Raw genomic sequence first — 72,089 nt, forward strand, 5'->3', positions numbered from 1 at the left:
TGTGAATTTAAATGGCAAGTTAGGTGGAATGTGATGAACCATCTTGGTCTAAATGATGCTTGCTCTATTAATTCAGTTTTAAAATTGAAACGTAACACTGTTTCTAATTGCTCTTAATTGAAGTGTTATTTGTATTGGTTGCTTTTCTACATGTGATTTATTTTAAAGGTATTTTTTGTGATTATTACTGGAATGTTTTAGTTCTGATGAAGTTCCACATACTTTACGAATGAAAGCGCTCAACGTTTCAATAAAGTATTTGGATTTTATTGTTGGCTAGTGTGCCAATACCTTACCACCACAGGTGTGTTATTTTTTAGTTTGTTGTTTCACCATTTGGTTCCCAGTTTCAGTGGGGAATTGTGTCAAATTTTTTGGCTGGTCCAGGTGTAATGTGTATATCATTTTGCCTTCATCCATTGCTTTGGTGACTTTTTCAAAAATGTCCACCAAGTTCAGTAAGCATGACTGCCTATGATGAATCCAAACTGAGATGAGTCCAGAGTTTGAAGGTTCCCTATGTCCTGATTGATTAGTTCCATGCTTTGCATATGAGGCTGGTCAGACTCATGGGTCTGTAATTACTTGGTTAAATGAAAGATCTTTGATTATACAAGGGAATAACCGCAGCTGCTCTCCATTCTCTTGGAACAAAACCTGTATGAAGGCTGAGGTTGAACAGTGTTGTTGAGGGTGGAGGGTGGCTTAATCATGCTTCATGTTATTTACAATGCATCCTGGGATATTGCTAGGACCCATCAATTAAGTATTTTTAGCTTTTGATAGCACTTTTAGGACTTGGTCTTGTGTGATACCTGGAGGCAAGCCAGTTTCAGGCATATCTTGAGGGATAGATGGAGGTGAGAGAGGGGTAAAGTTAGTAGGTATTTTATATATTCAGTGTCACTGTGGGTAAAAGCATTCACAATGAGCTCAGGGCATTGCTGTGTGTTATGCTTCTGAGATTATGAACAAAACTAAAAAAGCTCTTGTGATTGTCTTTGGCTTGGATAACTATTTAGCCTCAAACTTGGCTTTGGTGGATTTTATGAAGCTCCTGAATTGTTTGTTTCTTTCAGTAACAAGGTCTCTAACTTTCTAGGAATTACTCTTCTTACTTTTGGACAAAATTATTTTCCTTTTATTGTAAAGCTTGTTGATATTATGGTTCCAAGATGTGGGTTTGTTTCTGAAGTTTTCCCTGCACTTGTTCCTATGGGGTACAGCTGCATCTGTTTACATGCTGGTATGGTGTGGTGTCATCACATCCTTGTTCAAATATATCAAATCAACCTCTACTAAACATAATGCTTTATCCCAATAAGCACAGAGCAGAGGATAAATCACATCATATTTAACTCCATAAATGCTGGCGATAGAAAAGCCACTAATGCCATCTCCCTTTACTACTTGGAAACATGGGTCTACTATTAGACATAGAAGTAACTGAACACTTCCTTTCTATCTTCTTGATGTCAATCCTTAGGGGTCATTGACCATATCTCATTATAAGCAAGCCAGTCATCATGAATCCACTTGTAGCCAGAATGCAATTTCTGAAAAATCAATCACTTTCAAATCAGGTAAAACTCTCTTTCTCTCTCTCTCTCTCTCCCTGTAGTCAATTCCACCTGGACCAATCGAGCTAATCCTGCTGACCCTGCTAATCTTGCCTCGGTCTATAGACCACAGACCAGAAACAGGTGAGAATACTGTAAGCTTATCCCTATATAGTGGGGTGGGTCTTATTCACTTGAGCTAAATTTCATTTGACCTAAAACTCATTTAACTAACACCCATTTCACCGACAGCTTACAATACTGAATTGCAACATACTAAATCTTAAACTATAAACAAGCACATTTAGAACACCAATAACTAACCCTTTCCAAAACTTAAAAACTACTTACTAATCCTCTTAACAGAAAGGGGACAATGTACAACCAAACTAGGTGGGGGGCTACGTCCCCCACACCCTCCAATTATATATACTAACTCCAGAATTACACTACAATGGTGAAAAGGGCATATACCTTTAACTTGCCTTACAGTACTCTACACACTGCCACTACTTTCGCCAAATTACTTTAGATACTTCCCATAAAAAATGTAAATAGAAAAACTCACATTTAGAGACACTACAACATTACTTTCTACATGACTATCAGAATTCTAACAGTCAGCACTATAAATTACAGTAATTCTTTTTATAACAAACAAGTCACACGGGAAGGAAAACCCACAACAAGTCTATGTTTTACATGGTGAAATGGGTGTCAGTCAAATGAGTTTTAGGTCAAATGAAATTTAGGTCAATTGAGTGTCTGTAAAAATGGGTGTCAGTCAAATGAAATTTAGGTCAAGTGAAGTAGACCCAGTGGGGCACCCTTAAGAAACATTTATTCCATAGAAATCACCCTAATTTGTCCCAGGACAGGTGCTACTAACTCTGATTTTTTTACTGTGTTTTAAATAGGTTCATAGCTACTAGGCATCTCAGTAAAAGGAAAACACACTTGGGACTGCAGTAATTCCACTCTCTCTGAAAGTACAACACAGTATCAACAATCTGTCTACATGTTGTTGGAGTAGAACTCACAGACGTATGCATCAAAGGCTATTATACAATGACTGGCAATTAATATTAAAAAATGAGCATGCTGATTGGCCAGCCCAACCAGCGTGCCCATTGTAAATCGGAGACTATACCAACGGGAAAAGGTCCGGTCACCCGGACTTTTTCCTGTTAGTATTGCTCGTAATTTTATTTTTACTGTTCTTTTTTTTTTTTAATAAAAAAAGAAACCGGGAGACTTAAAGCAAACTCAAGGACATGGCACAGACAAAAATAAAACGATAATCAAGCAAGTTCTGCAAAATTAAAGAAACGTACCCGATTATCCTTTTATTTTGTCTGTCCTGGCTCTCCCAAAAGTAAAACCTCGACTGGCACTAGACCAAAAGAAGGAGCAATTCATGCTCCTTTTTTCTATCAGGTTCCTATAACTGTGAAAGAGAATATACAAAGGAACAACAGAACCTCCAGCCAGGAAAGGAAAAGGAAAACACCCAACTATTAAAATTAAAAAGGAACAAAATCTGGTGGTGAACTTATCACAGAAAGTGTTGGATAAAAGCAGCATTCAAATTTTAGAAAAAGGGCTTACTTTTATACCGTCCTTACGCTTGGACCTAAATGAATTTATTACAGACATTAAATTGTTTGGAAGGAACGTAACTTTAAAAACTATATTCGGGAATGAAGTGATTCAGCAGCCTAATAAATACAAAAAAACAAGTGTTTTTGTGCCTGTGAACCACCCAGATGTTGAGAGGTTTGTTCGTATATGTGAAAATGAAGAGGAAAAATAAGAGAAAAAAGTGGTACCAATGGAAGTCAGTTTTACAATATGACACAACAGGAAAAGGAAGGATTAATGCAACTCAAAGGAAGAGAAGATATTGTAATAAAGCCAGCCGACAAGGGAGGCGCCATCGTAGTAATGTATGCTGAGTGGCATAGACATAAAATGTTGTTGATGTTGCAGGATGTATGTACTTACAAAGTTATAAGTAAAAGTGTGCAGGAAAGGATGACCATACAAGTTCAGGACACTTTATATGAATTGTTGATGGAGAGAAGAATAACAAAAGAACTTTTTGACTTTTTTGAGGTAGCCAACTCAATGAGTCCAGCTATAAGTGGGCTACCTAAAATTCATAAGGACCCTGTGAATCCCCCACTTCGACCTATTGTGGCGGGAAGAGGATGGGTGACCGAACCCTTGTCCATATTTGTCGAAAGTGAGTTAAAACAGCTACTAGCAAGAGTGGACATGGTAATTAAAGATACAGGTAGTTTCTTGAAGAAATTGTTTGAGAAGACACAATGAATGGGATCCACTGCAGAGTTGCTACTGGTGACTATGGATGTCAACAATTTATTCACAGTTATGCCACATGAATATGGAATTGAAGCCATTAGAGGTCTTTCTTCCAGCATGGGATACAAAGCAGACTTGGTTTGTTGCTTGCTTGATTTAATATTGGGTAACAACATATTTATATATGGTGATACATGACATATTACCTACAAACATGGGAAGTGGCCATGGGCACCCCGTGAGCAAACAGTTATTCTAACTTGGTACTTGCACACTGGGAAACAAGGAAGGTGTTAATGAAACCAACTCCTGGGTCTACAATGTATTTTATTATGGATATTTCATGGATGATATTTTTATGCTGTATAAAGGCAGCGAAGAGGAGTTATTGTTGTTCACAGAATATCTTAATACACTGACTGAATTTTTAAAGTTCACTGTAAACCACTCAAAGAAAAAATAGAATTCCTACATGCTAGCCTCTGCTATGATCCTGACCAAGGTTTAACCACTGGTATTCATAGAAAGACTACCTGGAAAAATCACTCCTTACATAGAAGTAGTATGCATCCAGGGTTTGCTTTCAAAAATGAAATGGAAAATCAGATGGTGTGACTGTCAAGATTGTGTACGGAAGGTAATGCCTCTGATAAGGAATGAATGCTGCTACGTGAACATCTGCAAGACAGAGGCTACAGAGATAAGGAACTTAGTCTGAGAACTGAAACAGGTTTACTGAGATCCACCAAAGGACATCCATATTTTCATAGCTCAGATACATTGATGGGAGCAAATGTAAATAATGACAGCAAACAAAAAGGAACAAACCAGATGAATTGTATACTTACGTATAGTACAGATAATAAACAGATCTGTGACATCATCAAGAAATTTTGGCCGATCCTAGTGAAGGATGAGAAAATCAGAAACATTGTGGGGGAACATCCCAAGTTTGTGTTCAGAAATAAGACAAACATTAAAAGTTACTTTGTAACAAGGATGGTTTTCCTAATAAGAATAACAATCTGAGACAAGGTACATGTAAATGCATAAAATGTAAAGCATGTCAATATATTGACACTAATAATTCCTTTATGCATCCTATCACTCGAACAGTTTATCATTTTCGAGTTTCAGCTACCTGCAATAGTGAATATTTAGTTTACATGGTGACCTGTCAACAGTGCCAAGCGTTTTATGTGGGGAAAATGGACCAGGGTTTTAAGACATGCAAGGGATATTTCGCATTTAGACAACAAAAACAGTCTTGCTGGACATATCATAGCCTTCCTCACACATACATTTCGCTTCCAAGCTATAGAACTTTTAGCTGTGAATGCAAGAATAGGCAATGCACAGAATCGCACAGAAACTTGTGAAATTAAGTGGATTATGAATCTAAAGGTACATAGATATCCAGGTTTAAACGCGATGGTTTCTTTAAAACCAATACTGAAAAATAGGCTCTTAACTATTGGCTAAATCCTAGAGGCTTGTTCACTTTTCATTCAGACTATTGGATACAATTTGATTGGATAACAAGAAGGTGTGTCTTGCAAAAAAAAATTGATTGGTTAATACCAATATATCTAGTTCACCAAACTCAAATTAATTCACGATCTGATGAAGGCAACCCTGCCGAAAGCGCTTATCATACTTTGAACTAACAGCCTATAAGTTTTGATTTTATCTACTTAACTGGTTTTAATACTTCAATTAAAGGAAGGATTTTAAATTTCATAGACATGGTGGTGAACTCAGGTTTTTGTTTAGCTTTTTAGCAAGTTTACTATGTCTAGGAAGAGAGTAAGGCAAAGAGAATTATCAAATTTACCATGGAATGACAACAGGAAACAGGAGAACTACTGATACCATCAAGTGGTCTTTTAAAAAAAGAAGCTGACTGAAAACAAGAACACATAGAATTTGACTTCATAATGATGAGGCAAGATAAAAACCTATTTCCAAAATGGTTTACCTCAGATGTGGAGAAAATAATGAAATATTTTCTGATGGTACGTGCAACCACAATGAATGTTTTCATGGTCTCTACTTTAAGAAACTGGTGGCATTTTGAAGAAACACTCCCAAAAGGCTTGCATACCTTTATTGTTATGTGACTACAATGTCAAGAAAATGTTTAGCTCTTGATATTATTATCAAATTGCACTGCCTCTTCAGCAGCCTGGTTCCTTGGAGCTCAGTCTCCCAGTAGTGTCACAAACATACATAACTAAATAAATAAAACACTTTCTGCAGGTTCATCCATGTGGTTAGCTACTCCTAATAGAGATCAACAACCCCCTCATATTAACAATGAATGACCTTCCATGGGACTATGGGTGTTGGCTTGGCTTGATTGATTATAGCGCTAATCCCTTTACATGCTAGTGTCACATATAGATCACTATGTCCATGAGGCATGGTCTTGGTGCATCTCTGTTCTGGGCTACAGGACAGTATCCCCTTACAATCCTTCCTGCATACCTCACCCAGCTACCATTCTTAGCTCCAGTCTTCACCAGTGCTACAACAACTAGCCTGCTTCTACCTTCACATCATGCAAACAGAAGCTGAGCAGACTTGGGTCATCTAATAGATGCAACAACTTTCCCTGCAAAATAAATTAATTTAAACTGTTAATTTTAGTAGTATAAATTTTGCAACCAGATGGAATATAAATAAAGTAGTGGATGCATAATTTATCTTGTGGGAAAATAGAAAACTGACTTTAAATAGACAGATGCAGAAAACTTTAAATTCATTAGCGAATGTCTTTTTTTGTTTTTGTTGCTTGTACTCTTAAACAGAATTAGGAAGGTGTAGAAAGGGAGACAAACAATTAAAAGCTAATTACTATACCGAATATGAATAAATGCGTCTGCTATTGTTATTGTATGATTGGTGAATTGGTGAACTACTCCACACTGTTGGTTTTCTTGCTGTCGAATGTGGTGGCCAGTTATAATAGAGGAAATTTCTGGTAGCCACCTGGGGCCCACAGGTCCAATAGTGCTCATTGCTATCCAGGAAAATAATTTTATTTAAAAAGAAAAGTGTTGCTGAACACAACAGTAACCATAGCTAAGACCTGATTTCAGTTTTAATTAAAAAAAAATCGTAAATGACAGACTCTCAGATTATTTAATTGTGTATATTCACAGTGCATACCATTTACACATGCAGAGCTCAGTGTATTTAACTCAGAGAATTTTATTTATTTAATTAAGTAAAAATGTATCTTTACTTAAATAAATGTCTCATGATTTTTTTTTTTTAGTTGTGTGACCTCGGTAGACTGGACTTGCAAGGATCTATTTGTTCTCGCTTAGCCTGGTCCTTAAGAAGAGCACTTCTGGTTGGCTCTTATAATTAACACCTGGTTCCCATACATTTTTTAACAAAAGCTGCAAACAGCTTTAAATGTATATGGAAAATGACAACTTTGTCTTCTGTGGCAGTGCAGCCATTTATCTTCACACATACTGTGGGAGAACCGTTCAGAAAAAAGAGAGCAGGAAGATATCGGCTAAGCTACATTATGCTTCAATCCACAGACTGCCTTTAGCACTGCAAAATTACTTATTTCTGTTTTGTTTAATGGGCTTTGTATTCTTAAAGAAAAGAAAAATGTATGCATAAAATATTAATGCAGTTTTATTCATTTAACAGAGCAGGGAGTGAAATGCGTATTCTAAACCATCATGTGCAGGATGGTACTGTTAAACCATATGCAAAGTGCTGCTACTGAGTTCTGTCTTTAATTTAGCCTTTAATTTAATTTTTTCCACAAAATTGTTTTTTTGCTCTTTATAAACTTTGTGATTTTGTAACAGAACATTGATAATTATGAAAGCATGATATGTATTCAGTGTTACAAGCTACTCATTATTTATTTTTCATTTGCATGTTCTGCAGCTGACAATCAGCTGCCTGGCTGCACCATTTTACCCTAAGCACCCCCTTATTATCCCTGGGGCTGGAACTGCACCAGTCATTGGTTGGGCAGGGAAAGCAGAGCAGAGCGGCATGATTTGCCATATACCCCTGTCTTTAATGCCAGGGAATTTTTTTGTATGCTGTAAGTGGGTGGAGCTAGTGATATCACAGACATCACTGACACAACATCATTTAACTCAGTCCCCCTTCAAGTACCACAGTTTAACTGCAGTCTGACCATAATTATGGCACATCCCCATCACCAGGGATGTGCCTTTACCACAGGCAGAGACGCCACCCTCCCTCCCTCCATCCCTCAAAGAAAGGGTGAGCTGGCAAAGCCACTCCTTCCCACTCCTCCCATCCATACTCCTCCAGAGCCTGAGCTGCTTGTCAATCTTGGGTCATCTGGGTGATGGTCAGGGATCCATCCCTGTACACCATAGAGCCAGGTGGCTATAGGGCGCTCATTCTTTCAAAAGCAAAATTGTATGCAATGCCCTAGGAGAAAATCCAAGCATTCCATGAGCAAATAATTACAGTTATTACAAAAATGTGCAGGTTAACAGAAAGTTCAGTGAAAGTGTGACCTTAGTACTATCACAGCTCTGAAATCAGGAGAAAGGCATAGAAGATTATGACTGGGTCTCTAATCATATCCAGTTTAATATATATGTTAAAGACGTAGATGCCAGGAAATTAACCTTGAGAGCCAAGCTTGAGAAGTGAATCTTGGCATCTGTGTCAAGAACAAATAATAAGAGGTTATGATTAATTATGCAATCATAATTCTTTTTAGTGCATGGAGCTTTAGCTACTCTATATACTACTAGTTACAGAAAACAAATTGTAGGAGCATATGATGTTTACCAGTTTTCAAAGCCGCTGACTTTCAGTAAAGCACATAACACAGACAACGGACAGAAACAAAATGCTCCTGTACAGAACTAACCACTTTAAAAGCTGTTAGACATTTTATCCTGCCATGCTTTTCTGTTTATAAGTGTGGCACAGTGAAATTCTAAAGCTTTTAAAAGCTATTTCACCTTCTGCCACTGTTCTTTGCCGACCTGCATGCTTTGCTGTGAGTCCCTAGACCAGATCTCAACAATGCTGTAGGTTTGCTCAGCAAACTGTTATTAAGCACCCCTCAGCACTGTTAAAATTGGATCTCAAGCTGTGCACATGCTCAAAAGGTTTATCTTTTTCCTGAGTTCGGAGCATAATTATGTTACTCCATGCACTACACCTTTGTAAAGCAGCATTTTAACAAGAATGCTGCTTAAAAAGTTTTGTTAAGTACTTCTACCACTGTTCTCCTCTGTTTACATTCTAGAGTATAAACAACAGCCACCACAAAACAGCATGGGTAAAGAAAAGTAACTTTACACCTAATATACTTCATACATCCATACTTTCTTTTTTGTGTGTGGCTACATGAACTGTATTACAGTTTTTAAAATGTTTGCAAGATCATTGATACAGTTTGCTTCTGGCTGATGTCTCTGAGGCAGAGCTAAGTGCGCTACAGTTTAAATATCTGTAATAAACTTAGCACTGTACTTTTTGCTTTCTCTCTCTGTAGCTAGTAGGACATGGAGCAGAAAAAGTTCCACATACTTCAAAGAATTATAATTAGATCTCTCCAGATGTATCAGGCAGTTATATGCCCCCAAAATGGATGCCATGATTCACCTCTTAAGCTTCATCTTGCTCCAGTCTTGAGTTGAATTACTTGTCATCAGTTTCTCAAAAATAAGCACAGGTGCTGGAGAGGTAAACTGATACTTGGAATTTGTCAGAGGCAGCTTGCATTTTCTAGCTAAGGGTAATCTCATCTGTTTTGCAGGAGAACAGTAGTCTCTGTATGTGTGTGTGTGCATGTGTGCGTGTGCGTGTATGTGTGTGTGTGTGTGTGTGTGTGTGCATGTGTGCGTGTGCGTGTATGTGTGTGTGTGTATGAACAACTGATTTGAAATAAGAAAGTTCAATGTAATTGTGTGGTGACTCCACAGCTTCATTATATGTGCTCTTTTGTTGCTATATTTCTGTACCATTTACTTTTTGGGTTGCTTTCAGATCTTAGTAAGTACAGACAAAGGAGGCTATATTTTTTATTTACTTATTTTTTTAACGTGACATACAACTTGTGTTGTTTTGGGTTTGTACTGCATCCTCTTTTCTTAGTGGTGGTTATGATTTGTACTATGGAGAGGAATTTGCTGACTAAAGCCATCTAATTATTTGAAAATTTCACTATATAATTAGAGCCTTGATGTACTTCTTACTGGATCTGCTTTGCTGGTTTAGGATTATGTTTTGTTACAGAATGTTGCATTGTTTTTCACACATTCCTGAGCTTTTAAGGTGATTTCAAAGGTGATACTGTGCTCAGGTAAGCATGTTACTCAAAAAGCTCATTGCTAGAGAAAATAATTTGGGATATGCCTTACTATTTTAGTGGTACAGGTGCAGTTTCTTATAAACACCAGCATTGTTGTCAACAAACTTTATTCTGAGAACACAGAACGAAAGATAAGTCTCTCTGCTCTTCTCATATTGTAGGCATGAGTCTCCTGAGATGTCTGCTTTTCTGCTCTTGGAGGTAAAATTACTTTGACCAACAGTTCATCTGTCAATCACCATATTTTCTCAATCCCATTCATAATACTGATGAAGAAATGAGTACAACACAAATGGCAAAAACAATAATAGCAAACTGTGGGAGTGACTGCTTTCTATTATAGCTGATTGTATGATAATGAGCAATGGCCAAAGCAACAGATGCCCAAATGCATCCCATAACCTGATATGCAGTGACCCAACATTAGTAATAATAAGCAATGAGATGAGGCTCCCCGGATGAGGTTTATCTGGGTAAATCATTCACAGGACCACATCACTGACTCTCCTACAGGCACTTAGGCTTTTGTCACACATGCACTCGGACGTCAAACCACAAGTAGTGGTATGACTCTGTCATAGTCCATGTGGATGTTAATAAACGGAGATGATATATGAACAGAGACATGATAGAGCTTACAGATTATGTGTCCCAGGTAGGTATGAACCTAGCACTGAGCAGCATTCGAACTTCTACAAGAATGATACCAGAATATAAACCAATGATGACTGACTTTAACAACTGGCTTAGTTACTGGTGTCATTATAAGGGAGTCTAATATTTGTCATCTTGGGAGGACCTGATCAACAGACCAGATAGCTTTGACAAAGATGGTCTGCACCTGTCCCTACTTAGCTTTCAGATATTGGCCAAAACATTATCCACTCCTATAGTGCCTTTTTAGGCAATGCCAAACTGATAAACCTTCTGACATAGTAAATTCTCCTCAAGATAAACTAAGGGTGTTACTGCTGAATGCTAGGAGTCTCACCAACAAGCTACACTTTCTAGAATCACTCCTTACCCTTACAAGTGTTGACATTTATGCAGTTACTGAGGCATGGCAGTGCAAAGCTATAATGCCTTTCACACATTTAGATCAGAAACCACAAAAGAAGAGACAAGAGATGGAGGTGTATCAATCTGCATCAAAAGTCAGCACACCTCAGGACTGGTCAAATAATATGACACACTTAAACTACTCCATGTTCCATACCATATCCTTGCTAGGTATAGTTCCCTGTCTATGAGCAAGGATAACCATACCATGTACTTAAATGTACTGCAGTCACTCACCATTCATCCCAACACCATATTGATGGGTGATTTAAACTATCCCACTATAAACTGGGATACATATACAACCATTAACATGCAGACTCAAAGATTCATGGATTTTGCCAATGCAAGCATCCTAGAACACCAAGTCTCCACACCTACTAGGGATGTAAATATCCTGCATGTGGAACTCACAAATGCACCCCTGTGTACATTTCTGTAAGCAAGTGGTCAACTTTGAAATAAATATAAAGCCTGAACTCCCAACAAAGCCAGAACCTTTAAGAATTTTTCCATGGCTAACTACCTCCTATTAAGCAATGGCATGGCTAAACTCCAAGGTCCCTAGACTCAGAGAACACAGTGGCCTATGCAGAAGTGTTTACAGAAACCCTGTACAAGCATATAAATACCTACATAGAAACAGCAGTATCAAACTGAAATAAACTTGGGACAGACTCCAAAAGCAAGCCCACTTGTTGGACCCCCAGTATAAACAGATTGTGAAAAAAAACCCTTTCTAAAAATAGGATGGGCTATTTCCACCAAGCAAAAACTCCCTCATCTGTCTCAACAAGCAACAGAGGTGTCTAATCATAGGTTCATAGGTAGGTACTAGACTATCAGCCCTAGGGCCTATACAAGCCTAGCCAAAAATGTACCATGGCTTTCGCCACCCAAGAAAATTATTCTCTTGTGCCCCTGTCGAGCAGAGCCACAGAGGTGATCCCTGGGGTGAATTTCCTATTTCCCATCCAATCATCAAGATTTTTCTTGAAGAGTGCTAATGAGGAGCTTTGTTTGATATAGATAGGTAGTTTGTTCCAGAGTATGGGAGGTTTCTAGGACAGGAATCTATCTCTCCAGCATGTTCTGTTTATTGTGATGACAAGGTTTAGGTCCCTAGAGTGTGTAGCTCCGAGGGATTGGAATTTCTTTAAGTGGAGCATGTCCAACAGCTCTGGGTTTGAAATAGCTTTGTATGTTAGGCAGAGATCACCTCTGAGTAGGCGATATGCGACAGAGTAAAGCTGGAGTTTTTTGAGACTGTCTGCACAGGGCATCTGTTTCAGGCCAGTAATCCTCTTTGTGAGGTATTTCTGTGACCTTTCCAGTTGTTGTAAGATGTCTTGTGAGGTACATACCAAAATGGGCGTTGTACTCTATTATGGGTCTAATGAGTGATGAGTAGAGAGGAACAATAACCTCTTTTTTCCTGGATGAGAAACCTTTTGTGATGAGGTGTGCCACATAGAAGGATTTCCTGACTACTGTGGTGATGTCTCTTATCACACTTTCGGTGTTAAGTAGACTACCACCTATGTGGTAGCACAAGGGTACAGAGTTTTTACCAAAGGGGATGACAATGCACTTTTGGCATTGAGCTTGAGGCCAAGGCTTTGACAGCAGGCATCTGTCTCAGTGAGGCCCTTTTGTAGGTTGACCACATCATTAGGAGTTTTAATTATGGCTCCTAGTTTGCAGTTATCTGTGAACTTCATTAGTCAAAGACCTTCTGTGTTAGTCTGTACTTCAGAAAAGTTGATACCAAACAGGAGAGGACCCAGGACTGAACCCTGTGGTACTCCACTTGTCACTGGTCTGAATTCGGATTTAGAGTCTGCTACTTTCACAGTGTGGGTTCTGTCAGTGAGCCAGTTGGCAACCCATCTTGTGACATAGAGATTTATACCTAGTTTAATGAGTTTATCTATAATTCCAGAGTGGGGGTTTGTGTCAAAAGCCTTGGTGAGATCTAGATAGGCTGTGTGAATCACCTTACCCTCATCTACGGCTTAGGTGACTGCTTCAAAGAAGTCAATCAGGTTTAGGAGACATAATCTGCCTTTTACAAACCCGAATTGGGTGGGGTCCAGAGTTTGGAGATTACCAATATCTTTGTTTATACGTTCCATGATGATAAGTTCCATGGCCTTGCAGACTAGGCTCATTAGGCTAATGGGGCGGTAGTTCCAGGGATCTGTGGCAGCTCCCCCTATGTGGAGTGGGATAACCGTTGCTGTGCACCATTTAGTGGGCACAAAGCCTGAGGTGAGGCTATGACTGAACATGGTGCTTAGGTGGGGTGCCAGTTCATTCTGTAGTTCCTGTAGAACACAGCCTGGGATGTTGTCAGGTCCCAAGGATGCTGTGTTCTTGGCTTTGGAGAGTGTGGTTTTTACCTGTGCAGCCATGATTACAGAAACTTTGCATTCTTCCAGTATACAGATGGGCCCTTTAGGGGGTGGGGTGGGGGGTGGAGGGGGGTAAAGTTAGCACTGAACCTATCTGCCAGGATGTTGGCAATATCAGTGGGTTCCATATATTTAGTGCCATTGTGCTGTAAGTCACAGCAGATCTGAGTGTTGCCATTGAGATTCTTGGCATAGCTATAGAATGCTTTGTGATTGTCTTTAGAATCAGTGGGGATGTTGTTTTCATAACTAACTTTGGAGGCTTTTGTGAGGGATCTCAGCTTCTTACTGAGGCTGAACAGGGAGTTCTGCCAGTAATGGGATTTTACTCTTTTTTGCAACAGTTTCTTTCTTCTGTTGTAGAGTTTGTTTATGGCAGGGGACCACCAGATTGGCTTCCTTTTTTTGGAGGATAGCATCTTGGTTCTGTTAGGGATAGCACGATCCATGCATTTGTGTAAGTGCTTATAAAGTACATTTGTGTAGGATTCAGCAGTCGTACCTCTGTTGTCCGTCTGCATGGGTGTTGTGAAGTTTGCCACTTCTGTCCTAAGAAGCGTGAAGTTGGCTTTGGAGAAATTTTTTACGGTGGTTTCCCTATTGGGGGGTGGTATGTGGATGTCTAGGCTGATTAGCTTTTGGTCGGATCTGACCAATGAGGAATTGGCCTCTGGTGTGGAACACCGGGTCGCCCATGTTGGTAATGACCAGGTTTAGGATATTGCTGCCTCTGGTGGGGATCTGGATAAGTTGATCCAAGGCGTTGGAATTTATGAATTCCAGAAAACTTTGAGCAAAAGAGTTGGTACATGAGTAGTTTTCCCAGTTAATGGTGGGGTAGCTGAAATCACCCATTATTAGGGTGTTGGGTTGTACCCTAATATTTTACAGTGTATCAAGAAATGAGGAGTGGGAATCCTGGGGCATGGTGGGGGACCTGTATCAAGTTACAATTTGGATTGCGGTCTTGCCCAGAGTTAGTTGCACTTGGATAATCTCAGATGCATTATGCTGAGCAACTAGCCTGCAGGTGTGGATATCCTTAATGAATATGGACACGCCTCTACCTTTAGTGTTTTGGTCCAGGTTAGGTGGCCGAAAGGTGTGGTACGAATTATAGCCTGGGAATGCAGGGGTGCTCTCTGGAGCTTTGAACCAGGTCTCTGTCACTGCACAGATGTCAGTGTTCTCCATTTTAAGGAGTGCCTTGAGTGAATGCATTTTGAGATTTAGACTTCTAGCATTGAGTAGCATTACCCTCAGATTTTGTTTGCTTGTACCTGTTACGGTGAAGAATTTGTCATTTGAACCTTGCCTAAAAAAAGGCACTATAGGGTTGGCAAGAGCCTTAGCCAGTATCCAGAATCCCAAGGGTGACAGGTTTAGACCATCTCTGGCAAAGCATCATGGTGTCTCGATCATGTCTTCTCAGGCAGACAGATACTGGATCCCCTTAGAATGACACCAGAAGCTTAGCCAATTGTTGAAGTCAATCATTTTGTCCTTGTACTGTGGTATCATTCTGGGTGATGGCAGGATGCTACTCAGGGCTAGGGTCATACCTGCCTGGGCTACAAGATCAGAGAGCTCCTCCATGTCTCTTTTCATGAAGTTCAGGGAGATATGTCTCAGGTCATTCACACCAACATGGACAATGACAGAGTCATATTTATACTTGTTGTGAAGTGAGATGAGTGCATGCGTTATGTGGCAGATCCTGGCACCCGACAGGCAGCTGACAGTAACTTTCTCCTTGTTTAGCCTGGTGAGTGGAACATCAGTGTGCCTGACTATACAGTCACCTATGACTAGAGTGTTGGGTATGTTGTTATGCCTTATGGGCTGTGGTTGAGTGGCACAATGAGTTTGTGGGCTATGTGTCATTTGGGTTCTGTTGGGGGTGGAGGTTGCATGCATTACTGCTTTGGAGGTCTCTGTTGCTTGAGCAGATTTTTATTGAGATCCTCCGCAAATGTAGGTGTGTGTTTTGTGTTGCTATGTGTGTGTTGTAAGTGTTTACCTTCTCCTCTTGAATGTCTAGTCCAGTCTTGGGTGAAGAGAGCTTTGCTTCCAGTTTGGCTATATAAGTGCATCTCTCACAGGTTGTAGTGTTGGGTGGTAGGAGGAGAGGGTTGTCTGTGTACATGAAGAAATTACTGTATTGCCCCAAGATGCCCATATTCATCAGGTAGACAGGAGAAAACACCAGGAACTAACCCTTAGACATGCCTAGATAGGTGCTTATTTATTAAGTACTAAAAACTGTTTTCCTCTAGATAAGTGAAGAAAGTTGAGTGCTGTAGTAATTTGTAGCTTATTTAGTGCTTACAATGAGTTCTGAGCAAGTGCTGAGCTCAAAGAAACAGATTTGAGTGCTAAAACAAAAAGACTGGCTAGTTCTAAGGGAAAATTTGAAGAGCAGACTTTATGGCGCCAGGAAGAGTTTAACCCTAGCTAAGAAGCATAAAGTGTATTTTTTTATATAGCAGTAGCAAATGAGCATACTGATTTAAACAAATTAACCAATAAAAAGCTAAAAACTGAGCCCCATTCCAGCAGTCTTCGATCAGACAAGTTCTAACTGCACACACCTGCCACTAGGGTGCAGGGGAACCTTCTCCAAAAAAGGATGGTCTGGATTAGTGCTCAAGTTATACAAACAAAGCTAGATTCAGCCGGTCTGAATTTAGACTATGCTATAGCAAACAAGGCGTACCAATTTCAGAAAGAAACAGATCAAATAAGCAGGTACAATAAACTTTTAACCAGAAACCCCCAGCTCGGAAGGGCAGAATCTACCCTCCCACAAGAGTGGAGACCACACCTTCTTAATGTAAAATAACTGTCCCAAAGCCCAAGTGATTAAACCAGAACTAATATTCTCTTAAAATAACAGACACTAAGCCTTCAATCAGCAACTCCCAACTTAGAAGGATGTAAGCTACCTGTCCTGCCACAACAGTGCAAACCACAAACCTTCTTAATGTAAAACAACTGGTCTGAAGCCCAAGTGCTTCAACCAAAGGCTTAGAATAACCGTTAACATTTAATCAGGCTACTAACAAGTAGTAATAAATGCAGCTGAATAAATGCAGCAAAGTAGGAAGAAACACAAATACAGTAAAAACAGACGAATAAAGTGCAATTTTTTTATATAACAATAGAAAACAATGAGAAAATTGATTTAAACAAATTACCAAATTAACCAGTAAAAAAGCTCAAACCTGAGCCCTGTTCCAGCAGTCTTCAATCAGACATGTTCTAACTGCACACTCCTGCCACTAGGGTGGAGGGGAACCTTTTCTAAAAATGATGTCTCGGATTAGTGCTCAAGTTATACAAACAAAGCTAGATTCAGCTTGCCTGAATCTAGTCTATGCTGCAGCAAACAAGGTGCACCAGTTTCAGAAAGAAACAGTTCAAATAAGCAGGCACAATAATCCTTTAACCAGAAATTCCCAGCTCAGAAGGGCATAATCTAATCTCTCCTCCCACAACAGTGCAGACCACAAACCTACTTAATGTAAAATAACTTCCTGAAGCCCAAGTGCTTAAACCAAAACTAATACATTTTTAGAATAACAGATACTGAGCCTTCAATCAGCAATTCCCAATTTAGAAGGATGTAAGCTAGCTGCTCTGCCACAACAGTGCAGACCATAAACCTTATCAATGTAAAACAACTGATCTGAAGCCAAAGTGCTTAAACCAAAAGGCTTAAAATAACAGTTGCAATTTAATCAGGCTACTACCAAGCAGTAAGAAATGCAGCAGAATAAATACAACTGAGTACTTTTAAGAAGAGGCAAAAGCAAAAAATAAAGTGCAATTTTTTTTAGTAACGTGCAAGGAGAGAGGAAGGAGGAGCAGAGGTTAAGAACCTAAGTGGTCTGGCCTTCTCAGATGTTCTCTCTGTATTAAGTAAAGTGAACACCAGACTGGGAGGGGTGTCCCAGATCAAATTTACAGTAGGGGCAGGCAACTGCAAAGCCACCAACTATAACAACACCACAAAAATAGAGTGGGGGGATAGGAACCAGTTTCAGGACAGATAAGGAACAGAAAACAATGCCAGAAAATATATAAAACAATTCAGTCAGGCAAAATTAATACAATGCAGAACTCTGAAAGGTTAAAATGCCAAGAAATATACTTATCAATCAGCGATAAACTCCACCTCAGAAATAGGGGGTAAGCAGTTTCAAGGCAGATGAGAAACAGAAAACAATGCCAGAAAATATATAAAACAATTCAGTCAGGCAAACTTAAGACAATGCAGAACTCTGAAAGGTTAAAATGCCAACAAAATATACTTATCAGTCAGTGATATATTTCCAGATTGTTTGAAAATCACACCAGCCAGAACCCATGAGTTTCCAACAGTGTATGCAAGAATTTACAAACAGAAACTATCTTTAAATCAGCAAGCCTTGAAGCAATAAGATAACACAAAACCTGTTAGACCAGTTTTATAAACTCCACCTCAGAAACAGGGGGTAAGCAGTTTCAGGACAGAGAAACAGAAAACAATGCCAGAAAATATATAAAACAATTCAGTCAGGCAAAATTAAGACAATGCAGAACTCTGAAATGTTAACATGCCAAGAAATATCCTTATCAATCAGCTATGTATTTCCAGATTGTTTGAGAATCACACCAGCCAGAACTCAGGAGTTTCCAACAGTGTGTGCAAGAATTTACAAACAGAAACTATTTTTAAATCAGCAAGCTTTGAAGCAATCAGATAACACAAAAGCTGTTAGACCAGTTTTATAAATTCCACCTCAGAAATAGGGGGTAAGCAGTTTCAGGACAGATGAGAAACAGAAAACAATGCCAGAAAATATATAAAAAAATTCAGTCAGGCAAAATTAAGACAATGCAGAACTTTGAAAGGTTAAAATGCCAAGAAATATACTTATCAATCAGCTATATATTTCCAGATTGTTTGAGAATCACACCAGCCAGAACTCAGGAGTTTCCAACAGTGTATGCAAGAATTTACAAACAGAAACTTTTTTAAATCAGCAAGCTTTGAAGCAATCATATAACACAAACGCTGTTAGACCAGTTTTAGAAACTTCACCTCAGAAATAGGGGGTAAGCAGTTTCAGGACAGATGAGAAACAGAAAACAATGCCAGAAAATATATAAAACAATTCAGTCAGGCAAATTTAAGACAATGCAGAACTCTGAAAGTTTAAAATGCCAAGAAATATACTTATCAATCAGTGATATATTCCAGATTGTTTGAGAACCACACCAGCCAGAACCAAGGAGTTTCCAACAGTATATGCAATAATTTACAAACAGAATATATTTTAAATCAGCAAGCCTTGAAGCAATCAGATAACACAAAAGCTGTTAGACCAGTTTTATAAACTCCACCTCAGAAATAGGGGGTAAGCAGTTTCAGGACAGATGAGAAACAGAAAATATTGCCAGAAAATATATAAAACAATTCAGTCTGGCAAAATTAAGACAATGCAGATCTCTGAAAGGTTAAAATGCCAAGAAATATACTTCAATCAGCTATATATTTCCAGATTGTTTGAGAATCACACCAGCCAGAACTCAGGAGTTTCCAACACTGTATGCAAGAATTTACAGACAGACACTATTTTTAAATCAGCAAGCTTTGAAGCAATCAGATAACACAAAAGCTGTTAGACCAGTTTCATAAACTCCACCTCCGAAGTAGGGGGTAAGCAGTTTCAGGACAGATGAGAAACAGAAAACAACACCAGAAAGTATATAAAACAATTAATTCAGGAAAAAATAAGACAATGCAGAACTCTGAAAGGTTAAAATGCCAAGAAATATACTTATCAATCAGTGATATATTTCCAGATTGTTTGAGAGTCACACCAGCCAGAACCCAGGAGTTTCCAACAGTGTCAAGTCCATCAAAGCCAATTTCAAGGCAAAAAATAGCCTCCCAGGCTAACGATAACCATAATACATTTTCCAGTAATGTACACAACCTTAAGTGGAACATCCAACACTGTGATGAACTAATAGCAAATGGAATTCCCTATATTGAACCAGAAGATATAGCAAGTTAGCTGGCCAATAAATTTAGCTCTAGTTTCACCACCCATCACCACCAGTTATCCCCCTCAGGAAATACCATCTACCATTTCTCCCCCAACTATCACTTAAGAATAGGTCTTCACTGCACTCTCCAGTACTAAAAGCATTGCATGGATAGTTACTGATACTATCCCAGGATACCTCCTAAATAGCTTTAAACATAACCTGTCAGGCTCACTAGAATCTCTGTTCAGCCACAGCCTCCAGACAGGCTTTGTCTCTAGAATGGAGGGCTGCAGTGGTCATTACTTTACATTAAAGGGGACCATCAACAGACCCAGGAATCTACAGACTCATAAGTTTTACATGTTTTAAATACAAGACCATGGAAAGAAATATTTGGACCTAATAAACAAAGACAAATGAAATCTCCAGACACTGGACCCCTCTGTTCAGTTTCATCAAATTCAGGTCATGCCTACTAAATCTTGTAGATTTCTTCAAGAATGTCAGCAATGCCATAGACATGAGCAAAATGGTGCATACTGTGTACCTAAACCTGGCAAAGGCATTTGGCACAATACTTTACTTGGGTATTATAGACAAACTCACACATTTAGAAAGAAATCCATATGTCACCCAATGGATAGTCAAATGGCTCACAGATAGGACACATAAAGTTAGGATGGGAGAATCTACCTCATCCTAGAGGCCTGTTAATAGTCATGTCCCACAGGGCTTGGTACTGGTACTTCTCCTGTTTGGAACATACTTCTCTGAAGTCAAGGCACATGTAGAGGGCCTTTGGCTGATCAAATCTGCTGTCAGCTGGAAAGCTGGGTGAAATCACTGAATCAGCCAAAGATGTAGATATCCTTCAGGAGGGTCTGACACAGATATATAACTGGTGCCAGAGACATGGCCTAAAGCTCAATGCAAAAAAAATACATAATTATACCTTTGGGAAAATGACCACCCCTACAAATTACAACACTGCTAACACTCCCCTAAAAGTATACCCAACAGTAAGGGACTTGCGAACTCAGGTTGACAGTAACCTGGTCTTTGATTGCCATGTGTCCATGGTTGTAAAAAAAATCTTTCTACATGGCACAAATTTTAAATAAGGGCATGGCATTCAGATCTAAGTAGATCATAGTCCCACTATACTCAGTCCTAATTAGACCAATAATCAATTATAATGCAGCCTTTGGCATGTACCTGACCAGGCATTTGCAACAGTTGGAGCACTTAGAAAGATTCCTCACTAAAAGAATAAAGGGTATTAGTAATATGCCCTATGCAGACTGCCTCAAAGCCCTGTTTCTCTATTCAGTCTCCTACAGAATACTGAGGGGTGATCTATGCCTAACCTGCAAGGCATTCACTAATCCATCCCTGACGGACCAGTTACACATTCTCAAAACAAGTAGCACTAGAATTACCTGATCTAAGGATTTGAACCTCATTTGTGACATAAACACAGTATGTTGGAGGGACAGGTGTGTGTCTCAGAGATTATCCCTTCTCTAGAACAGACTCACCATTCATGTGAAGCAAAGCTCTTCCCGAAGCTTATTTGAATGCAACTTGGAGCAATGAAAGGGAAACTGCAAATTCATCCCGTCTTGCAGCCTGTATCCCTTAACAACAGGGGCAGCTTGTAGATGTCACAGAGCACAGGCATATACCAAAGCTACTCTAGTCCTTGGGCATTGATAACTGGGAAAATTGGGGCATGAATGACTAGGCTTAAAAAGGCTCTAGGGTCATTAGCCTAGTAACAAGTATCAGTGGTGCATCAGGTAGCACACTCAGCTTTGGTGCAGAAGGTTGTGGTTTCTATTCCCACATCAGATAGATGACGTGCTGACCCTGAAATCCATCTACCTAGTGACACTGCACTACAGTGCAGCAGAAGGGAGGGTACAGCACTTCTGAATGTGTTGCCTTTTGGATGACACTTTAAGCGGCAGAGGGTGTTATAAAGGTTAAGGTGTTTACCTCACAAATGAAAGGTACAGAGTTTGATTCCTTTGAAAGGGTAATTAGATAGGCTCAGAATGTCCCACAAGGGCAGCTAACATAGTGCTTAACTATGAACCTCCTATGAGCTTTCACCAGCTCAGCTCCCATATCTAAGCCACAACTAAGTAGGAGGATTCTCTCATTTTCCTCACTAATGGATATCAGCAATTGCTCCATTTCTGTCATATTCTTCTGTGCTGGTGGTCTGTCCCTTGTGGTCAGCCTGTCATTGGTGATTTCCTTTGTCTTGCTCCTGGTATGCAGTAATATACTGGTGATCCTGCAAAACACTTGTACCATTGTCCTATGATGGCTGCCCACTGCATTGAGGCCCTTCATCAAGTCCCTACCACAGCTGGTCATGAAGACGCTGTCAGCTCTATCCTTCTCAAGGTTGTACATGCCATGTGTGAATAGGTCCTGTAGTAGTACCTCCATCACGTAACTGGTAAATTCTAGCTACCACTCACACTCCTCCTATCTTGTGGCAAGATGTACACCTGTATCCGTATGAATGTCTATACACAACTATCCATGCTAGCCAAAAACTGCCTTTGTACTGTCCTCAGTACCCTTATGGTGGTCATAGCCCTGCGTGTTAACATAGTGGGATTGGTTTAACATTGTGCCATGCTGTTGTGATCGTTGACATGTAGGCTATGCTTTCAGTCCATTGGATATATGCAGGCAGCACAATCTGTGCATGGTGTACAGGAGGCTCACTATGCCTAGTAACATGTCATGCTGCTCATGCACATATGGCACAATGCTGAATCACTTATACAGCAGGACAGTGACTGAGCCTGACTGTGTTTCCTATGACCTCTCAGGTCCCCCCCGAACAGGACTGCAAACTGCCTTATCTGCCCCCTTTGCCTCTTATTTTTAATCCCCCTAGACCATCCCACAGCCTGATTACACACTATACTGCCATATTCCATGTGCACTGTCAGACAGAACACTCCCAGCCTGTCAACTCCTACTCTGCCCTGTACAGTACCCACATTCTCCCCTGCTTTATGAAAATGACAGTGCCCGTTGCTTCCTTACAACCTTGTGTGCTTACTGCAGTCCTGAGGTCCATTACCAGTTATTCTGTCTGCTATCAGTTTACCTATATGGCAGTACACTCTGAGATCCGGTAGATTCAGATTTTCTGCATTGCTCACCATAATGCGGTCTTCAGCAAAATGGCAACAGTGGTCTTTCTCATGCTAAAACAGGGCTTATAGTATGGCAATGAGGCAACTTAATGTAGTTATCTCTGAAATGCACCAGTCATATAATGTGTTATCACCCCTTGCCCATTTCTACTTGTTCCCAGGTTGGGAGGGTGTTTAGGGTTTACATGCATGTATGAAGTCTGGCTGCATTACTGTCACTATGCATTGTGATACTGGCCATTTGCATCATACTACTGTTGATGGGCATTGAACTACTCCAATGCCCACCAATGCACATCAGCTGGTGTCCACTAGGTATGACCATACAAATCCAGATATCATTTTTGTCCTGAATTAGGCCTAGAGAATGGACATTGCCTCAGCAGGGCTTCTGTCTGGCACAGCAGGGATTGTAACATTTTTCTGCATCTGCTGCACAAGGATCATTGGGAGTGCCTGCTTGGGGATTATGAGGGTCATTTATAAAGCAGATATATAAAACTAACTGGCAAGCAGTTCAGACACAAATATAGTGGCCTAGGGAGCTGCAATCCAGACCATTTCTACCAGTGGGGAAAAAGACAGTAGTGAGAGTGAGCCATCATTGTATCATAAGCATTCTTTTCATGTACTGGAACAATGCAATAGGTAGAACTACAAACTATAGTTGTAATTCTCTTCTGCTGTCAGGGATCTGTTGTGCTCATTACTGTTTGATTTATGTTTTTCAGCACCTCAAGAGTGTGAAGAAAATCAGATTACATGCTAGATGAGATAGAGTAGTCTCTGCATATGGCAGGGTAAGAGTAGCTTATTGCTGGCAGTATTGGAATATTTTAATAAAATGTAACATATATAAACAATCTGTTACATTTGCATCCTTTATTGCATTGTTGTTTTGTTTTGTTTTTCTGCATTTATACACTTTTTTTTCTGTAGGATCAGTCATGGTGCGGGCATGGCAGGGATGAAAAAAGCAACAATGTTTTGCATCAGCCACTGTGCTTACCACTGGGACTCCAGTAGTCCCAATGCCTACCATTCTGCAGTGTGGCAAAGGTTACCCTGTGGAAGGAGACCTGGATCGCTCACTGGTGGCCTCCATTGCCACATCTAAAGGGGTGAGCTAAAGGCTCTTCATCTGAGAGTGGTACAGAAGGGTCGTTCTGAGTCATCCAGCAGGAAGTGCAATGACTGGTGAGGGCAGAGGTGGACCAGTGGCTGGATTCCTGCATTTGCATCTTGGAGCATCTCTTTGTGCTGCTTGTAGAGTTGTTCAGCCTGCCAGCCTTTATCATCAGACTATCAAAAGACAAGATGGCCCACTATGTTAGCTATGGAGGTCACTCACTTTTGGGTGTGCTTCCCACTGGCCAGTCTGACAGGCCTTCTACACCCTCCATTTCCCACAGCATTCCCTATTTTTAGTTCAATCACCCTCATCAACAACACATGTCCACCTCTGTCACTCTGCACCTCTCCAATGTTACCCTTCCTATGTGTCACTACCTCTTCTTTCAGACTTTGCCTGAATGTTATGTTTGCTTGTCTTCCCTGCTTTCTTCCCTACACCTTCCTTTCTACTCACACCTTCTTGTTATTACTGCCTTCATTTCTACTGTTATTTGGAATAAAATGGGTGCCTGTACCCCCAAAAAGTATGCTGTTCCTAAACCCACACCACTTCTCCCTTCCTTTTGTCCTTCTGTATACTCATACACTTGCTCTTTCCCATTTTTGACTCCTGTCTCCCCATTCCTTTCCCATTTATATGATAAAATGAATACAGCTACTGTTATTGCAGTTGTGAAGTTTCACTATGCAACACTACCCCTGGCATGACTGATGCTATGACATCATTCATGCCTGCCTAATCCCCGTCATGCTGCATCATACTAGTTTCACCATGCTGCTTACTGCTGGAAGACTGCATTATGCTTTTTCTGAAGAATCCTGAAATATTTGTTTCTGTGTACTTTTTTTCAATTAATTGCAGGCTTGAATTTAAGGGTTCTGCAGTTTTGTATATGTGTATGCTTTGTGTGTACATTACAAAGGAGTAGCTAGGGAAGGGCAAAGAGAGAAGCCACCTGAGACACAAGATGCAAGAGACAGAACTGAATCATGTTCAAATGGGACCTAAGACAAGGTAATGGACCAGAGGTCCCACACCATTCATGTGTGCCATTACTTGACTCTCTCCACCCAATTACCACAAGCACCGTTCAAAACTATCAGTGTGCATACTTTTTTCCTTTACTTTTGTAATGATTACAAAGATGTGAATTTAGTTTAACATTTTTATTTCAAATTTTGTAGCACAAACACTGATAGCCATTTGCTAAACAAAACAGTCACACACTGAAAACAGACTTGTCATGAGAAACAGTGAACCTCTTGAAAACAGACTTAGCATGAGCAACAGTAAAGTTATCTTAAACTCTGACTAGGCATGAGCAACACTGTAAATGTCTCTTCCCATGAAACTTACATTTATTGAAAATGCATCAGGCCAGTGGCAGATTAAGTGCACCTTGGGCCCTGGACTGTTTTTAAACCGCAGTCCTCTGCAAGCATTTTTAGCACCGTGCATAAATATGTGTTCTTTGATTCGCCTTCCTAATTGTTTTAAATGATATTTCTTGTTTAATACAGCAACATTTGTTAGAGTGCATTTTAAATGTTTAGTTTTGAACATTTTTCTAATAAGCAGTGAAACAAAATGTATGAACCAATAATGACAAAAGTACCCATTTCAGATCATTTCAACCATAAAAGGCCTTTCAGACTGCTGTTATTATAATCCACCAATATCTGTTCTCAACAATTACAGCCACTTTATCAACACATGGCTGATTGTAATAAAATGGCCACATAAAGTATTTTAATTTACTTTACATGAATGCATACTAATCTTGTAAAGTCAGACTAATGACTTTTTAACCTTATCAGCTCAGCAGGGTTAGTTGTTTTTATCTACAGACAGCCCCAAACCGAGCAATTATACCCAGACTGAGTGTATCCTTCTCAGATGTCTGTGTCAAAAATTAATAATAATAATAATAATAACCAAAGTCACCTTTCAAATTTGTTTCACACAACACAGTAACCAAAATAGTCCAACTTAATTCACACACACACACACACACACACACACACACACACACACACACACACACACACACACACACACGCACACACAACACACAATAGTCCTGCAAAACCATATTAAAGACTGTTTAAAAATGACCAGATGATATCAGCATAAGGTACTTTCATCAGCAAAGAGCCCCCCACTCCCACTCACAGTTCTAGCTACTTTGTTGACTTGTACAGAATAAGCAATATATTCATTTAATAGCTTGCATTTTCTGATTCATCACAGTCCCTAAGTATCATCTTCTATGCCCGATGTCCTCAGATCCTACGAAATGCAGGACAAATGAGTCAGTGGAGATGGAACCTATGATTGTGGGGAGACTGGGGAGCAAAAAAAATATGCTTCTTTTTGACATCTATTTCTCTGAAATGGAAGCAAATGCTGAGGGTTTATGGCTGACTAAGTTTGAAGATGATTGCAAGCTGGGATTATCACTGACTCCCATGCAGACACTTGCATTCTTCTAGAAGGTCTATCTCTGACTAACAAATGGTGCCAAAACTATGGTCTTAAACTCAGTGCTAAGAAATGCATATCTGTACCCTTTGAAAAGTCAATCATTCCAGCTAATTATCATGTGGACAATATGTCCCTAAGAGTCGACCCAGTGGTCAGGGATCTGTGTGCGCACAAAGACAGTAGCCTAAACTTCAATCACCATGTGGCTACATTGGTGAGTAAATCCTTTTATGTTGCACAACTTATAAGTAAGGGCATGGCATCTAGGTGCAAGGAGGTCATTATCCCACTGTACTCTGTCCTTATTAGACCAATCATACAGTACAATGCTCCCTTTGGTATATACCTGACCAGGTATATGCAGCAACTAGAACAACCTTACAGGTTCCTCACAAAAAGAATACAAAGTGGAACAAACTTGCCTTATGCAGAGTACCTTAAAGCTCTTTCCCTTTATTCAGTCTCCTATAGATTGTTGAGGGGTAATCTATGCCTGGCTTACAAGGCATCTGCAAACTCCATATTTATGAATCTCCTATATATTTGTAACTCAAAGAGTATCAGAAATATAAGGTCTAGGGATCTGAATTTTGTTTGTGACTTAAACAGAACATGCTGGAGAGATAGATATGTGTCCCAGAGACTGCCCCTCCTATGGAACTGATTTCCTATCCACGTGAAGCTGAGTTCATCTATTATCCAGTTTAAGCACAGCCTAGAGTAGTGGATGGGGAACAGGAAATTTACAACAGGCCTGGCACCCATGTCTGTTATGAACAGTAGTAGCTTATAAATGACTGGCCGTCAGTGTCCAGTTTGGATACAGGACTTCATTATTCTTTCAGGAAGACTGGGCTAGGCTTAGAAAGGCCTCCCGGGTGGTTAGCCTAGTAATAATCTGTGAATCTATGAAAAGTTTCTAAACTCCATTATATATTTTCATCTCACAGTACCCCTTTCTTGCTTTGTGAGCTTCCATTCATCTACTGCACCTACTCAGAAATTGGGAGTCCCCTGCCCAGTTAATTCTCATATCTTGTTACCACATAGAACTGTTGAACTTCCCCAGAATGCTCAGCAGGAATAATAGTAATAATAATAATAATAATAATAAAAATAAATGTAATCAATCCTCATCTTAAAAAATGTCATTGGCTGCACACCACTCCTCTTATAACTATTTCTGAAAGTTTATTTTTATTTGTTTAATTATTTGCAAAACTGGGTAAGTGTATTAACGTTTGCAGAACATTTCTATCCATAGCACAGGCCACAAGGACAATAGCAAAGACTATTTCCCGAGATAATTTAGAGTAGTGACTAAGCAGTATGTTTTGGCATGGAGGAGAAAATCAGAATGCTTTAAGGAAAACCACATAGATGCATGAAGAATATGCAAAATCCAATACACTTCCCCCCCAAAACTCCCTCCAATCCAGCCTAATTCCAACATTTCCATCCCCCATTTTGTTTGTGACTCTGAAACTACTGATCCTTGCAGTACCTTTCTAAGTCAACCTTTTTCTGTTACTGTTTTTCCTTTTTAGTCAAGTGGAATAATTTTTCTGTTCACCTCTGCCTCCCTCCACTCAACACACACGCCTCATGTTTCACTTCTCAGAGATGTTTTTCTCCTACCATAACTGCAGTAAGTGTTTCTCTGCCATACTGTTAAACTGATGACATTTCATCACACATTGATTAGAAGTTGCATATTATTGGACAAAACTTCAACTTCCATTCCTGGCTAAAATAGCCACAATCAAAATGAATCTTCTAACCAGATTTATATATATATTTAATGCCTCCAATACCATTATCAACCTAAAATTCTTCAAAACCATTCACTCCACAATTTCCAAATTTATTTGGGCCCCAAATCAGTCATAATCAGTTATAATAAATTGACCTACCGTAAAGACTATGGAGGGTTAGGGCTGCCGGATTTTAAACTCTACTATGATATAATAAACTGTAATAGATTAATAACAATACCCGACCACACCCCGTCACCACAATAATGGACTCCAACCTGGGTCAAACTATTACACAACTATATCAAAACACTATTTATAAACCCCAGAGCCCTCCCTTTCCTTTACAATGAAAATTTGAAAAATCTTAAAATATACCCAATCATTAAACGCAAAATTACTATCGTACAAAGGATGTTCAAATTATTAAACCTATATTATGCATTCACTTCCCTACAACCTATCCACCTTAACCTCAATCTCAAAATGAATAACAACATGATTAACCTAAACAATTATCCCCTCCTCAAGAAACTAACCATCTCTGATATATTTCCCTTCAAGACCAGTACTATCACTGAAATGAGAACACAATTAAAGCTCCCTAATAGCTATAAAATCATTTTAAGGCAACTGTGAGACTTTAGCCAATACATCATAGACAATCCTGATATCAATGCAACTGACATTCAAACCTGTAAAACCATATAGAACCTCCTATCCTCAAACAAAAAAAATGCTATCTAACTCCTACAAACTTATTCTAGCAATCAAATGCAAAAAAGAAGTTATTTATTCTAGTTACTGGAAGGAAATTGATCCTTCAATCACAAACAGCTCAAGCAATCCAGCTTACCTCCAAACGTATTCCCCTTAACAAACTTATATATACACAGATCATGATACTTCATAACGCCTATTTCACTCCAGTCATTATAAATAAAACATACCCAACCATCTCTCCATTCTGTTCTTATTGTGATCATCACAAGGCTGATCTACTCCAAATCTTCTGGAGCTGCAAGTGCACCTACAAGCTATGGTACTCAGAGTCCAACTAGAAAAAATGGGCTATGAAAAGTCCACCTTATATTGAAAACTATCTCTCCTAGATATCCCCACAGGCCTGACTAAACTACAAACACAAATATTAATAACACTAGTTTCTTGAATTAAATACTACATTACATTACATTGGAAGGCTAGCGCATCACTCACATGGGTGGTTTTCAGACAATTAGCTACCAAACACCTACTAGCTCACAAATATTTAACCTACACTGAGAAATCCCACACTCACTTTACAGAATTTTGGAAATCCCTTTTTGAACATATTCTAGCTTGATGTTGGTATATATAATCAATAATGAAATTTTGGCATGTGTAAATAGTTCTTACTGTTTTGCATTTATGTTTTATTATTCAGCAATGGATTCTCTGGTCATATTACTACCTGTCTTTTAATATTGTTATGTTTTACTGTATCTGTTTTCACAAAAAAAAAAAAAAGTAAATAAAAAGATTTTATGCAAAAAAGAAATTACCTGTCATCGTAGCATATGTTCAGCATTTTGCCTGTGCTTGTTAATGTTTGCTTTCAGACTGGCTGGAAGAACACACAAAATCTGATGGTTAACCCAGCTTCAGTTTTGGGTTGAAAACCCTGTTGAGCACTCAAAAAAGAGCAGCTGAATACCACAGGAGAACAAGTAAGTAGCACGTCGAGTCATATGATTAGTGTACAACTGCAGCATTAATTACACTAGGGTAACCACTCATTTAATGCATGGTAAGAAATGTAACCTGATTCACTAAACATATCTGTATCTGTATCTGTAGCTGCCATAAAAGCAAGATTACAGGTGGGAAATTCCCCTGGCACTTTTGTTGTAGTTACTCTCAGGCAAATATTTTGGGTCATATAAGGCATTATGACCTTGCAATAGCCTAACATTAAAAAAATCTGACCAGCAGTGCCCAGATATGTACAGCACCACAGCAGAAATCCCACCACTGATGCAAGTCCCTGAAACCAGCAAAATGCAAGTTGGCAAATCCATCTAATTGGCTTGCAACTACCTAAGTGAAAGTAACAAACCAGCCCTAATAAGATGTCTTCACTCTTACATCCCCTGGGTCATATATTATCAGCTCCTGGTCTAAATGTGAAAGTTACTGAAATGCATTTGGTGACTGACAGTTTCAGTTAGTGTATATTCAGTCAGAAGATGGCCAGCAAGCCCTGCCTCAGCAAGGCTAGTTGATGTTGTTGATGCATACTTAGGCAATGAGCAGCATGTTACTATGAGCCATCAGTCTGCACTTTGGGACATTAGGAGCGCTCCCATTTATTCAGGTTTTGCTCACTATCTCCAGAAGCAAGACTCTTCACTGGCTCACATCTGTTGCTACCAGCACTCTTCTTAACAGATACCTTTCCTAAGTGAAAGTAACAGAACAACCCTAATAAGATGTCTTCACCCTTACATCCCCTGCATCCAGCTTGAGTAAATTGCTTTACCTCTCACTTCTTCAGTCTCTACCTTGTTTCTGTCTCTCTCTCTCTTTTCTTTCTTGTTTTCTGCTGGTTTACTCCACTGTAATGGAATCTATGCTGCACTGTTTTGCGGCTCTAAGAAGTAAGGCCACTAGTGCCACACATGTTTACTGGCTCCAGTTTTGAGCCATTTCTTCTTGTTCTGAGACATAATATATATGTATTCATTTACGCATGTTTCTGTTTCTTTATGTTTACATTCCTCAAACTGGTAACCCAAATTATACCATTCTTGGTTTAAATTTTACTATTTATCTTTCATCAGTTATCCATTAGGTCCAAAACAAATACACATACATCTGAAGTAATTAACAAAAGACCTGTAATCTGATATGTCTGAGAGCTACATCTAGCCCCTGTACGACTTTACCTGTCTTCTACTTATCATATTAATATGAGTTTTCCTTCCTGTGATTATTATTTTGCCTATGATATTAGTTCTGTGTTCACCTTTACCTAATCATACTATATCTGTTTTTGTTTTTATATTAATACAAGTACCATGTGCAGGTGGATTGGATACTCTAAATTGGACCTAGGTGTGAGTGTGTGCATGTGTGTGCCTTCTGTGGAAGGTTGGGCGCCGGTCTGGCAACTCGACACCGTAAAACTCCACTGCCAATCATGAGCAGACAAGGTGATCTGCTGTGGCGACCCCTAACCGGGAAAAAGCCAAAAGAAGAAGAATTAATACAAGTACCATGAATCCAGACAGCTACATGTTTAACTATCATGCATGGGTCTGCTTCTATATTTCACTTGGCCAGTTCCAGTGGTCTAAAGGGATAAATCCATAATTACAACTCAGGTGATGTGGGTTTAATTAGTGGCACTGGCACTTGACAGAACTGGCAGGGAAAAATGGGCATGCCTATCTTAGGGGGGGTTGCAGCCAGCCGCAGAATGCACCATTCCCCTCACATGGGGGATTACAAGGAAAAAGATGCAGCTTGGGGGATCAGGGGTGGACATTAGGCTTACCAAGCCACCAATGAGGGGTAACTTCATAGCTGGTATGCAGAAGCATGTGTTCATATGAGGAAGGTGTTGGGAGCCCCAAAAAGACATGGTTGCACATTGCCCCATTTTGAAGATGGGATTATGGCCATCATAAATATCCTCATTGCTGTGATGCCAGTGAGGACAAAACCAACCCCCATGGGTGACTGAATGATAGTACCACCTCAGAGGTCTCTTACTTCATAGTTCTAGAGGAGTCTCTACCATGGAATGGACTCATGTCTAATTTTGACAGAGTTGATAGTTGGCAGCAAAACAGTTCTAGATTTCCCCTCTACATGTTTACTGTTCCCAGTGGCTACATCATACAGCTGAATTCTGCATTACTATGCCTGCACTCATCTCTGTTAAGTTTTATACCTCGCCAGTACCTTGCTATATGATATTTATTCTTTTTCTTTAGATAAGCACACTAGTGGCATTTACAGATATATGCATTCATCATTCATCATTGTCATTTGCATTAGGAGAATAACTTATAATTCCTATGACAATATTCAGGCTCATCCTGTCATTGTCAGTCTGTACAAAGTTGATAAACACAAGTCAGACACCATAACTAGGCACTATCTACAGTTGTTCATACTGCATTTTTTCCTGTGTCTTCTACCACAGTGTTGCCTCCACATAGCTTATCTGAAAGGAAGCACTGATAATGCTTCCCCTCATTATTTTCATCCTAGCACTGTCTGTACCACATATTTACTGTGGAAACAATCCATTCTGCTGACGTAATGGTCTCTTCCAGAAAACAGCAACAGTACAGCTCTTTATTTAAATCATCATTAACTGGTTAATTTCATTTCCCTGACAACCAGGATGTTTCTTATCATTTGGTGCATTCTTCCATATCCACAGTGGTACGTCGTCCAAACATTCCAAGTTTCAGCTTGAGTAAATTGCTTTACCTCTCACTTCTTCAGTCCCTGCCTTGCCTCTGTCTGTCTGTCTCTCTCTCTTTTCTTCTGGTTTACCCTACTGTAATCAAATCTATGCTATGCTGCTTTGCAGCTTTAAGAAGTGAGGTCACTGGAGCCACACAAGCCTTACTCCTTTCTCAAGTTAGCCAGGGACAGACTGTGGCAGGGCTGGTAAAACCAACTAAGCAGACATTTTTTGGGGCCTAAAACTGTGTCATGCTTACATACACTTATTTCCTATGATGAATTATGCAAGTGAGTTTAAAACTGTTGCCAGTTATATTAGTGTTTAGGTGGAGCAAATTCATGCATCTGGAGCATTTCTCCCTAGGCCTCTGCTGAAAGTTGGCTTCATTCCAAGTCAGACTTTCCCTGTAAATAAATGTTGTTGTTTGTCTTTTGGCTTTTTCCCGGTAAGGGTTTGCCACAGCAGAACTCCGGTCCACTAATGATTGGCAGTAGATTTTTATGAAACGCCGAGGTGCCAGCTCGATGCCCAACCTTCAACGAAGGCACGCCAATTTACGCACGCATGTCTTTCGAATGCTACCCAACCACGAGGAGGACATGCAGACTCCACAGAGAAGGCACTCCCAAGCCACGCCGAGAATCTAATGGGAGAACCTCCTGCTGTGAGGTAACAACGCTACCGCCATACCACAGCGGCATTCACTTTCCCGGTAAATAAATGTTAAATAAATAAATAAAATAAGTAAAAATTTGTTAAATGAAAAAATGCAGTCATTGCTGGGACACAGATCTTTACCAAATCCAGAAGTGACAACTGCACTGTCCATTTTATTTATTAATTTTATTACTGTTATATAGTAATGGTACAATTTATCAATAGATCTAGTAGAAAGTATTGTACCACTATATAGTACAGACTTTACAGTAAAAAAAAACAGGAAACACATTTAAGAATTATGCCATTGCCTCCTGTATGGTTTTCTACATCCTACTGGTAGCCACAAATGTGTCAAATTACAAACGGTTTGTTATGGGTTTCATAGACAATATTGTTAAGAGCTCTGTATCTAATTCACTAAAATGTGTTGGCTGAATGACCATATATACAAAAAATACACAGAGTCAAAATGTTCAGAAAAAGTGAAAATGACACAGATGTCATTTGAATTAAAGATCAGCAAGCACTCACTATTTATTAAATGATACCATAAAGCTAGCTATAAAACTAAAGGTCATTATTCAAGAAGGCTTCTAACTGTGATTTAACTTCCACGGCACACGCATAACTGTTATAGATGGGCTGCATGGTTATTGATTACAATATTGTCATTATAATTAAAAGTATTATTATTAAGTTCAACAATCTCATTTTGCTGGGCAATGAGATTGCAAAAACTTAACAGGCAAATTTCAAAGGTCAGGAACAGGAGCCTCTAAACACACAAATCTGTTAAGCTGGTTCCTTGTGTAAATGAACAGAAGATGAAAGTTTAATTTCATTGCTTAAACAGATGCTAAGTCCCTGATGCTGTGTGTAGTTCAATATACACTATCATTGAAAGATGTTAATAAGACTTGGGCCTTTTATAAGAGAGCTACCAAGGTGGTACAAGGTCTATGCTTTTCTACATCTCCTATTCAGTTTTGGAAAGTGCAGTATGGCTAGATCATATCTGAAAATGATGAACTTTAATTACTTTAGCTATTGATATTATTGATTTTCATAATAACCAGAGGCTAGGAGTTTATTTGCACTAACACTTGTTTTATATTCTGACCACTTTTCACAATGCCTAAGGAGATTAAAGATATGTTATCTGCCAACTGAAGTCCACAAATGTACACTCTAGATGTGATGCAAGAGACTGTTAAAGAATAACTAATTAGAAATAAAAATATTTGACTTTGCTGTGAATGTGATTTTGTAAATGCTTTTAACTTTTTGTAGAATGCATCACTTAGCCATTCTGAAGGGTTTGCTTTGGGTGCTCACATGGCCCACCTTAGAATTTATAAACATACAGAAGAGACAGGGTCACTAATGAAGGATTGGAGGCTGGCTGAGGAATGCTGCTAGTCACATTGCCAGAATTCTTTCAGTGTTCGATAGGGCAGTATACTAGCCTGATTCATTGATTCATTGGGTGCTCACATGGCCCACCTTAGGATTTATAAACATACAGAAGAGACAGGGTCATTAATGAAGGATTGGAGGCTGGCTGAGGAATGCTGCTAGTCACATTGCCAGAATTCTTTCAGTGTTCGATAGGGCAGTATACTAGCCTGATTCATTGATTCATTGGGTGCTCACATGGCCCACCTTAGGATTTATAAACATACAGAAGAGACAGGGTCACTAATGAAGGATTGGAGGCTGGCTGAGGACTGCTGCTAGTCACATTGCCAGAATTCCTTCAGTGTTGGATAGGGCAGTATACTAGCCTGATTCATTTTCTTTTTCTTTTCATATGCCTCCTTTCGTTTTTTAATCTGTCGGGGGTTAGGTAACAAAGTGAATAAAATAACTTTTGCTGCAGATATGTTGGTAAACGTCCCCTTCTAACTCAGAAGTAGCAATATCAATACTTAATGGCCAGCAGAGTGGGATATGTTAAACTGCTGATGCTGCCCTTTTGTTTATTTAAAAAAATAGAAACTGATTGCTTAATAAAGGTATCTTGGGCCACCTAAATTGTACTTTATCACCACACAAAGGACTGCTGTTGTAATCTAATATTTATTCAGTCCATTCCTTCTCCTCTGGCAGCTACTTTTTTATTTGTTATATGCCAGTTCTAAATTTTCCCATCATTATCAAAGCCACCTCACTACATGTTACAATAAGCTGCAAGATACACTACAACATTATGTTTTTTAAATAAAGTTCTTTCATCTCCATGAATTGTACATAATTGTGTTTCAAATTCCAACCCCATGCTCAGGTACAGTTCCTTTTCAAAAACACTATCTCTTGAATTTTATTGATTCCCTCAAGGCAATTATTTATGGATTGATTGATTGATTGACTGATTCATTAATTTTGTGGGCTGGGTTTGGACATTGGTCCATTGACCCTTTTCAGCCATAGCCCAAGCCATGAAGGCAGTTACAGTGTATTCAAAATTCAATAATTAAAAATATCAGAATAAGATAAGATAATACATAAAGAAATAACATCAAGACTGGGTTATAATGTCACCATTGGCTGCAGAATCAATGACTAAGTCATGATTCTAGTTCTTCATTCAGTCATGGATGTCACTCAGCTGTCAGTGACAGTCTTGTACTACCTCTGAATGGTAATTAACATCATAACAACAGCAGTCAAATATGTTCATACATATTTACATTCACAGGGACGCTGGGGTTCTGGGTTGTCTGCAGGATTGATGCAGCTTTTTGTCACCTCTGTGTCAGGTTTCCTGTTTTCTTGGAGGCTAATACATGGCACTCTGCAAACAATGCCTACTGTGGACATTTTTTAGAAGTCTTCACTGTTGCTCTTACAGTAACCTAATGCAGTGCCACATATTTCTTGCGTTACTAATAATGGCAACTAAGATTTTTTTTAATATCAGCTATATTAACAAATTTTATCATTTCGCACAGATGGGAATTGATACTTTAAGGACCACTATAGGATGGTTTCAGATGGAGATCCCTTTAAGATCCTCATTTCTCATTTATTCAGAGCTTCCCTGTACCTGCATTGGTTGCCTGTGACTACAAGAGCGCTGGATTGCATCTAAAGCCATCTGTGGACCTACAAAGTAGATATAAGTATTTTTTTCATTTGCTCTGTCTCAGTGCTGTTTCACAGGTCAGTGTTGCATTTATGGATTTGTTTGAATTCATCACTGTTTTACAGCCTACACTTGTTAAAGAAACACCATCTGTTTGTTACTGTACTGCTCTTGGGTTATTTTAACAGTATATGATATTTCCTAACCTCCTCTGATACTGCAAAAGCTGTTCTGAATTTGCCAAAATATTTCAAACTTTTGCTATTGTTTTCTTTGTAGAAGTTTTCCTACATTTGTGCACATTTCTCTGTATTTGGGAACATTTCTAGGGGCCTGTGAACTTATTTACAAGGATTCTGTATACTGCAGGAGTTCTGCCTTTTGTTGTAAAGCATTTTTACTGCACTTAAATTCAAAACCAGTTTATTTTACATTAAGAGGGTTTTATTCTGTATTCTGCTGGGAATAGAGGGCTGATTCAACCTATCTGAGTTGGGAATGGCTGGTGGAAGCTTATTGTGTGTTTATCTGATTGACCTGAGGCCTTAACCATGTAAAAGTCTTTCATCCTTGTGATGCAAAAGCCTTAGATTTATGCGAGTCTGTGTTCATTTATTTGAGCTTAGCTCTGTCTGGCTTGGTTGCCTGTGACTTCAAGACCCCTGGATTGCAGCTAAAGCCATCCATGAACTGATAAAGCTGATATAAGTATTATTTTTTTGTACTTGATCTATCTCAGTGTAATTTAACAGTTCTGCACTGCATTTTTTGATTTCTTTAAATTCATCACAGTTTTTCTGCCTGCACTTGTTAAAAATGCCATCTTTTTGTCACTATACTGCCCTTAGGTTGTTTTAACAGTATCCTGATATTTCCTAACCTCATCCAATACTACAAAAGCTGTTCTGAGTTTGCCAAAATATGTATAGGTTTTCCAAAGTTTTCTATGTTTGTAGAAGTTTTCCTACATTTGCACACAATTTTTTTCTGCCTTTGGAAACATTTCTCAGGATTTTCTGAATTTATTTCCAAGGATTCTTAATACTTCAGGAGTTCTGCCACTTGTTGTAAAGTATTTGTTTCTGCACTTGAGCTCAAAACCAGTTTTACAATAACAGTGATTTATTCTTCACTCTTATGGGAGCAGAGGACTGATTCAATCCATCCAAATTGGGAGCTTCTGATAGAAGGCTTATTGTGTGTTTATCTGATTGGCCTGAGGGCTTAACTGTGAAAAGTCTTTCATCCTGCTGGTACAAAAGCCTCATATTTGCACATTGTGCAAATGCAGTTATCAGTGCCTTGTATATATGCATACCTCTCCAGTTTAAAATCCTCTATAGGAAACACTCTCCATAGTCACCCACTGTTCATAGCTGCTTGAAGAGTTGCCACTTTATGCAGAGGACAGCACCACTGCAGGTCATTCTGTAGTATACTACTAAACACTCTCACTTAGACCTTTATGTGAGTCTCCCCTTCTCCTTCCTATCTGCTAAGGATCTGGTATAACGGATAGGTGCTTCCCTGTCATCTCTGTTTGTGGCCTGGTGGATATGGGCATCATGAGGCAGTGTAGTAACTGTCTCATGTTCACTAACAACCACTTAATTTTAAAACTGGAAAACAAAGTATATGAGAGATGTAGATACACAATGTCATTGGATGCAAAGCTCTAACGTGCATACATGCAAAATACAAACAGGTTGTCAGTGTTACACCCAAAACACTCACTAGCAACACTAAGAAACAAATATATAGACCCAAATATACTGAGGTACTCAAAAGTAATCTACCAAAACAGTGTATGAAACTTCTCTGTGTGGAAGATTTTCAATCATTATACATCTAGTTAATCACTGTATATTAATCAGATCAGATAATAGTAGTAAAAGTAGCAAACTTAAACTCATCCTAAGTTAAAAATTATATATTCAAAAATAATCCAAGCAGGGTAGGCAGTCTGTTTCCAGTCGAAAATCCTTTATTAAGTCCACAGACAAGCGATCCAAGTTTTGTTTTGGACCCACTATACTTGTTTAGTGGGTTGTTTGAGACTTCTGGGCTACCACAGATATTTTGTTTTTCAAATGTAATCTATCTAAACCTCCAAGACCTCCTAAAAGCATATCTCAGTCACCCTGCACACATTCAAAAAAAGACAGCACCTCACACAACACATAACTCTGAACATCATAGTAGCACTGCATCCAAGCTCATAAAGCAACATACCACACAATCAAACATTCTGGTTATTGAAGATTCCATTGTAATACATACTGATGTCCCCCTTACCAGGTTAAACAAGGAGAAGATCACAGTGAGCTGTCTGTCTTGAGCCAGGATCCACCAGATCATGCATGCACTTAGATCTTTAAACTACAAGTACCAGTATGACACGGTCATAGTCCATGTGGGAGTCAATGAACTAAGACATACCTCACTGAAATATATGGAGAGAGACATGATGGAGCTCTCTGAATATGTGTCCTAGGTGGGTATGAATCTAGCCTTGAGTAACATCCTACCTTCACCAATGATGATGCCACAGTACCAGCAAAAAATGATGGACTTCAACAATTGGCTTATTTTCTAGTGTCATAACAAGGAGATCCAATATCTGTCAACCTGAAGAGACATGATTAACAAACACAATGTTTTGCCAGAAATGGTTTGCACTTGTCACCACCTGGCTTCTGGATTCTGGCAAAAGCTTTATATACATAGTGCCTTTTTTAGGCTGTGCCAAGTTGTTAAACCCTCAAACATAAGAAAAAGTACTCACAACCATCTAAAGGTACTGCTGCTCAGTGCTAGGAGTTTAAATAAAAAACTGCATTCCCTAGAAGCACTCCTCAACTTCGAGAATGCAGACATATATGCAGTCATGGAAATATGGTTCAGAACCATGGAGAGCACCCCGGCTATCAAAGGCTACAATGCCTATCATGCATTTCAGTCGCCCTTAGCTCAGGATAAAACAAATGGAAGAGGTGTTTCAGTGTTCATAAAGGACAAGTATACTGCTAGACTGGTCCAACAACGTGACTCGCTTGAGCTGCTCCATGCCCAACTAACCATAGGTGCAACCCCCTAACATAACCTTGCTAGCTACAGATCCCCTAACATGAGTCTAGAAAACCACATCTCCTACCTAACTCTGCTGGAATCTCTTAACATTCAACCTAACACCATACTTATGGGTGACTTCAACTACCCCTCCACAATCCATGAGACTTATATGACACATAATTCACTTGCTCATTGGTTTTTGGATTTCATCAATGAAAACACCTTGGAGCAACTAGTTAGCGCCCCAACTAGAAAGACAAATATCCTAGAACTGGCACTCACAAACATGGGGGATGCTGTTCTCTCCCATGCATTAACTCCTCCCTGGTACTATCTGGCCATAACATTATCTCCTTTAATATTAAAACTAACCTAGAACCCTTATCAAACTCCAGACCTGTTAAGAACTTTGCTAAGGCCAATTACCTCAAACTAACTGACAGTTTATTAAACTTCCAAACCCCTCTGAACCTGGAAGACACTAAGGCATCTTCTGTGCTATACACAAAAGCACTGTAAAACCACATTCATAGATGCATAGAGGAGGCAGTACCTGTCTGAGTCAAATCTATCATTACTGGCAAAAATACCACACTGGTGAACCCTTAGCATAAATAGGCTTTTCAAAAAAAATCCTCTCCAAAGCTATAAAGGAACAGAAAAAATAATGCTAAAAGACATTCACCATTCTAAACAAACAAATTAGAGAGCTGTTCAAATTGCCAATGCAAACTACAAGGCAAAGATAGCCTGTCAGGTAAAAGATAACCATAAAGCTTTTTTTAATTGCGTTCGTAACCTCAGGGGAAACACTCAGCAATGTGCCAAGTTAATCATGAAAGGCAACACTTAAACTCAGCCTGAAACTATAGTAAACCTGCTGGCTGACATGTTCAGTTCAAACTTCTCCCCCCCCATCACCTCCTACTACACCCATATAAATACCTGCAACCATCCGTCTATTGGCCATTGTGAGGGAACAGGTCCTTAAGGCTCTTGCTAAAGTCAAAAACACAGCATCCATAATTCCCAACAGCATTCCAGGATGCTTCTTAAATAGATTAAAATAGTATCATCAAAGCCAATAGAAACCCTCTTTAACCACAGCCACCAGATGGGTTTTGTCCCAGAGGAATGGAGGACTGCAACAGTCTTCCCTCTGTATGAGAGTGGTCCCATCAACTGACCCAGTGAACTACAGACCCATAAGCTTGACCAATGTTATCTGCAAGGCCAAGGAGAGAATTATCATGGACCTGATCAATAATGACAAAGGAAATCTCCAAACACTGGACCAGACCCAATTTGGCTTTGTCAAGGGGAGATCTTGCCTGCTCAATCTGATGGACTTCTTCGAGAAAGTCATCAAGGCCATGGATGAGGGTAAAATGGTACACACCTATCTAGACATGGCTAAAGCTTTTAACACAATTCCTCACTCGGGGATCATAGCTAAACTTACTGCATTACTCATAAACTCCTACATCATGAGATGGACAGCAATCTGGCTCACTGGCAGGACACATGTTGTCCAGATAGGCAAATCCACTTCTGATAAGAAACCTCTTACTAGTGTGTCTCACAGGGCTCAGTGTTGGGACCCCTCCTGTTTGGTTTATACCTCTCCGAAGTGAAGGCCAATGTTGGGGACCTCTGGCTCACCAAGTGTGCTGACTACTGTAAGCTGGCAGCAATCATCAAATCCCCAAAAGATGAAAACATCCTTCAAACAGTTCTAAAAATAACAAATAACTGGTGCCAAAACCATGGTCTGAGACTAAGTTCTAAAAATCTATAATCATATCCTTTAGTAAATCAAATATCCCTGCAAATTATAATATTGATAGCACATCCTTAAAAGTAGACCCAGGGATGAGACACCTAGGAACACCGATAAACAGTAACCTTAAACTTTGAACACCAGATAGTTATGGTAGTGAGGAAATCCTTCTGTGTAGCTCAACTTACAAGTACAGGCATGGTATCAAGATCATAGGAAGTCATAGTGCCATTGTATTGCACCTTCATCAGAACCATAACTGAGTCTAGTGTTTCCTTCTGCATGTACCTAACCAGGCACTTACACCAAATGGAGAGTCCCCACAGGTTTCTCACTAAAAAAATACAAAGCCTAAGACACATGTCTTATGTGAACAGACTAAAGGCCTTATTCCCTCAAATCATTTATTGAGAGGGGACTTATGCCTCACCTACAAGGCATTCTCTGAACAGCCCTGATGAAAATGTTACATATTCACCAGAAAAATTATACGAGGATTACGTGTTCCATGGACGTGAACTTATTTGTGACTCTAACAGAACTTGCTGGACAGTCAGATGCATATCCCAAAGTATACATCATCTATGGAATAAACTTCCCATCATTGTAAAACAAAGCCTGTCCCTGACTCTCCTCAAAAATAATTTGGATAAATGCATGTGGAACCCTAAATTCACTTCTGGGGTACTGCCCATGTCCCTTATTGAGAGAGGCAATCTGTAAAGTGACACAGGGCTCCAACACACAAAGACCCACTACCTTGATAGTACTCCATCCCATATCTGAGAAATTAAGATACAATATCTCAACTCAGTATATCAGTATACAGTATACAGTATGACAACTCAAGTTTGATATATACCTTCAAACTAGCATTAAAAAAATCTCACCAGAAACTTGGTATGCTTTACCGCCACAGCAGCTTTCTGACCCCCTCCTCTAAGCTTACCCTCTCTACAACCTATCTTTTCCCCTCTTTTATGTATAACACTCCCATCCTTACCAATCTCCAAGCCTCCCTCAAAGCTAAACTGGCATCCTGCTACAATAAAATTGCAAAGTTTGCCACAGGAGCTAAATCATATTCACATCACTGCAACTCTCTCCACTCTTTAAACTGGCTAGAGCTTCCCCACTATATCTTTTACATTCAAATCTCCACCACCTACAAACTCATTTTCAAACCCTCACACTGCCCTTCTCTAGCTACTACCTTTACAATGCATCTTCCTGAATGATCCCTTAGATCTAACATTTAAAACCTTCTCAATGTATACAAACCATTATGCACTCCTGGCCATCTCCTATTATCTCACTCCCTAGCACAGAAATGGAACTCCCTTCCTCCCCACATTCGAAATACACTATCTCCCACTACCTTCAAAAGCTTGCTTCACTCTTACCGCTCTTCCAAATGGGAATGCTCCTGCTCTCACCCCTCCTAATCTATACACCACACCTTCCACTTTCCACTCCACCTCCATCTTGTATTCCTTCTCCTACTCTCCTCCTCACTCTAACTCACCCTCCCCTTTCTCACTTTCTCCTAACTCTTTTACCTCTTACTATTTCTTCTCTTATGTCTTTAACAACCTACATAAAGCATTATAGCTATCTCAGACTAATTATTGGATTAACTCCAGTGATTTTACAGTTATAATACTCTAAGAATTTCATAATGAAATTGTACATTGAATTGTATCTTTAACACTTCAATTGTTTTGTCTGTTTGTATATATTTTCACATGGAGCTTTTCTCTCCAGGCCTCCACTGAAAAAGGGCTCAATCTGGCCCAATGGACTATCCCAGTTAACAAACTGCAAATAAAATAAATAAAAAATATATAATAAAAATATTCATATCCTGGGTATAATTGGTTAGACTTTTAAGGGCTCTTGCCCCATTAGCCCAGTAATCAACTATGCAAAAGCACCAGACCAGGCATGTCCAAGGGTCAGCTTCCTGTGATTTCTCCTGTCCACCTGGAGAATCTGGGCATACTGGGGCAATGCAGCAATTGCCTCATGTACACAGACAACCCTCTCCTCCTACCACCCAACACTACAACCTGCGAGAGATGCACTGATATAGCCAAACTGGAAGCAAAGCTCTCCCCACCCAAGATTGTGCTAGACGGTAAAGAGGAGAAGGTTAATACCCACACTACACCTCAAGCAAGAAATAGCCCTTCTAAACCCACACTACTAACACCCACACATAGCAACACTAAATACACATATGCGGAGGCTCTTAACATTAACCTGCCCAAGCAACAAGGACCTCCGAAGCTGAAACGCAAACAAACACGAATGGCAACCAAAGTGTCACATAGCTCACAACACCAGTGTGCCTCCAACAACAGCCCCTAAGGCAAGACAACGTACCCAACACTTTAGTCATAGGTGACTCTATAGTCAGGCACACTGATGTCCCACTCACCAGGCTGAACAAGGAGAAAATTACAGTCAGATGCCTGTCAGGTGCCAGGATCCACCACATAATGCATGCACTCAAGTCACTCCACAACAAGTACAAATATGACTGTCATTGTCCATGTTGGAGTGAATGACTTGAGACATACCTCCCTGGACTACATGAAAAGAGACATGGAAGAGCTCTTGGATCATGTGGCCCAGGCAGGTATGACCTAGCCCTGAGAAGCATCCTGCCTTCGCTCAGAATGATACCACAGTATAAGGACAAAATGATTGACTTCAACAATTGGCTAAGCTTCTGGTGTCATTCAAAGGGGATCCAGTATCTGTCTGCCTGGGATGACATGATCGACAGACCACGATGCTTTGCCAGAGATGGTCTGCACATGTTGCCCCTGGGATTCAGGTTACTGGCTAAGGCTCTTGCCAACCCTATAGTGCCTTTTTTGGGCAAAGTTCAAAGGACAAAACCACCACCATAACAGGTACAAGCATGCAAAATCTGAAGGTAATGCTTCTCAATGCTAGAAGTCTAAACCTCAAAATGCACTCTCTCTAGGCACTCCTAAAAATGGAGACCATCGATATCTGTGCAGTAACTGAGACCTGGTTCAAGGCTCCAGAGAGCACCCCTGCAATACCAGGCTACAACTCTTACCACACTTTTCAGCCACCAAACCAAGGCCGAAACACTAAAGTTGGAGGAGTGTCCACATTCACCAAGGATATTCACAACAACAGGCTAGTTGCCCAACACAATGCGTCTGAAATTCTCCAGGTGTAATGCAAATTATAGCTTGCTACAGATCGCCCACCATGCCCCAAGATTCTCACTACACCTTTCTAAACATACTGGAAAATATTAAGATACAACCAAACACCCTAATACTGGGTGATTTCAAGTACCCTGCCATTAACTGGGAAAACTACTCATGTACCAACACCTTAGCCCAACGGTTCTTGGAGTTCATAAATTCCAACGCGCTGGATCAACTAATCCTTAGTCCCACCAGGGACTCCAATATCCTTGACCCGGTCATTACCAACATGGAAAATCGATGCTCCACACCTATGGTCACCCCCTTGTTGACAAGGTCTGACCATAAGCTAATCACCCTTGACATCCACATCCCACCCCCACCCCCCACTAAGGAAACCTCCATAAAAAACTTCTCCAAAGCCACCTTCATGCTACTCAAGTCAGAAGTTACAAATTTCATGACACCCATGCAGACGGGAACTGAAACTTCGACTGCTGAATCCTACACTAAGGCACTGTACGAGCACATCCACTCATGCATGAATCATGCCATCCCCAATAGAACCAAGACTCTCTCCTCCAAAAAAAAGGAAGCCAATCTGGTGGTCCCTTGCCATAAACAAAGTTTACAACAAAAGAAAGAAACTGTTGCAGAAAAGAGGAAAATCCCAGGATGCAAAAAACTCCCTTACCAGCCTCAGTAACAAACTGAGATCCCTCGTAAAATCCTCCAAAGCTAGTTACGAAAATAAAATTGCCAAAGATTCCAAAGACAACCACAAGGCATTCTATAACTATGTCAAGAATCTAAATGGCAATGCTCAGATCTGCTCTGAGCTACAACAGAATGGTATTACATATACTGATCCCAAGGATATTGCCAATATCCTGGCAGATCGATTCAGTGTAAACTTCACCCCCCCTCACCCCTTAAAGTGTCCATCGCAATACCGAAAGATTGCTAAATTCCGGTAATAACGGCCACACAGGTAAAAAAATGCACTCTCCAAAGCTAAGAATACAGCATCCATGTGACCAGATGACATCCCAGGCTTTGTACTACATGAATTACAAAATTAACTGGCACCTCACCTAAGTGTCATGTTTAATCATAGCCTCACCTCAGGCTTCATGCCCACTGAGTGGCCCACAGCTACAGTTATCCCACTCTACAAGGGGGGAATCCACCTTGGATCCTGGGAACTACCGCCCCATCAGTCTGATGAGCCTGATCTGCAAGGCCATGGAACATATTATCATAGAACTTCTAAACAAAGACATTGGCAACCTTCAAACATTGGACCCCATGCAGTTTGGGTTTGTGAAGGGCCAATCTTGTCTCCTGAACCTGATTGACTTCTTCGAATCAGTCTCCAGAGCTGTGGACAATTGTAAGGTGGTCAACACAGCCTATCTGGACCTTGCCAAGGCCTTCAACACAATCCCCCACTCAGGAATCATAGATAAATGTACTAAGATGGGCATTAATCCCTATGTCACTCGATGGGTTGCCAACTGGCTTACTGACAGAACCCACACTGTAAAAGTAGCCGACTCCAAATCCAGCCCAAGACAAGTGACAAGTGGAGTACCACAGGGTTCAGTCCTGGGGCCGCTCTTGTTTGGCATCTACTTCTCTGAAGTACAGGCCAACACTAAGGGACTCTGACTAACAAAGTTCACAGATGACTGCAAACTGGGAACCATTATTGAATCCCCAAATGATGTGGATATTCTACAAAAGGACCTTACAGAAATAGATGCTTGGTGCCAGAGCCATGGGCTCAAGCTCAATGCCAAGAAATGTATAGTTATCCCCTTTGGGAAAAAAACATGTACCCATGAATTACCACATAGGTGGCAGTACAATAAACACTGAAAGTGTGATAAGAGACTTAGGGACACAGGTGGATAGTGGTCTCACCTTCGATAACCACATCTCCACAACAGTCAGGAAATCCTTCTATGTGGCACACCTCATCACTAAGGGCTTTTTATCCAGAAAAAAGGAGGTCATTGTTCCACCGTACTCATCCCTCATTAGACTCATTATAGAATACAATGCCCCGTTTGGTATGTACCTCTCAAGACATCTGCAACAACTGGAAAGGTCACAGAAATACCTCAATAAAAGAATCGCAGGCCTAAAGCAGATACCCTATGCTGACCATCTAAAAAACTCCAGCTATACTCTGTCGCATATCATCTACTCAGAGGTGATCTCTGCTTAACATACAAGGCCATGTCAAACCCAGAGCTGCTGGACATGCTACACTTAAAGAAATCCCAATCCCTCAGAGACACACGCTCCAGGGATCTAAACCTTGTCATCACAATGAACAAAACATGCTGGAGGAATAGGTTCCTGACCCAGAGACTCCCCAGACTCTGGAATAGACTGCCCATACATGTCAAGTAGAGCACCTCTTTGGTCCTCTTCAAAAGGAACCTTGAAGATTGGATGGGAGATAGGAAATTCACCCCAGGGATCACGTCAGTTACCCTGCTAGACAGGGGTCCAGGGAAGTAAATACTGCGGGAAGAAATAGCCAGGGAATTGTTATGGCTAGGCTTGTATAGGCCCTAGAGCCGATAGCCTAGTATCAACCTATGAACCTATGAATCTATGAACCTAAAAAAGACTTTAGAACTTTCAACACACTTGTTTCATTTATTTTTGCACGTACATTATTATACTTACCAACAGTTGCTGCCCTCCATAATTAGAGATATAGCAGGGAAACTTTATCCAGTATTACTAGTATGGGTGAAGTCAACCACCTAACTCTTTCTCGGTGCTATAAGCTAGTCCGGTAGGTCAACTGTCAGTTGGGCTCATCTTTCTGTTAGGGATGGGAATATTATATGGGTGAAGAGTAGTGGGGAAATAAGAAATCCCATTTTAAATATGTCCAGATGATCTCCCCATCAATCCTAAAACTATGTAAGTGGAATATCATATTCCTTCTTATTTATCAAATATTTCCATCTGTTTATTTCTGGCATGTGGTGGAACTGCACTACAGGAGAAAGGGTGCAAAACCCCACATTTTCTATATATGTGTGCACTTAAACCAGTTTTAGGCAGATCCTCAGGCACTCTGATATAAAGATTTTCACTTTATAACCATCATCTGAGCTAGTCTTATTTTTCCATGCAAAACACTCTGTACATTTAACAATGCTAGAATGTAAGCATGTAAAAATATTTTCTCATTCTGACAGATGTGGTGATGCAAATCCACTCCAAACCCAGAGAACATAGCAGCCTATAGAGACTTGCTCAAAGAAACTCTCTACAACCATGTCAATGGCTACATAGAAGCTGCTGTACTGACCAAATGTGAGGCCAAAACTAATTCCAAAAACAAACCACCCTGGTAGCATCTCAGTTTAAACAGGTTATGCAACAGAAGGAAAAACTACTTGGCTAAAATTAGGAAGTGTAACTCCCATACAGATAAGAACTCTCTCATCAAAATAAACAGGCAGCTAAGAGTGCTAATTAAGTCTAATACAGCCAATTTTGAGGTCAAGATAGCCGCCCAGGCAAAAGACAACCATAAGGCCTTCTTCAGCTATGTCAGAAACCTCAAAAGCAGCACTCAACAGTGTGCTGAACTGGTGGCTGTTAATGGTGTCACATTTACTGAGCTGGGCAATATAGCAATTCTGCTGGCTGACATATTCCATTCCAGTTGTACCCCCCTCCCACTCAACCACAGCCAACGCCCAAGAGGTACCTTCAAACATAACCCCTCCAACTATAGGCAGAGGTGGGAGGATGGCATAATGGTTAAGGTGTTTATCTTGCAGACACAAAGTTCAGGCTTTGATTCTCACATGGGGTAGTTGGCTAGGCTTAGTACTAATCTATGAACCTATGAGCATGTCCTGGCTACACTCACTAAGGCCAAGAACACAGACTCAGTGGGCTCCAATAATATCTTAGGATGCCTCATGAATAGTCTAAAATATGACCAATCAGGGCAGCTGGAGTTACTATTTAACTATAGTCTTAAAACAGGCTTCATGCCATAAGACTGGAGGACTGCAACAGTCATCCCTCTTCATAAGGGTGGACCATCAACAGATCCTGGAAGCTGTAGACCCATTAATCTAACTAGTCTTATATGCAAAGCCATAGAAAAAATTATCATGGAAATGATCAACAAAGACATAGGAGACCTTCAGACACTGGATGGCTTTGTCAAAGGAAGGTCATGCCTACTTAACCTGGTGGGCTTCATTGAGAAGGTCACCAAGGCAATGGAGGAGGGTAAAAGAGCACATACTGCCTACCGTGACCTGGGTAATGCATTTGATACAATACCTCACTCAGGCATTGTGAACAAACTTACGGAATTAAGTATAAACCCCTATATAACATGCTGGATAGCTAGCTGCCTCACAGATAGGATCCAGGAAGTTAGGGTTGGTGAGACTACCTCCTCAAAGAGGCAATTCACTAGAGGAATCCCTCAAAACTCTGTGCTGGGCCTACTCCTCTTTGGCATCTTCTTCTCAGAAGTCAAGGCCAATGTCAAGGGCTTCTGGCTCACAAAATTTGCAGATTATTGCAAATTAAGAGCAGTCATAAAATTCCTCACCAACACTAATATTCTCCAGGAAGGTCTGGCACAGACAAATAACTTGTGTCAGAACTATGGACTAAAACTAAATGCCATGAAATGCATAATAGTGCTGTTTGGGAAGTCATCCACCCCTGGTAAGTATCATATGACCACACATCCCTAAGAGTCAACCCAGTAGTCAGAGACTTGAGGACGCACATATACAGCAATCTGGCATCTGATCATCAAGTGTCTACAACAGTGAGGAAATCTTTCTATATTGTGCAACTTATAAGCAAAGGTTTGGTATCTAGGTTCAAGGAACTCATTGTTCCACTGTATTCAGCATTCATAAGACCTGTCATTGAGTAAAATGCCCCCTTTGGTATGTACCTAATTAGGCACAGCCAAGAATTGGAATGTCCACAGAGCTTCCTCACTAAAAGCATACAGGATGTAAGTAACATGTGCTGTGCTGACTGCTTCAAAGCCCTATCCCTGTTTTCTGTCTCATACAGGCTGCTGATGGGAGATCTATGCCTGGCATACAAGGCATTCTCAAACCCCACCCTATAGGACCCGCTGCATATCTGCAAAACAAACAGCACCAGAACTACTCATTCTAAAAACATAAACCTTGTCTGCGATATCAATAGGGTATGCTGGACAGACAGGCAGGTATCCCAGAAACTACCCCTTCTCTGAAACAGGTTCCTCATCCATGTGAAGCATACTTCCTCCCTAACCCAATTCAAGTGGAACTCGAACAACTGGATGGGGAACAGGAAATTCATCCTTAGTTTGGCACCTGTGTCTGTAATAGACACAGACAATCTGCAAATAGTTCATCTCCCAGGCCTCTGTTTATAAACGTTTCATCTCTCAAAGCCTTGCTTACACTTATTAAGGATACAGAATAGCTCAGATATTTGGGATGCATGGCTTGGCCCTAGTGGTTGTTAGCCTAGTACACATCTATGAACCTTTGAAGAATGCATCCTAGGCACAGTGATGTAATACACCAGCATCGTTTGTGAAGAGGGATAAAATCCTGACTGTAGCCATGAAACTTGAGTTCCATTAGTGGATTCAGCCAAAAGCCCTTGACATTAGCCTTGACGTCAGAGAAGTAAATGTCAAAGAGGAGCAGTCCCAGGACTGACCCTGAGGGACTCCATTTCTGACTGGTCTCTTTGTAGAGGTAGACTCCCCACTTCTAACTTTCTGGGTCATGTCTGTGAGTCAGTTGGCTATCCATCGGGTGACATATGGATAAACACCTAACCTCTTGAGTTTATCAACAATGCCTGCGTTGGGTATTATGTCAAATGCCTTGGCCAGATCAAGTTAGGCAGTATGAACCATTTTGTCCTCATCCATTGCTTTGGTGACCTTCTTAAAGAAGTCCATCAGGTTAAGCAGGCATGACATGTTCTTGATAAAACCAAACTGGACTGGGTTCACTGTCTGGTAGTTTCCTATGTCATTACTGATAATTTCCATGATAATTCTTTCCATGGCTTTGCATGCACTCTTTCAAAATAACACCCACATCAACATTTATAGCTACATCTCAAGGAGTGGTCCCAGGACCAACTCCTGAGGGACTCAGCTTGTGACTGGTCTCTTTGTAGAGCTATACTCCCCACTTCTAGCTTCATTTGTCCTGTTTGTGAACCAGCTGGCTATCCATCAGGTGACATAAGGGCTTATACCCAACCTCCTGAGTTTATCAACAATGTATGAGTGGGGAACTTAAGGATCTGCTGTTTCCAATGTCATTAAATGGCCCACCTTCGTGCAGGGGGATGAGTGTTGCTGTTCTCCATTCATGAGGCATGAAGCCTGTTTGGAGGCTATCGTTAAACAGAAATTCCAGAAGGCCTGACAGGTCAAGTTTCATTCTATTTAGAAGGCATTCTGGGATATTGTCTGGGCCCATTGATGCAGTGTTCTTGGCCTTAGAGAGAGCATTAAGGACCTGGTCCTTAGTGATAGTAAGGGCAGTTATATTTGAGGGTATTTCCTGAGGGGCAGTTTAGGGGGAGAGAGAAGTAATGTTAGAGATGAGTTTGTCTTCCAGTAGGTTTACTGTGTCTTCTGGCTCAGTATAAGTGGTTCCATTAACTATGAACTCTGCACATAACTGTGTATTGCTTTTGAGGTTGGGGACATAGCTAAAACATGCCTTGTGGTTGTCCTTGGCCTAGGAGGTCAACTTTGCTTCAAATTTGGCTTTGGTAACCTTTATTTGTCCTCTGCGTTGTTTGTTTAGTTTGATAAGAGTGCTTTTCTCCTGCTGGGTGCTACACCTCCTGATTTTTGCCATGATTTTTTTTTCCTTCTGTTATATAGCCTATTGCTGTTGTGATTCTACCAGGGTGGCTTTTTTTGAGTTAGTTCTTTACTTCTTCCTGGTGGGTACAGCTGCCTCTATCCAGCTATTAACATGCTCATATAGGGTTTCTGTGAAAAGTTCTGCTTAGACTGCAGTGCTGTAAAGGTTTATCGGGGGGGGGGGCTTTAAAATTTGCCAGGGTATCACTTAATAGTAGGAACTTAGCTATAGAGTAGTTCTTGAAAATTCTGTTGTTAGCTAGGGTTCTGGGTTTTAATTTTTACTTCAAAAGAGACCATTTTGTGGTCTGGTCTTACATGAAAAAAATATTACACTAGGGAGTGTGCAGCCCTCTCCCATATTAGTGAGGATCAGATCCAATATGTTTGTGCCCCTGGTCAATGCATTGATAATCTGATTCTGTGAGTTTGTGTTTACAAAATCGAGAAATCACTGTACCTGCACACTTGATACTGTATATGAGTCCCAGTAAATAATTGGATGATTAAAGTTGTTCATGAATTTGGTATTGGGTTGGATAGTGAGTGTTTCCAATAAGCTTAAATACATGTTGTATATCCTGGTTCATACAGGGGGGCCTATATCTTGCAAAGAAGTGGTATGGGATTTTGCCTATGGTGATTTGAACATGGAGAAACTCAAGTGCATTGTCCCATTTGACCAGCCCTGAGGTATATTTATTTTGATTGGAAATTGAATACCACCACATAAGTCCCTGTTTGCATAGTAGCTGGTGTAAATGTGTGGAAAGCATTACAGCCTTGCACTGCCAATGTGCTCACAATGGCTTTATGCCATGTCTCAGTGACTCCACAGATGTCAGCATTCCCCAGGGTGAGCAAAGCATGTAGAAAGTGAAGCTTCTTGTTTAGCCTCTTAGCACTGAGCAGTAACACCTTTAGATTTTCGTGGTTTTGATTTGCTATGCCAGAAGTACTTTCAGTTTGGCATTGCCTAAGAAGGGAACTATGGGGAAGAACAATGTTTTAGCGAATATTCAAAAGCCTAGAGGGGAAAGGTGCAGACCATTCCTGGTAAAGCAGAATGGTCTGTTAGCCATCTCCTTCCATGGTGACAAACGTTGCACCCCCTTAAAATGATAGCCAATTAATAAAGTCAGTCATCTTCTGCTCATATTGTGGCATCATCCTTGGAGAAGGTAAAATGCTGCTCATTGCTAGGCTCATACCAGCCTTGGGCATGTATGCCGAGAGCTCCATGATGTCTCTCTTCATATCATCTAGGGAGGTACGTCACTGGTCATTTAAATCCACATGGACTGTGACTGAGTCATACTGGTAGTTGTGCTCCAATGGCCTGAGTGAATGTGTAATGTGGTGGATACTGGCCTCTGATAAGCAACTGACCATGACTTTCTCCTTACTCAGTCTGGTGAGAGGGACATCAGTGTGTCTCACAATGGAGTCTCCAATGACCAGAATGCTGGACTGTGTAGTGGTTTGCCTTATGGGCTTAAAAGTAGAGGCTCCATGAGATGTGGATGCTGTTTTAAAAGAGTGCATTCAGGGCTGCTGAGAGTATTTGTTATGTGTACTTCATCTAGGAGGTCTCTGGGGTTTAGGAAGGTTATATTTAAGTGCTTCAGCATATGTGTGTCTATGTGTCTGGTTGGAGCTGTGTATGATGGGTGCAGCAAATGTACTACTGACAACCTGATTGACATTAGGAGTGCTTTTATGTGAGACGTTTTCCTCCAGTGATGTTGTGTAAATATATCTCTCACATACCTTATCAGTTTGTTTGAGAATTTGGTTATCAGTAAACATAAGGCAATTTCTACATTGTCTCATGATGCCCATATCCACCAAGCTAGTAACAGAGATAGTTGGAAAGTTCATATCCATGGCAACAGGCCCTTTTTATTCATTAGATGGGTGCAGTGAGAATATAAAGTAACATAAGGAGTATCTGGTTTGCAGATCTGCCTGTCACTGCAAACTGCATACCTAGTTGCTCTGTGTTCTGTTAATGTATTGCAGATTAGAAATTCCAGGAGAAGCTTTGTGGGAAGTAATGCATACAGTATGAACATACACATCAAGGTATTATTACAATGTATAAATATTTAATGGGCAGTGCAACTTCATCATTTGTAAGTTCATACTTGTAAGCATTTTAGTCAGAATTAGCTAAATCTTATTTTGCATTCCAGTTGCCCCACTTTAGCTGATGAATGCTGCACTCTACTTTACAATCACTGAATTAATGTGTGTATTACTTCTGTGATGCGCTTTATTGACATGTGTACAATGCCTTTGGCTATGGTCATGGGTGAAAATGGTTCCTTTATCATCAGTCCAGCCATTCAGTCAATAAATGTATTAATAAAACCTTCATTCTGTTCTCAACATATATGTCTTCTGTGCTGCAGTAACAATGCTCATTGGTAAAGATTTCTGCCTCACAGCACTAGAATATGGCATTCAGTCCTGACTTCCAGTCTCCATCTGTGTAGTATGCATGCTCTTCCCATGTCTGACTAGGTTGTTGTGTAGTATGCATGCTCTTCCAATGTCTGACTAGGTTGTTGTGTAGTATGCATGTTCTTCCCATGTCTAACTATGTTGTTGTGTAGTATGCATGCTCTTCCCATGTCTGGGTACGTTGTTGCGTAGTATGCATTTTCTTCCCATGTCTGACTAGGTTGTTGTGTAGTATGCATGCTCTTCCCATGTTTGACTACGTTGTTGTGTAGTATGCATGCTCTTCCCATATCTGAATAGGTTGTTGTGTAGTATGCATGTTCTTTCCATGTCTGACTAGGTTGTTGTGTAGTATGCATACTCTTCCCATGTCTGACTAGGTTGTTGTGTAGTATGCATGCTCTTCCCATGTCTGACTAGGTTGTTGTGTAGTATGTATGTTCTTCCCATGTCTGACTAGGTTGTTGTGTAGTATGCATGCTTTTCCCATGTTTGACTACGTTGTTGTGTAGTATGCATGCTCTTCCCATATCTGAATAGGTTGTTGTGTAGTATGCATGTTCTTCCCATGCCTGACTAGGTTGTTGTGTAGTATGCATACTCTTCCCATGTCTGACTAGGTTTTTGTGTAGTATGCATGCTCTTCCCATGTCTGACTAGGTTGTTGTGTAGTATGCATGTTCTTCCCATGTCTGACTAGGTTGTTGTGTAGTATGCATGCTCTTCCCATGTCTGACTAGGTTGTTGTGTAGTATGCATGCTCTTCCCATGTCTGACTAGGTTGTTGTGTAGTATGCATGTTCTTCCCATGCCTGACTAGGTTGCTGTGTAGTATGCATATTCTTCCCATGTCTGACTAGGTTGTTGTGTAGTATGCATGTTCTTCCCATGCCTGACTAGGTTGTTGTGTAGTATGCATACTCTTCCCATGTCTGACTAGGTTGTTGTGTAGTATGCATGCTCTTCCCATGTCTGACTAGGTTGTTGTGTAGTATGCATGCTCTTCCCATGTCTGACTAGGTTGTTATGTAGTATGCATGCTCTTCCCATGTCTGACTAGGTTGTTGTGTAGTATGCATGCTCTTCCCATGTCTGACTAGGTTGTTGTGTAGTATGCATACTCTTCCCATGTCTGACTAGGTTGTTGTGTAGTATGCATGCTCTTCCCATGTCTGACTAGGTTGTTGTGTAGTATGCATGCTCTTCCCATGTCTGACTAGGTTGTTGTGTAGTATGCATGCTCTTCCCATGTCTGACTAGGTTGTTGTGTAGTATGCATGCTCTTCCCATGTCTGACTAGGTTGTTGTGTAGTATGCATGCTCTTCCCATGTCTGACTAGGTTGTTGTGTAGTATGCATGCTCTTCCCATGTCTGAAATACAAATCTCAAATGGCTACAGGTACACTGAGGTGCCAAGACTGCAACAAGAAGAAGAATTAGAATGAGGCACCAGAGTTACACACTGAAAACTATCCACAGTAACTTTATTAGAAAAAAGAACAGTAGGTGAGCGCTTTCACAACTCAGTGTTGCTTCATCAGACAATGTTAATGCAGACAATGCTTGGTTAAATACTTAAGCAATCAGTGTGGTTTCAAGCATTTAAAGCAATACAGTCAAAATAATTTAACAATTAAACACTGTTAGTACAAGCTTATAGAAACTATGTATTTAAAACCAACCTTAAAATCCATATATCTCTGTAAAAAACATCATTGTTTACCATGCTATATGTAAAAAGTATAAAAAATGTATATAATATAAATATGTGTCCTATATAAGAAAATCTTTTTAATAATTTAATATAAATATATAAGTAAATATAAAAACTTGATGAACCATAGTAACACATTAAAGGCTGAAAATTAATGTTTAAGACGTCTTGCTTTAAGGCAAGGGACTAATGAGGTACAGCCATTCAAACCCGGATATCTGTCTGCATTCAGCTCGATAATCCATTTTTGTTCTATCTCTTCTGTATAATTTTCTATGTCCCCACCTCTATTCGTCCTTAATACTTGTTGTAAAACCAAAAATTTGAAGCAGTGAGTACTGTTTGTATTTAAGGTATGATTTGCCAGGGCATTAGACTGTTTCAAATTCCGTGTATCCCTTACATGTTCTAATATTCTATCTTTGAAAGTTCTATTTGTTTTTCCTACATAATAGGCATGACATGCTTGACAAAAACTAAAATAAATAACATCTGTACTCTTGCAATCATAATATTTCTTAGTATATAATTTAAAGTGTTTCATTGGATGAATATACTCATTTTTAGTATAAATGTACTGACAAGCTGCACAATTTCTACATGGAAAAGTGCCTTGTGTGTTGGAGAGGTTATTTCTATGGGGTTGATGTTCTTTATTGCAAAGATGTTGCTTCAATGACACATTGTTCTTGAAACTAAAACTTGGTGTGTCACCAATCATAGAGACAAGGTCTGGTATTTCCTGTAATAAGTGCCAGTTCTTCTTAATGATATCTGTATATTTATTGATATCACTTGCAAATCGGAAAACTACTCTAAACTTATTCCTATCAATGTCTCTATTTCCAGACGTTCTCATATCAGTTTCTTGAGAGCTCATGTAAGGCTTACATCTTGTTGATCTAACTTTCCATGCCTCTGTTATCACATTCGTGATTTCTGAACTTGAATAGCCTCTTTGTTCAAATTCACTGTGTAATTTATCCAGTGCACCTGCAGCCTCTTCATCATTGTTATGTAGGGGTAAAGTTCTAAAAACTTGTCCTTTAAGAACATTTCTAGAAATGTGTCTCGGGTGCATACTAGATTTATGGAGACAGGCATTGGTCCTAGTAGGTTTGTAGTAAATACTAGTTTTCAGTTGTTTTAAATTAGTTTTAGTTACACTTACATCTAAAACCAAAGCAGCTGTAACTGCCATTATTGACAAGGTGTCTTTTGTAGTATTTGATCTATTGATCACGGGATTAATTGATGTACCTTTGTTTAATTATTTTTTGGTACAGAAACCTTTAATTCCTAGAATATATGGCCTACCCAAAATCCACACATTACTGCCCCTCCTATGCGTCCCATTGTATCAGGAGCAGGCTGGTGTACTGAGCCCTTGTCGATTTATGTAGAGGGTATTTTACATGAGTTCTTAAACAGCTGTCATACTATTCTTAGAGATACAAACATGTTTTTACAGCGTCTACATGACAGAATGGAAACTATTAATGATGATGATGAAGCATTTGTATTCCTTACTATGGATATTGAATCCCTTTTTACGAGCATTCTGAATGTATGGGGAATTGACAAAGTAAGAGAGTTCCTTAATACAGATAGGAAGCTTACACCAAATAAGATTTTGTTAGTCTGCAGCCTACTAGAGATTATACTTGAAAATAATGTTGTTACTTTCCAAGATGAGTTCTTTCTACAGATGGATGGCGTAGCAATGGGCATGTCATGTGCCAACAGCTACGCCAATCTATCATTAGTAAGATGGGAGGAAGAGTATGTTTTATAGGTCTTGAATCCTTATTATGATTGTATCCTTTGGTATGTACGTTTCGTGGATGATGTTTTTATTTTATGGAGAGGACATGGTTCCAATATCAGTAATTATGTAGATTATTTACATAGTACAACAGATTTTCTGAAATTTTCCTTTACATCTTCTGACACTTCCATTAACTTTTTAGAGGTAAGTGTAACTAAAACTAATTTAAAACAGCTGAAAACTAGTATTTACTACAAACCTACTAGGACCAATGCCTGTCTCCATAAATCTAGTATGCACCCGAGACACATTTCTAGAAATATTCTTAAAGGACAAGTTTTTAGAACTTTACGCCTGCATAACAATGATGAAGAGGCTGCAGGTGCACTGGATAAATTACACAGTGAATTTGAACAAAGAGGCTATTCAAGTTCAGAAATCACGAATGTGATAACAGAGGCATGGAAAGTTAGATCAACAAGATGTAAGCCTTACATGAGCTCTCAAGAAACTGATATGAGAACGTCTGGAAATAGAGACATTGATAGGAATAAGTTTAGAGTAGTTTTCCGATTTGCAAGTGATATCAATAAATATACAGATATCATTAAGAAGAACTGGCACTTATTACAGGAAATACCAGACCTTGTCTCTATGACTGGTGACACATCAAGTTTTAGTTTCAAGAACAATGTGTCATTGAAGCAACATCTTTGCAATAAAGAACATCAACCCCATAGAAAAAACCTCTCCAACAGACAAGGCACTTTTCCATGTAGAAATTGTGCAGCTTGTCAGTACATTTATATTAAAAATGAGTATATTCATCCAATGAAACACTTTAAATTATATACTAAGAAATATTATGATTGCAAGAGTACAGATGTTATTTATTTTAGTTTTTGTCAAGCATGTCATGCCTATTATGTAGGAAAAACAAATAGAACTTTCAAAGATAGAATATTAGAACACGTAAGGGATATACGGAATTTGAAACAGTCTAATGCCCTGGCAAATCATACCTTAAATACAAACAGTACTCACTGCTTCAAATTTTTGGTTTTACAACAAGTATTAAGGACGAATAGAGGTGGGGACATAGAAAATTATACAGAAGAGCTAGAACAAAAATGGATTATCAAGCTGAATGCAGACAGATATCCGGGTTTGAATGGCTGTACCTCACTAGTCCCTTGCCTTAAAGCAAGACGTCTTAAACATTAATTTTCTGCCTTTAATGTGTTACTATGGTTCATCAAGTTTTTATATTTACTTATATATTTATATTAAATTATTAAAAAGATTCTCTTATATAGGACACATATTTATATTATATACATTTTTTATACTTTTTACATATAGCATGGTAAACAATGATGGTTTTTACAGAGAGATATATGTATTTTAAGGTTGGTTTTAAATACATAGTTTCTATAAGCTTGTACTAACAGTGTTTAATTGTTAAATTATTTTGACTGTATTGCTTTAAATGCTTGAAACCACACTGATTGCTTAAGTATTTAACCAAGCATGGTCTGCATTAACATTGTCTGATGAAGCAACACTGAGTTGTGAAAGCGCTCACCTACTGTTCTTTTTTCTAATAAAGTTACTGTGGATAGTTTTCAGTGTGTAACTCTGGTGCCTCATTCTAATTCTTCTTGCTCTTCCCATGTCTGACTAGGTTGTTGTGTAGTATGTATGCTCTTCCCATGTCTGACTAGGTTGTTGTATAGTATGCATGCTCTTCCCATGTTTGACTAGGTTGTTGTGTAGTATGTATGTTCTTCCCACGTCTGACCAGGTTGTCAGCAGATGCACTGGTTTTCACAAAAAAAAAAAAAAAACATACTGCTTGATCGGCTAATCTAAAAATGCCCATATATATATTGTACCCATCATTGACCTTGTGGCTCAAGTCATGGCAAACAAGGGTCAGGGGACCAGTTCACTTGCCCATTTAAGAAATAAATAACTTTAGTCTAACCATTGTATAGACAGCACCTGTCAGTGAGCATGAGAACCTTATATCACTGCAATGCTGCAGGTGCAGTAGCTAGCTATTTCAGATTTAATGTATTCATTTGTTAACCAGATACGTCATTTACCTTTTTAATTATGACATGGATCACAAGACCACAGGTGAATGTAGAGCATATAGTAGACAAATAACCCATTATGTATTAGGAAATATAGCAGAGAAAATCCATGCAGACATGGGGAGATCATACAAACAGCATGCACACAGTGACCCGAGGCTAGGCCCAACAGAGCCACAGACTGTGGAGCTGTGAGGCAGATATCTTACTTACTGAGCCATAATACTGTCCCTCAACATTTATGGTACAATGAGTAATACAGTTTACCTGAGACATTCACGCACTGAAGCAACAGTACATTAAACTCAAGAGTAGAAAAATGAAAAAGTCAAAAACAAAAAGATTTTGTTTTGGAGATAGTTATAATGTCACTGTTTAGAAAAAAAGACAAATCTAAAAAGAACTTGCTTTGAAGAAAGTTATAGTTTCTTTGTTTAGAATATGCAATAATAACATTACTGTCTTTCCTGTAACACAAGTGCTGTAGTCTAGAAAAAAAAAAGATGATATTAGGCCTGTGAGTCACATAATTATCAGTTACACTAAAACATGAAATGAACAAGGGTCATGTGAACGTAATAATCAGAGTTATGTCTGGAAATTCTGTTAAGCATGTCACTATCTCTTTCAATACAGACTGTTACTATGATGTTATCGCATAGAGATACAGCACATTACATGATGTTAATTAATTACAGATTAACAAGACAGATGTACTGTTCAAACACCATGAGTTTCATGCCCACAGAATATAGTTAGAAAATTATCAACAACTAACTTAAGGGAGACTAACACATAATTCCCTAACACCTCTATCTGCTTTTCACAAGTACTGTATTGCTATTCCATATAGCAAACCCAGTCTTCCTATATCATGTATGTATCTTTTTCCCAATTAGCACCGTATGAGTATGACAGTCACATATGTGATGTTACATATTAGCTTGTTAATATAACATTGTGGCATGGGTAAGTAACGCCAGCCAGTAGCTCCCCATAAGAAGTGAAAGACTCAATCCTCCCATCCAAGATAAAGTTTTAGTTAAATGAGGCGCTGAAATTAAAACATATAGGTTTTAGCACATATATGAAAATAAGTCTACATAACATATAGATAAAACAAGCAACAAAGAGCAATAAATAAGCTGGTAATAAAGCACAACATGTAGGTAAAACTAAAACAATTCTGTATTGTATGCTAAGGTCCACAATGGATTTTAAGGGACCTCATCCGAACACTTTAAAAAACAAACTGTAATTTAGAAAAAAATCAGTGTATGCTGAGACTCGTTACACCTCTAAACCTGACATGAGAGCTGCACCCCACACTTCTGTAAATATATAGATACCAGCTGAGATCACTGTACCTTTCAACAAGAGAACACTCTTTCGTACTGCAACCTTGGAATTACTATATATTCCCTCACATTCACACTTCAAGTTCCACCATTCCAAGGCTTATAAATGCACTCTTCTGGATTTCAGTATGCACCTTCAGGCAATGTATATATGCTGCTGAATATCCCTATGTAAATTATAGTTCTACAAGATATGGTAATTCATTTTTAAACAGACTTCATCCATTTTTTACAGCAGCTGAATTTTTTTAATCACCTGCAAACCTCCCATCACATTTTTCTGTACAGTTTGATATTCTTAGGACTAAGAGTATATTAATGGTAGTAATATATCTCAACCATGGATAAATATACATAATTACAGGTGAGGGTTTTTTTTAATGTTTTATGATCGTCTCACAGTATATTGACCACAAAACTTGAAAATCAAAAGTCAAAGTGAGATTTACTGTATCCTGCAGGAGAGGCAAATTCATGTCTCCTCACTCCATCTCATCTGGTAAATCTCGATTTGAAGGACTGTGATCATTCTGTGAATCAGTCGCAATCTATTTGATGAAGGAGACTGCAAGCACACACAGATAGAGAGATATATAGATAGATAAAGATGTACACACATATAGTATCATAGTGTAGCAGTTCTCACGGATCGAAGTGTCAAAATGATGTGGTTCTGAACTGAAATATTGTAATCATGGAATGTTGTTGTAAATATGTTACAGACATTATAGTCATATTTATTTAAGGTAAATAGATGCATTTTTATGCCAGTTACGGAGGATTCCCATAGGAATTGTTAACAAGCAGTATATGAAAAAAGGGCAAAGTCCCTTTCAGACAGGGCATGCAGTGAGGAGTGTGCTGCAGCAAAGGAGAAGACATTTCAGAATATCTTGGAGAAGCCTGGACGTATTCTTGAGCTGTGCTAGAACCATACCTCTCAGTCTCTTAGAGAAAGAAATCTGGACAAACCCATAAATAATGGGGTGAAAAAAGTCCAAAAATAGGAACATTTTTTTTAAATATTGCTCTTACAAACTTAGAAAGTTAATAGAATAGCATATTTTGCATTAGCATGAATTTTCTGAAGGATATGAAGTCTATAACTGAAATGTCTGCATTATTTTTATGACTTCAATCTTCAGTAATTTGCAGGCGTTTTGCCAAAAAAATACAGTGTCATGAGAATCAGACAAAAGTAAGATTCAAAAATCTGGACATTCAGTGGAAATCTGGACAATTGCTAGATATGGTAGAACCTGCAAGAGAGATTTCTTTTTGTGTCTTTTTCCAAAGAGGTATTTTACTTCTGAGAAGAGACTGCACAGGCATTTTATTTTGCTTGATCACAGGACTTCACAGGCATCAGTAAAGAAACAAATGCATATGCATTTATGATAATATGGTAAATGTTTGCTGAGGCTAAAAACGCACTCTGAAACAGTATGAGTGTGGCAGTCCCATCACAAATCTAGTCACTTAATGCATAGGTATCAATAAAGAAGCATGTACAATAACATGAATTAAATCAGTTAAGCACTACATAAAGTGAGGTCAACTGAATTTAATTATTCAATTACAATCACTTAACAAATGCAAATGGTTTGAGTAACCTGGTCAAGAGATGTCAAAAAACAGACTATGAACTGTTAGAACCGAAAATGTCCCAGAAAAGGCATAGACATACATCTAGCTAACAAACTTGGTACTTTTCATCATATAAAACAAACAGAAAGAGATGCACAGTACAGCTAATAATCTGAACTTGAAAAGTGTAAACATGAGGGTATGGAATAAATGTTGATAAGATGATTTATCGATTATAATATTCTTGCTGAAAGACCACAAAAAAGGCAAATGAGATCATTCTATCATTAATTACTCAAAGATTTGTTGCAAGCTCTGAATAGTTCTAAAGGTTTCAACAAAGATATGGTTTAAGATATGGAGACAAGTATGAACAGAAGAGGTCCAAAGAGAATGTTGAGTGAAACACTTTAAAGCTGGCATTCAAGGCTACACCCCTAACCAGCTCTACAGTGTAGACAACAGTATAAAACTTGTTTTCCTACCACAAAATGCAACAGCCTTGCTGCTGCCTGTGGAGCAGGGTGTGATTATGAAGGTGAATCGGCTATACTCAGGAAAGGACTTAAACCAACTTAACAGGGTTACTATTGTTAGTACTGTAAAGGGATTCTGGCAAACATACACTCAACATTTTGCCTAGGGTGAAGTGAAGCAAAGTACCTTTATGAAAGTGTAAAGCAAAGTCTGGCCATGGCAACTACAAGAATTTGGAATTTCAGAGGCTTCCTACTGGAACTTGACAGCAACTCAAGAGGAAAGTAAAAATGAAGATGCTGGTCCTGAAAAAGTGCCCAGAAATTCTGCATGGTCTCCAATAAAAAATGTTGGACTTAACAGATGTAAGTGGAACTGAATGATTTGTACCTGATGACTCTTCATTCCTTGCAGCTTGGTGGAACAGCCGTTCTGCTGTACAGACACTGTAAATTTACGCTCTGAAATACTGAGCTACATGATGCTGACTAGAGCACTCCAGCAGCGATATAACTACATGCCTCATTAGGCATGTCACTGTCACAGCAGCAAGTTCCTACACCGTGATATGGCAGGCATAGCCTAATAGTGGGCACTGCATCCTGGCCAGCAGTACTGCACAATACAGGAAATGCCCAGGGACATGAATGGCTCTCTGTTTGCACTACTAGTCTCCAATGAAAATGTAATACATATAGGCTTTAGAGGTGAGACCATAGTGCTGCTGTGGTAGCCTATCTGAATTGTAGGCTTATCTGCAATAAGGATAGCTCAGTCCACTGCTCTGCAGCACCTTTTTCCTGTCCTGAAGGGGGGTGTATAGCTTAATGGAATGCACATTTGCATGGCACCATGCTTTACTCCATTTGTAAAATGCCACCTTTTCAAATTCCTGAACGGGGACATTTTTTAGTGGAAAAATGAGATGTTGGTAGACAAACCATAACCACAACCAGAGCAAATGACTGGACTTCACTTTTATGCCAAAATAAAAGCTCATTCTCATACAATTTGAGATGTTTACATTGCTGTATGTAAAATGAAAGTGTTTCAAATGCAAAATATGTATCTTATGCATCTAAAAGAAGAAAACACATCTTAAACCAGGAAACATCAAGGTTCAAATCACATCATGTGAAGACAATTTCAAATATTTATTTAGTACTTTCATCAGGGCCATGGTGGTACAGCGGTTAGTGTTGTTGCCTCACAGCAAGAAGTTCTCCGGTTCGATTCCCTGCTGGAGCGCCTTCTGTGTGGAGTCTGCATGTCCTCCCCACGGTCGAGTGAATTGAAAGACATGCAGGTAGGAGTGAGCATGTGTGGGTATGCCTTCTTTGAAGGTTGGGCACTGGGCTGGCAACTTGACACTGTAAAAATTCACTGTCAATCATTAGCAGACCAGAGTTCTGCTGTGATGACCCCTAACCGGAAAAAGCTGAAAGACAAATTATTTAGTACTTTCATCCTTATACAAGGCACTAGACTTCCTCAGAATGAATTAATAATGCAACTGAAGACACTTTTAAAAGGAAATGGAACATCACTAATTATTATTATACAATAAAAGGCCATTAATATTCAAAAATGTGCACACTGATTGGTCAGCTCAACCAGCATGCCCATGGTAAAATTGAGCATATACCTATAGAAAAAAAATTCAGAAGAAAATCTTTCTATTCATTTATCATTATGTTTCATTACTATGTCTATCATTTCAGATATTAGAGGAAAATTAATATTTTCCCTAAAATCACAGGACATTTACTATTTTTCATGCTTTTTACATCACACAGCTGGCCAAATAGGGACTGTCTTGTGTAAGGAGCGACAGGTGGTAACCCTACTCCATTTGCACTGCTCAGCTAGACATTTTACTGCTACTCCATGTTAAATGGTATAATACTGTTGGTGGTATGTTTTTATTTAAATCTCATCTACGGTGCAGTGTTGCATCTCACACACACACATACACACACACACACACACACACACACACACACACACACACACACATACACACACACATACACACACGCGCACACACACGCGCACACACACACACATGCACACACATGCACACCCCCCACACACACACACACACACACACACACACACACACACACACACACCCACAAGGCTAGCAGCCTTATTTAAATTTTGCAGTTTTCACAGTTCCTACATAATTTATGAATTGCACACACAATCTTAATGTTATGTTATAAAGTGAGACTGAAAGTTTTGCATGTATAGTTTTCATTTATGTTGAGGAGCACATGCTTGCTAATTTTCTTTTCACTTTTCTGCTTATTTGATAGCATGCTTCCTATGAAATTAGGGAACCTCATATGACTTGATGACTGCCATCTGATGTAAGGGGCCAGATTCCAAAAGAGTTGCTCTCAATATAAGTGAGTCACTTCAGTGTAAGGCCTATCTATAAACAGGCTTATACAGGGACCAGATTCCAAAACACCTCCTCTTAGCCTGTTTTTAGTGTAATTGATCACTTACACACTAAGAGCAAGTCTTTTGGTATTGGGGCCAAGGACTTCTGATGTAAAACCATCCTTCAGGTTTTCCTCTAAACTATTACATCTGAATATTATCTGGTTGCTGCCATTATGGTATAACTTAATCACTTCCTGTTCACTTCTCCTTCATCTTCTTTTGGCTCCATCCTGCCAATAAGGTCTCCTCTGTTAGGTTAAAGGAGATGGTGACTCTGCTCTGTCGTTCCCTTCTTACGATATGCTCATCTTCCTTTCCCCACCTCTCCCATCCTCTCTCTTTTTTCCTCCATCTACTTCCCTCCTATTTGCCCTGAGGACTCACAATGGTACACGCTGATGTTCTGACTCTTGTAATTTGTTACCGTGATACTCCTGCCATTACTTTTTGTTCTGTTATTAAATCATCATGCTCCTTTGTCAGTAAATTGTTGATGCTGTATTTGTATTGTTACCAAGACAGATTGCACACTTCTGTATCTTTATTTAGCCCTGTTTTTTGTATATCTTTTTACATCTTTGTTTACTACACTAATTGTATATTTTGAAGTCTCTTCTATGAAGAAAATATACTTTGACAAAAGAAAAATCAGTTTGTTATAGTTAAAAGCATATCTTCCATAGGTGTCTTGTTGCCATTTGCTGTGGCACAATATTAACTAATTTCTGACAAAAAACAAACCAAAGCATATAAATCCCCCCGCATGCCCCAGTGTGGGGTGCTGTGCCCCCCCAACTAAATACACCAACTCTGAAGTAGCACTGCAGTGGGGAAAAGGGCAAACTCCCAAATGTTGGTCGACTGCCTCCTTTTCCTGATGAAAATATTGGTGTTGTGAGTGTTCATTTAAATGCAAGTTCAGTGTTATCATCAATCATTTAAAATTCAGGTAAGTGAAATTTCAATTATTTGAAGTTGACCCATATTTATATATATATATATATATATATATATATATATATATATATATATATATATCATACACATACATACACACACACACACACACACACACACACACACACACACACACACACACACATACTTGCACATGCACACTCATACACGTACATACTTATTAAGGTTGCCCACTATAGATCACTCCTTTCCTAGACCTTCCCTAATCATTTTTCCCTTTTTCTCTCCTTTTCTCCTTCTTACACTTAGTTCCTAACCTGGATAACAGGATTCAAATACACTTTTTTTTTTAAGATTTTAGTTCAGTAGCTGTAGTGCCGCTGCTGATTAAATGTTTGCTGTCTTTAAGTTTTTTCTTTCTGCTTATCTCAGGTTCTCCCAGCTGTGAGTGTTAGAAGGTGAGGTTTGTTTTAGCAGTTTGCATTACACAATATCTCATGTAAAAAAACATAACAGTATTTTAACAAAACACTTTAGAGCATGGACAGTATTATGGGTTCCTTGTTATACTGCAGAGGGTAATGCATTATTAACGGTGATCTTTAGCATTGGAATAGAAGGCATGGTCCTGTAGCATTTTATTATGTTTGCTGTTTTCTTATGCACTGAGCATGTGCATGCTGCTAGTTCTGTCATTTACAAATTCCTGTATACAATACATTCATATGATTGTAGTCTGATAGTGATTGCATCAATCACTGCTATGACCCAGAGAAGAATGTGAAGACATCTGTGGAAACCTGGATATTAAGTACCTGTGGGAAGTTGTTTTCTAGCTTGGCTTTTTTCTGCTCCATCTATTTACTGACCAGTGCTGAGATCTATGAGCAGGGGACTGAAGAATGATTATTTCCAGTGTGCCATCAAAACTATGTGAAGTAGGATTTTGTGAGCTAAAAGCCATTATGTCTTGTCAATATTTAAGAAAAAAGGCTCTACAAGTATTAACTTATATAAATAGTAAAAATACAACAATGTGTGCCTTTATGGCACTGCTTCATGCAGTGTTTGAACATCTCTAATCTTACTTTTGAAACAGTGCATATTTCAATACTTTATTATTTTTGAGTGCATTTATCAATAGAGCTAAGAAGAGCAACTGTGCTGATAAAACTGGAATTTCAACTTGTCCTCACTGAAGTGTGTCAAATATTTGTAGAAAATGTTCTTCTGATTGCAGAAAAATGTGAGAGGTTATAAATGTACTTAACAATAAGTCAGCGGCAAATCAAAGACTTCTGAAGATACCATGGAAACTCCAGTAATACTGTTTTGTTTAACATCTTGGCATGCATACATAATTTCAAAAACTGATAAAAGTTTATATCTGCAGATGGAACAAACAGCAGTACTTGACAAACACTGTGTTTTATTGTGGTTACATAGTATCTGTAAAAGCAAGAAATTCTTACAGAGATTAAAGATAGCTGGACCAATATTTGAAACATTAACAAAGTAAAATCATCAGTCAACATATACAGTAGCTTTTTTGTAGGTCATAATGCAGTCTCTACTCAGGGAGACACCATTATAGGAAATGGCTTGTACTTCAACTCTTAGATTATAAACAGTTACAGAAACTTTTATGAGGACATGCAGCTGCATATGACTGAAGTTATGAATGATCTCCTGTGGACAGCTTAGTGGGCACGATTTATGGGTAGATGAAAATCTGTTGGTGATAACACAAATGGGAACACATTATGTTCCAGACAATGCAAATACATCACTATGAAGCATTGGGTTGGGTGGAAAAACAGAGAAGATAAATTACACTGTATGCCATTTTGAAGGAAAGACATTGCATGGGGACCATGAAGGTGTCTGCATATCATGGAATATCATTGGAGTCGAATAGATATTGTTGTGCCAATGCAGCTGAAACAGTTTGCACTGTGACATTATGCAGCATATTAAGCAACCTATAACATTATTCTTACTGTTTCTCAGTGGTATGAAATTCCCATTTTATCCAAGCAGGAAGTAGAATGACCCACGTCTGATTACAGGGGTCTGTAATACTGGTATCAGTATTGGACTGGTCCTCATATAATGTAGATGAAAGACTACTGTAGAAACCAGCAAAAGAAAATCCTTGCTTTCCTTTTAAACTCCTTGAGAGTTTTGAACATATGTTCTACTAGGCCAAAATGAAATACATAACTTTCATTTCTTTTTATGTTATTAGTGGGTCCCTTAACTGCACAATAACCACACTAGTTTTGTTCATACATTTTTCAGTCATTCTTTCCCTATTCATGTTGCAGACACTCCTGAAAACATTACCTTGAGTGCCACCTACCACATATGACACATAAATTATCATCTCCAACCATTTTAAAATATAGATGGTCTTTTTTAGAGGCTATCGATTTCAAAGTTATGTAGAATAATTAGTTTTACCTCAACCAAATAGTCCTCTGAAGAAAGATGTTTTCAACTACAACTTCAGTTCCTATCAAAAACACCACCCTAACACTCAGGAATATGTTATATTTTCTTCATTCCTGTCTTTGCAGTGAAAACGTATGGATATAAGTCCCTCCCAGAGGCTTAAAAGCTGGCTTTAGATCTCCAGGTTGTCTATGCTGCATCCCTGATTAGTTACTAAATGACTCCCTGAAATAGTAGTCATCCCCAACCAAAGGGCTCTAACTTACAAAAGAAGATTTCGGGGAGCATTAATTCAGAGTTTTGGAGAAAGGGCATCGCAGTCCATGAATTCTACATAATGAAAACATCCAACCACCCCCACTTGAACCTAAATGCAGCTTATATGTGCATGTCATTCTGATCTTTAGGTTTATGAGGTGTTTACTAGGAATGCAAGCCAGGAAACTTCTGAGGAGCCTACCGCAGTTTCTAAATTGCCCCAGAGCTCCCTCTGGTTAAGTGAGCTGCTCAGAATCACACAGTAGGCAAATGGAAGCAGAGGGATTCAAACCTTGAGCCACACGAAAGCACTTCAACAGCAGATAATACCTTTAAACCTCTGTGTTAACTTCTATGAACTTCACCACAGCTAGTAATAAGTAAAATACTCATTTAAGATGCTACATTACTGCATCAGTAGTGAGCATCTTGCATTGCCAGTTTGCAGTTTATCTGAGGAGTGAGTTCATTACATATATACTTTAATTATCAGACACACCCTGACACCATCTGCGAGTGCCATAAATACTGCCACAGCATTTTTCTGTCTCATAGTCCTCAATATGCTCAGGATCTGGATAAGGCTATAATGATTTATATTACCATATTCACTTACTATTTGTGCCACTAATCAGATGCAGGAAGGTAGCAGAATAACACTGTGTTAACCTAATCTAGTAGTCCTAGCTAACAATACTAACAATGCAACTATAACCAAACAACAACAGCCACAGCAACCTCAGCAACAGGGAGACAGATGGTGACAACTGAGACTGCAGAGACAATAATAAAGTTATATGTTTGCTGTTATGGTGATTTCTGGCACCGCTATACTATATGACTGTATTCATTCCAGGTTCTGTAGTCATACTGAATTGGCAGAATCACAGGTTATACATTTCAACTGTAGGAAATAACCACAGTTAGCATGTCTTGAAGTGTTGTAGCTGAAAATCTCTTTAATTCTAGAATGACAATAAAACAGTAAAGTTTGGTGAAAAGTGTTTAGCGATGAAAAGGTTACTGCCACAAAAAACACATTGGTTGACACCCTTCCACAGAAAGCAGCCAAAGCTATTCTCCCCTTTCTGGGTAATGAGTCATATCAAAATCTAGCACTGATGGTAATCTTGTTAGAATTTGGTTATGCACACAAGCCCTCAACTTACTTTGAGCAACTGAAACATAGAGTTGATCTGAAGTCCTCATATCTTGGCTCCTAGAAAGAAAAGCCACCAGTTACACTTTTGGTGCCATATAGTAGAATTGCCAGTCCCATGGGGTTTGATTTTAGCAGTAAAAGGATGTTGACTGAATCTTAAGATAGGGAGCTATGTTAAACATCACTATAGGCCTACAGGGTGGCTTAGTTTGCAAAGCTACCCTTTCCTTATGAAAGATGATGTAAGAAAATATCCATCAAGGCTTTTAGTCACTCACATTCCTAGACAAGCTGAGTGTTAGCAAGAAGACTGTTTGCCATGGGGAGACATAAGAGAGGGGTGCAGGATGTTGGCTTATTGCTGAAGTAACATATCTTTCTTGGGATGAACACAGATAATCCAGATCATGCATCCTAGTACCAGGGAGAATAATGTCTGTCTTGGCCAGCTAGGGCCACCATAAACATCCTAGTTCCTTAACCCCAATAAAACTGTATGATGAGAGAAATGGGAGGGAATACATAGTGCAAGTTCCCAGACTCAAGTCCAACAACAGCTTCCTGGACCTTTACCCCAAATGTCAGAAGATGGCCATTTAAGTGGGATGTCTGTAGGATCCCAGTTCTCTAGGATTGCCTAAGACTCCAGACATGAGCATGTGCATTGTCCAATGACTATCATCAGTACATAACTGACCTCATAAACTGTGATATCAAGAATCTTATTAGACTTTATCCCCAACAGTCTGGCTTTGTGGAGATCCTGTCTGTTTAATCTGGTAAACTTCTTTAAATGGCTTACAGAAACTGTAGATAGTGGCACAGCAGTGCATGTGGTTTATCTGGAACTGGCCAAGACCTTTGACCATTCCCCATGCTGGCATCATACAAAAGCTAAACACTTTAAAAAGCAACCCATATGAGGTATGATAGATAGCAAACTGTCTGAAAGACAGACCTTACACAGTGCAAGTTGCAGGAGTCTCATCAGAAAGTATGAATGTGACCAGCGGTGTCCTTCAGGGCTTGAGGCTGGAACCTCTCCTTTTGATATTTATTTCTCAGATCTCCAAGCAGAGAGCCAAGACCTCTGGTTAATAAATTTTGCAGATGATTGCAAACTGTGGTTTATTGCTAGGTCACGTTATGACAACCACCCCCCCCCCATAATGAAGTCTCCATAGTGCACTAAAATGGGGCTCAAAGTAAATGCTAAAAAGTGTAGTATCATCTCTTTCGGTTAAAAAAAACTCCTCATTATACTATATAAAAATATACCACGTATATACCATGAAAACGTTGTCAGGCAGTCAGGTACTTGGTTGATAACACTCTCTCTTTTTACCATCATGTGACAATGGTTGTCAGGATATCCTTTTATTTAGCCCAGCTTAGTGACAATGAATATCATCAAGATCTAAAGAGGTACTCATTTCCTCATACTCAGCATTGATCAGGCCAATTACTGAGTACAGGGTCTCTATTGTGATGTATCTCACCAAACATATCAAACAATTAGAAAGACCATAAAGGGTCCTAACCAAACAGATCACAGGTGTAAAAAGTCTCTGAGTTACCAAGAGATGCTGGAAGCTCTATCCCATTATTCAGTGTCTTATAAACTTTTCAGGGTCAATTTCTGTCTCAATTGTATTGCCATTAGAGACCTTATTGTGCTAGACCACCTGTTTCTCAGCAAATCCAGTATCTTCTCTAATACTAGAATCAAGGGTCTAAATCTTCATCAACAGATAAATAAAGCAGAGTGGAGTGACAGATGTATCACCTAGTGCCTCACAAAAATCTGGAATAAACTTCCCCTGCATGTGTGTATACTAGATGACTGGATGAGTATCCACAAATTTAGTCTGGGATTGACTGGTATGGCCTTTCTAGAGAAAGGAGGTACA

The sequence above is a fragment of the Protopterus annectens genome, chromosome 2.part1, assembly GCF_019279795.1.
Source record: "Protopterus annectens isolate FY-2018-M chromosome 2.part1, PAN1.0, whole genome shotgun sequence".
NCBI lineage: Eukaryota > Metazoa > Chordata > Ceratodontiformes > Protopteridae > Protopterus > Protopterus annectens.